At 43.7% G+C, this 72,089-nt stretch overlaps 1 protein-coding gene across 1 annotated transcript; it reads right to left on the bottom strand.

Moving 5' to 3' along the window:
- Window positions 1-22,990: 22,990 nt before the first annotated feature.
- Window positions 22,991-71,562, bottom strand: LOC147438312 (uncharacterized). Its single transcript, XM_086487595.1, has 3 exons — window positions 70,758-71,562; window positions 68,960-70,191; window positions 22,991-24,165 (listed from the first exon to the last, which is right to left on the bottom strand). Exons 1-3 carry the CDS (start codon window positions 70,976-70,978, stop codon window positions 23,204-23,206), a joined length of 2,415 nt encoding a protein of 804 aa, XP_086343721.1. The 5' UTR covers window positions 70,979-71,562; the 3' UTR covers window positions 22,991-23,203.
- Between the last annotated feature and the right edge of the window lie 527 nt (window positions 71,563-72,089).

The raw sequence follows: 72,089 nt of genomic DNA, 5'->3' as shown, positions 1-72,089 counted from the left end.
GATCAGGCCTGCTCGCTAGTTCCTCGCCCTTGACAATGCTTAGAAGTTAGTAGGATATGTTGATCATCCCTCTACCACCACACTGCTTGATGAACATGTGACCAAGGCGATAGCAGCAACCCGCCCCTACCGCCTTGGGTGCAAGAACGTTGGGGGTGCTTGCTGCCTCTACCTTCTTGTTGCTACCGGCTTCACCCCCAATGCTTCCCTCCTCAAGCTCGTATGCTCTTCTCCCTCTTTCCTCAGTGCTCAATGTTGAGCACTACTTCTTGGAGGAAAGCAAACATCCTGGCCTCTACCAACATCTTCAAGAAACCCTGCCTTTGAATCCTTTCCAATGGCTTCGATATCTCCAACGATGACTCCATCTTCTGAAGGTATGCCTCCGGCTGCTCTTCTTCCCTGTTCACTTATCAAGAAACATGCGGATGGGTATGCTTCAAGAGCCATTATCGGTTACTTGTTTGGATGGCACCCCACGCCACAAAATCGTTGGGCTCGCACAGAGGGGTGGAGATGTACACCACACAAACTCTACACAACAACTTTTACATGTTTTTTTTCTCATAGATGAGAGCATCTATTTAACATAATATGGTGGCCCTTTACACGTGTCAAAGTTTGCGAGATGAAGGCTAAAGGCCAAAAGTGAGAGAAGCTCATGTGCGCGCGATAAAGAGGGGGAGCAAAAGAGAGAGAGAGAGAGAGAGAGAGAGAGAGAGAGAGAGACTGCCTTCAGCGGCCGGCCATACTCATATCCATAAGGCTCCTTGAGGAGGGGCAATGGATATTCTACAAGTCCCTAGTCTACCTAGTGAGGTCCTTAGACATCAAACCCTCCCCTTTTTTTGGTATCCCAACTTGCCTCTCCAATATCAACCATTCATTAAGAGTATTTTCAACCCCTTGTGCAATAAATTGGGTGTCATACGATAGCAAGAGCTCAAACCCAAAATGGCATCCTCAAGTGCTATTGGAGATTGACCTCTCGAGCACATTTTCATTCAAAGAGATGATGGTGTTAGCTTCCAACATGAGCACATTTTCATTCAAAGAGATGATCATGTCAGCTTCACGCAACCGATTTGTTAAAAGCATAAGCCCAATGCGTGCTTCCTTTGTGGGTTGCAAGTCCATCTCATCAAAGCATGTCCATGTAAGAGAGGACTGAATGAGCCTTCCCCTCTCAAGCCTCCTTCGAAACAAAACAAGAGACATCTTTTCCAACCCACAAGACTCCTTCTGACACTCAAGCTTTGAAGGTAAACCAAGATCCTCCTATGATCGGCCTCCCCCTATATCAACTTCCTCCAACAAAGGAAAGAAGAAGGCTAATTCCTTCACCCTCCTCACATCCTTGGACGAAGTAAGTATGGAAAAGTAAGCAGCTCTTTTTCTTGCAATTTGGTGGAACAAGTTGAGGCCTTGGATAAGGCGCTACTAAAGCAACAAGACATCCAAGCCCCTACTAGGGTAAAGGGGCCAATAACGAGACGGGAGCCAATACTAGAACAACTTCAAAGTAAACATCAAATATTTTTAAAAATCTTGATAATCATGATGCATTGGGAACGTGGAGTGCATTAGATAAGCTATGTTTTCATGGCACTTTTGTTCAAAACAAATCATCCTATCCCAAGATTGAATCATTTCAATTTCAAATGTCCCACTATTAACTCCTACGTTTTAAAGGTTCTAATACTGGCCCTTTATCCTAGCAGTGATTGGCCCAACTTGATGAAGGTGCAAATTGACAACAAAAGATCCATGGAGCACTCTCAACCTTAGGGTGGAAAGGAAAAATCAGAGAAACTCTAAAAGCATAAGCCTAATAAGTAGGTTTTTGTAAGGGCAAGGGTCATATGATGGCTATGAAGGCAAGGCGTGCCACATATTAGGCATGTATGCTAGGTGGGGCTCTATAATAGAGCACGGTTGGGCTATTATTTTCTGTTGATTCTCAAGCTGACATACGGTCATGAATAGAATTGTTTCATCAACATGAAATTTTAAATATTGAATTAGCACAAGGCTTATTCAACCCCTGATATTACTACTCTTGTTTTCGAGATAGAAAACTATTCTCCAGGGGGGGAGTAGTGTAAGGGCAAGGGTCCTACGGTGGCTATGAGGGTGAGGCATGCAACATGTCAGGCATGTATGATAGGTGGGGTTCTCTAAAAGAGCACAATTGGGAGGTTACTAGCATCCTTGAACTCTCTTGGTCTTACAATTTTTCTAGCTCTTTGCCCCCATTCTCTCTTTTATGTATTCAAGTTGCTTTACCTTTTCTTATAAAAGCTTTTTTTTTCTACAATTTTGTACAATTTTACGGTTTAAAATGGCTTACCTAATTGAATCTAGCCTATGAAAATAGCATTCTCTTATCTATCCCTACCATTTGGTGATCTTAAACCCAAAATACTGGACGTATATCTACTAAGTGTGAAACTTGCAAGGAAAGAAGATAAGTGTGAAATCGCAACAAAGATAAGTTAACCCTTAACTGTTGAGCATATCACTCACTCACACTCACACACACACACACACACACTTCTTTACTATTGTACTGTATATATACCAACTGCATCATTTTTGTAGATTGTCTCGGAGATGCTCTGATATGGGATTGTGCTACACCATGTGTGGTGTTGATGCTTTTTGGCATGCTAAATTGTTTAGGGTGTGAGGGCCTCTTTATTTAGTGTTTCATGTGACTTTATTTAATTTTAGAATGTCCAAGTGAAGCTTCACCTTGTTCCATGAATAGTCAAGAATGGACATTTGACTACAAAGCTACCAAAATGGTGTTGGACCTTTTTCTAAGTGTCTAACCACGAGTTGAGTCTTCAATTGAATTAGAGTAAGGTCTCACTATGTATTCAAGAGTATAAGTGAAATTTATTAGGTTGTACTATTTACTTATCACACTCACCAACTTTCACCAAAGTAGAAAAGCAGCTAATATTAACCAGTAAGGTCTCACTATGTATTCAAGAGTATAAGTGAAATTTATTAGGTTGTACTATTTACTTATCAAACTCACCAACTTTCACCAAAGTAGAAAAGCAGCTAATATTAACCAGTTTTTAAGTATTAAGAAAGTGTTTAGTGTCATAATAACTAATATCTAATTCTCATAAATGATTTTTTCATGTTAAACTAATCATTTAATATGGAGAAGTACCAGGGGAGAAAAAGCTAGAATATTGGTAAGGCTAGCAAACCGATCTTAGTAGAGATCCAAAGGAGGAAAAATAGGGATCCAAAGAGGGACCGTCTGTCATAAAATCTAATATCTAATATCTAACCAACCCAAATGATTTTCTCATATTAAACTGATCACTTAATGTGGGAGAATAAACGGGAACAAGGGTTAAGATATAGACATGTGCTTATAGATCTATCTCAACACGGGGCCAATGGTAAAGGGGCCCAAATGAGAGATGGTCTATCAAAGAGCAAGGCTAACCAATGAGCATAAGACCTTAGGGTTAGCTTCATTGAAGACCTCCAATAATGTGTGTAAAAGTACTTTGACCTTAGGTAAGCTAGGGCTGAGCTTGAGACGCGCGAACCCGACCCAGCTCAAGGTGCTTGTCCTGCTTGTCATGCTTGATGAGTAAGGTGCTTGATGATTGAGGTGCTTGAGATGCTTGAGGTGCTTGATGATTGAGATGCTTGAGGTGCTTGACATGCTTGAGATGCTAGGGTTGCACTTGAGGTGAGAACCCAGCCCAAGCTTAAAGTGCTTAAGGGCCAAGCTTGTGGTGGGAACTGGGCCTATGCATGAGGAGCTTGAGGTGTCAAAAATTCAAATATTCAATCCCTACAAGGAGCCGACGAGCCCTACATGAGGGGGGATGAGAGACAACACCCACACACTCACACAAGGCATGCATGGTACAAATAAAGAAAAAGGGACACGTGTCAAGTTCCTCCTCATGTTGCCCTCATGGTGTGTCTGAAGCCTATTGGTTGGCCACCCAAGGGGTCCAATGATAATTAGGAGATTTAATTAATCGATTTTGCATTTATCAAGCCCTCTCTCTCAAAGAGGAAAGGGGGACACTTGTCCCAATGCTACCCTTGTTGCTTGTGATTGGCTAAGCCTAGAGGGGTCCAATGAGCTTCAAGCATGAGCTACAAGGGGGGGTTGACCCAAGCAAGCTAGCGGGTTGCTTAGGGGGTATACTCACCCACACACACTCTCATTGTGTGCTATGCAAAGTGCAAGATCTCCCTCTCCTTCTCCAAGGAAGTAGAGGTTGAGAGCCTACACCAACACTCTTGGCTATGGAGTGCAAATCCAACCAAGAGCCATGCTTCAATGCTTAAGCTTTCCATCTCCTTCTTCTTCATTACTGTGCTATTATGTATGCTAGCAAGAAGAGTTATTGTAAGTGAGAAACTAATTCTTTCTCCTATGAAATGTTTCTTCTTCCTCTTCCCTGCCCTCGTTCCCTGCTAGCTCTCTCCACCTTCGAAGGTATTTGAGGTCTTGGGACAATGGCTTGGGATGGTTAAAGCTTTCTTCAAGTTTATGTTATGTTTGTGATGTATGAAGCTTTCCATCTTCATTGCATCACTTAGGTCACAAGGAACACAAAGATTGTATTGTAACAAGTCTCTCTTAATGGGAGAAATCATAATACAAATGCCTATTGGCCGGCTCCACGTAAATCCAATCCTCAATTGTTGTCATGTTCTCTAAATTCTCTCTCTTGCAAAAGTATTGTTCATGCCAAGTTAACTAATTGCTATGATTATGTTGTTATCTTCAATTATGTTCACCCGCTATGCTCATAAAGTCATTTCTCAAAAGTACTCTCATTAATTTCCACTACTCTCAAGTTAAATAGGCCAATTCCATTACATTGGTATCAGAGCATTTGGTTTCTCTTTTCTTGCTTAAGAAAAGAGGTCCTTAAGTAGCCTATAAATGGTTGATGTTGTTAATTATATTAGGGTAAGTGGAACTGGGATCTATTATCGGTTTTGTTGAGCCCACTATGTGAGATATGGTGCTTATCTCGGGAGCTTTGGACTTAATAATGGAGTCTTTTTAGATTTGCCTACGACTTTACCATTATTGAGCCATAAGAAGTCCGAAAGGAGCTAGCCCTTGGCAACTGTGCTATGTTAGACCTACTCCACTACTCTCTACAATTAACCACTTCGAGCCGTGGGTGTAGATACTTAAGAGCCGATTTTCAAAGGCTAAGAGGAGTAGCAAATAAGGTTTTGAATTGCCAATGCATACACTAAGTACATACATAAATTTTGTTAACATGGCTGACAATAATCAAGAGAGTAGAATGAACATTGATAACTTTGATTTTGCACATGAAGGTGCTAATGATGATGCTCCCATGTTTGTGAATTATCTCGTCACTAGGTTGCAGCAAGCTATGGGCAACCTTGCTTTGCAAGTCGAAGTTACTCAACAACTTCATGCTTATGGAATTTACCTTCCTCTCCAAGAGGAGAGAGAGCTTAGGAGGCCTCTTGAAGAGACCCCCAAAAGAAGGCTCTCTCCCATTCGAGAGGAGGAATCCAAAGAGCAAGAAAGCAATGAAATTTTAAGTTCCTCTGAAGATGTGGCTCCACAAAGACGACGGTCTAGACGATCGCCCACTCCTCCGAAGAGGAAAAGATCAACACATAGTCCTTCTCCTCGTCACTCCGAAAAGGAAGAGAGGAAACAAAGGAAGAAAAGGGTTAGGAAGAGGTCACCCTCTTCTCCTTCTTCTTCACCTTCCTCCTCTTCCGACGAAAGCTATGGCTATTCTCCTAGAGAATACAAGAGGGGAGGACATCGCAAATCATTTCCTGCATGGCGAAGGTCACAAAAGCTAAAGAAGTTCAAGGAGGGAGGAAAGAGTATCTCTTTTCTCACATATGATGGCACCTTTGGTGCTACCGACAAACTGTTGGCCTTCATCCAGCAATTTGATGCAGCCTTTGGAGACGAGGGCTTTACAGATTCCTCCAAGCTACGCAATGTAGCTATGCACTTCCAAAAATCTGCTCGTCAATGGTGGACTAGCCTTCGTGGCAATGGTGAAGCCCCAAAGACATGGAAAACTCTACGAGTTTCCATCATGAAGCAATTCCTTGCAAGCGATGCAAAGAACAAAGTGCTTACCGAATGGCGTAGCTTGAAGCTTCTCTCTCATGAGTCTATCCACAAGTACGTAGAAAAGTTTTGGGATTTACATCCCAAGGCTACTGTCTTTCAAAAGATAGACTTTGTCGAGCAAAGGCAGCAATTCCTTGCGAGATTACCTAAAGAGATGGCCAAATACATTAACTCTCAATGGCCTGGTACTATTAGAGAAGTAATCCATCACACCATGGTTGCTTCACGCATTAATTTCCATCAAGGGGCTAGACATAATGCCAAGCCCATGGAAAACAAAGACAAAAATGATGCAAAGGGAAAAACCAATGTTCAAAATTCTTCCGAAGTCACTTCCAACAACAATAACAACAATCGGTCCAAGGAGAAGGGAGTTTACAAAGGTAAAAACAAACTCTCTCCTGAAGAGCTTGAAGCTTTTCGCAAGGACCATAAGTGTTTCAAGTGTGGGGAGCAAGGACATGGCTATCGTTCTTGCCCCAAGAAGAATACTCGCAATGAGACTCCTAGGGCTTCCACCATCGAAGCTTCAAAAGAGGATGCTCATTGCAAAGGATCATCACTTTCATATGCTTGGGGAAAGTAAGAGAGCATGATGCCTTCATCTTTTTTGACCTTGGCCCTACTCACAACTTTATATCAACGGAGTTGGCCACCAAGTTGGGCATTCAAGCTTTTGAGATGGGAGATATGCTAATGGTTGAAGCAGCTTTCAAGGGACAGCAAGCCTCCGTTACTTCCTTGATTGGGAAGTTGAGGCTTCATCTCCAAAGCTATGTCGACAAAGAAGACTTCTTCATCTCTCCTCTCCAACATGAGGATGCTATTCTAGGGACGCCATGGTTTGATTGCATGGCTGCCAACATGAAGTTCCCTGAAAGGAGAATCTAATTCACCTACAGGGGAATGAACATGTATATAGATGCTAGTGAGCGTGGTTGCACTATTCCACTTGTAAATCCTCTTGCTTTTCATAAGTCAATGAAGAGCTCAGTTTTTGCGTACATGATTTTTGTCAAAGAGTCTCTAAAAGATACTAATGTTTCATCAAAGGTAAATGGTAGGAATAAAAAAGAGTTAGACTTGTCTAATTTTCTAAAAGGATTCCAAGATGTGTTCATCGATGATATCCCTATGGACTTACCTCCAACATGAGGGGATGATGACCATCGCATTGAGCTCCTTCCAGGAAGGTCGCCACCTAACAAACCTCCTTATCGAGTCTCACAAGCTCAACAAGAGGAGATCATTAGGCAAGTACAGGAATTGGTAGACAAAGGGATGGTGAGGCCTACTTCCTCTCCCTTTTGTTCTCCAATCCTTTTAGTGCAAAAGAAAGATGGTACATACCGTATGTGTGTGGACTATCGAGCACTAAACCATATCACTATCAAAAACAGATTTCCCGTGCCTCGGGTAGAAGATCTGTTTGATAAGCTAGGCTCTACCTACTTCAGTAGGATTGACCTTAAAAGTGGCTATCATCAAATAAGGATAGTGGATGAAGATATCCTAAAGACCGCGTTTCACACAACATTTGGTCTTTATGAATATCTAGTCATGCCTTTTGGCTTGACTAATGCACCAGCTACGTTCAATCCTCTGATGGAGAAAATTTTTAGACCTTATTGCAAATTCACTGGAGTGTTCTTTGATGTATCATCATCTACTCCAAGTCTTTGGAGGAACATAAGCAACATCTCCAAGTGATTTTTCAAGCATTGAGGGAGAACAAACTTTTTCTCAACCAAACGAAAAGAAAATTTTTCCTTCAAGAGATTCAATACTTAGGTCATATTATCTTTGAAGATGGTATCCGTATGGATCCATCAAAGTTAGAGGCAATAAAAGCATAGCCTAATCCAAGGAATCTAGATGAGCCAAGAAGCTTTATATGGTATGTGTGCATACTATAGACGCTTCATAGAAAAATTCTCTCAAATAGCAACAGCATTACATGACTTAACAAAGAAGAACGTTAAGTATTCATGGACTGCTAAGGAGCAAAATGCTTTTGACAAGCTCAAAGAGAAGCTTACCTCTAGGAACAAGAAAATCTAGGAACAAGATTGAATTTCTCTTCGGCCTATCACCCACAAACGGATGGCCAAAGTGAGATAGCCAATCTTACGATACTTGATCTACTCAAGACTTATGTTACCGAAGTAGATCAACGCTCACAATGGGAAAAGTACTTACCTCTTGTAGAGTATGCCTACAATAATCTTATACATACTTCTACGGGAAAAGCACCTTTTGAGATCATTGAGGGAAGACCTAAAAGTCCCTTGCTACTCAAAGTACATGGGAAGATCTTCGCCGCCGATGAGTATAGCCGTGACCTACAAGAATCTTTTCAAAAGATTAAGGAGGCTATATCCACCTCTCAACAAAGGCAAAAAGCTGCTGCTGATAAGCACAGAAGAGCCTTAACATTTAAATAAAATGATTGGGTCTTACCCAGGTTTCCTAAGGCTCTATTAAGACAAACGATGGGCAAAAATCCTACGGGCCATCAAAAGTATTATGCTAAACTAGCAAAAAGATACTATGGTCCTTTCCAAATCTTGAAGCCCAACAATGAGACAGCTTATCAACTCAAGTTTCCCAACAATTGGCTCATACACAATGCCTTTCATGTAAGCCTACTTAAGCCCTACAAAGGAGAGCCACCAACTGAACCAATTATTGAAGACCCTCCCAGAAGAGATGCTACCACCCGAAGCTATCCTTCGGCATGAAGACAAGGTACTATGACATGGTAAGATTATCTGACGGTATCTTATTAAGTTCAAAAATTATCCTTTTGAAGATGCTAGATGGATGCAAGGAATACAGCTTAAGGATAGTATGAACCTTGTCAATGCTTACAATGCTTACAATGCTACATTAGAGTAAGCAAATGTATAAATTTCTTTTAAATGACTCATGTTTTTGTTTATAAGACTAGTCCTCTTTTTGACTATGCACAAATTCAACTAGTATGCATGCTTAGAATCATGTTTGTGATGACGACGTCTCTCAAACACCAAGTAGAATTCGTCACTCTACTTTGGGAGAATGAAATGGACTAAAGAGCAGACATGCTTGCGGCAGCTATGTCTCCCAAGCACCAAATGGATTAGTCATCCATCTTGGAAATATGTTGTAGGGTAAAAAGGGATCCTCTACCCACTAAGTTAAATTGACTAATGACTAAGGCTTTATCTCTTCTACCTCATAGTCGAGGACGACTATGATTTCAAGAGAGAGGTAATGTCATAAAATCTAATATCTAATATCTAATATCTAACCAACCCAAATGATTTTCTCATATTAAACTGATCACTTCATGTGGGAGAATAAACGGGAACAAGGGTTAAGATATAGGCATGTGCTTATAGATCTATCTCAACACGGGGCCAATGGTAAAGGGGCCCAAATGAGAGATGGTCTATCAAAGAGCAAGGCTAACCAATGGAGCATAAGACCTTAAGGTTAGCTTCATTGGAGACCTAATACCAATATAATGGAATTGGCCTATTTAACTTGAGAGTAGCGGAAATTAATGAGAATACTTTTGAGAAATGAATTTGTGAGCATAGCGGGTGAACATAATTGAAGATAGCAACATAATCATAGCCAATACTTAACTTGGCATGAACAATACTTTTGCAAGAGAGAGAATTTAGAATACAACATTTGAGGACCGGATTTATGTGGAGCCGGTCCCCCCTCCAATAGGCATTTGTATTATGATTTCTCCCATTAAGAGAGACTTGTTACAATACAATCTTTGTGTTCCTTTGTGTCCTAGGCGATGCAATGAAGATGGAAAGCTTCATGCATCACAAGCATAATATAAACTTGAAGAAAGCTTTAACTATCCCAAGCCTTAGTCCCAAGACCTCAAACACCTTCGAAGGTGGAGAGAGCTAGCAGGGAATGAGGGTGGGGAAGAGGAAGAAGAAACATTTCATAGGATAAAGAATGAGTTCCTCACTTATTATAAAACTTCTTGCTAGCATACACAATAGCATAGTAATGAAGAAGAAGGAGATGGTAAGCTTAAGCATTGAAGCATGGCTCTTGGTTGGATTTACACTCCATAGACAAGAGTGTTGGTGTAGGCTCTCAACCTCTACTTCCTTGGAGAAGGAGAGGGAGCTCTTTCACTATGCATAGCACACAATGAGAGTGTTTGTGAGTGTGTGTGGGTAAGTATACCCCCTAAGCAACCCCCTAGATTTCTTGGGTTGACCCCCCCTTGTAGCTCATGCTTGAAGCTCATTGGACCCCTCCAGGCCTAGCCAATCACAAGTAGGAGGCATTACAAGCAGCAAGGGTAGCCTTGGGAGAAGTTTCCCCCTTTCCCCTTTGAGAGAGAGGGATTGATAAATGATAAATCAATTAATTAAATCTCCTAAATTATCATTGGACCCCTTGGATGGCCAACCAATAGGCTTCATGCACACCATGAGGGCAACATGAGGAGGAACTTGACAAGTGTCCCTTTTGCTTTCGTTGTACCATGCATGCCTTGTGTGAGTGTGTGGGTGTTCTCTCTCATCCCCCCTCATGTAGGGATCGCCCCCTCCTTGTAGGGATTGAATATTTGACTTTTTGACACCTCAAGCCCCTCATGCATAGGCCCAGTTCCCACCACAAGCTTGGCCCTTAAGAACTTTAAGCTTGGGTTGGGTTCTCACCTCAAGTACAACCCTAGCATCTCAAGCATGTCAAGCACCTCAATAATCTCAATCATCAAGCACCTCAAGCATCTCAAGCACCTAAATCATCAAGCACCTCAAGCATCTCAAGCACCTAAATCATCAAGCACCTCAAGCACATTAGTCATCAAGCATGACAAGCAGGACAAGCACCTCGAGCTGGCTTGGGTTCCCACCTTGGGTTCCCACCTAAAGCTCATTCCTCTTACCTAAGGTCAAAGGACTTTTACACACATTATTGGAGGTCTTCAATGAAGCTAACCCTAAGGTCTTATGCTCCATTGGTTAGCCTTGCTCTTTGATAGACCATCTCTCATTTGGGCCCCTTTACCATTGGCCCCGTGTTGAGATAGATCTATAAGCACATGTCTATATCTTAACCCTTGTTCTCGTTAATTCTCCCACATTAAGTGGTCGGTTTAATATGAGAAAATCATTTGGGTTGGTAGATATTATTAGATTTTATGACATTACCTCTCTCTTGAAATCATAGTCATCCTCGACTATGAGGTACAAGAGATAAAGCCTTAGTCATTAGTCAATTTTACTTAGCGGGTAGAGGATCCCTTTTTACCCTACAACATCTTTCCAAGATGGATGACTAATCCATTTGGTGCTTGGGAGACATAGCTGCCGCAAGCATATCTTCTCTTTAGTCCATTTCATTCTCCCAAAGTAGAGTGACGAATTCTACTTGGTGTTTGAGAGACGTCGTCATCACAAACATGATTCTAAGCATGCATCTCTAATTAAATTTGTGTACAATTAAAAAGAGGACTAGTCTTATAAGACAAAAACATGAGTCATTTAAAAGAAATTTGTACATTTGCTTACTCTAAAGTAGCATTGTAAGCATTGACAAGGTTCATACTATCCTTAAGCTGTATTCCTTGCATCCATCTAGCATCTTCAAAAGGATAATTTTGAACTTAATAAGATACCATCGGATAATCTGACCATGTCATAGTACCTTGTCTTCATGCCGAAGGGTAGCTTCGAGTTGTAGCACCTCTTCTTGGTCTTCAACTTCGGGAAGGTCTTCCATAATTGGTTCACTTGGTGGCTCTCCTTTGTAGGGCTTAAATAGGCTTACATAAAAGGCATTGTGTATGAGCCAATGGTTGGGCAACTTGAGTTGATAAGCCATCTCATTGATGGGCTTCAAAATTTAGAAAGGACCGTAGTATCTTTTTGCTAGTTTAGCATAATACTTTTGATGGCCCGTAGGATTTTTGCACATCGTTTGCCTTATTCGAGCCTTAGGAAACTTGAGTAAGACCCAATCATTCTCTTTGAAAATCTAGGAATAAGATTGAATTTCTCTTCGGCCTATCACCCACAAACGAATGGCCAAAGTGAGATAGCCAATCTTATGATACTCGATCTACTCAAGACTTATGTTACCGAAGTAGATCAATGCTCACAATGGAAAAAGTACTTACCTCTTGTAGAGTATGCCTACAATAATACTGTACATACTTCTACGAGAAAAGCACCTTTTGACATCATTGAGGGAAGACCTAAAAGTCCCTTGCTACTCAACGTACATGGGAAGATCTTCGCCGCCGATGAGTATAGTCGTGACCTACAACAATCTTTCAAAAGATTAAGGAGGCTATATCCATCTCTCAACAAAGGCAAAAAGTTGCTGATAAGCACAAATCTAATATCTAATATCTACCAACCCAAATGATATTATCATATTAAATTGATCAGTTAATGTGGGAGGATAAATGGGAACAAGCGTTAAGATATAGACATGTGCTTATAGATCTATCTCAACACGGGGCCAATGGTAAAGGGACCCAAATGAGAGATGGTCTATCAAAGAGCAATGCTAACCAATGGATCATAAGACCTTAGGGTTAGATTCATTACAGACCTCCAATAATGTGTGTAAAAGTCCTTTGACCTTAAGTAAGCTAGGGTTGAGCGTGAGGCGCAGGAACCCGACCTAGCTCGAGGTGCTTGTCCTGCTTATCATGCTTGATGACTAAGGTGCTTGATGATTGAGGTGCTTGAGATGCTTGAGGTGCTTGATGATTGAGATGCTTGAGGTGCTTGACATGCTTGAGATGCTAGGGTTGCACTTGAGGTGAGAACCCAGCCCAAGCTTAAAGTGCTTAAGGGCCAAGCTTGTGGTGGGAACTGGGCCTATGCATGAGGGGCTTGAGGTGTCAAATATTCAATCCCTACAAGGAGGGGGCGAGCCCTACATGAGGGGGGATGAGAGATAACACCCACACACTCACACAAAGGCATTCATGGTAATAAAGAAAAAGGGACACTTGTCAAGTTCCTCCTCATGTTGCCCTCATGGTGTGCTTGAAGCCTATTGGTTGGCCACCCAAAGGGGTCCAATGATTATTTAGGAGATTTAATTAATTGATTTTGCATTTATCAATCCCTCTCTCTCAAAGGGGAAAGGGGACACTTGTCCCAAGGCTACCCTTGTTGCTTGTAATGCTTCCTGCTTGTGATTGGCTAGGCCTGGAGGGGTCCAGTGAGCTTCAAGCATGAGCTACAAGGGGGGGTCAACCCAAGAAAGCTAGGGGGTTGCTTAGGGGATATAATCACCCACACACACTCTCATTGTGTGCTATGCAAAGTGCAAGAGCTCCCTCTCCTTCTCCAAGCAAGTAGAGGTTGAGAGCCTACACCAACACTCTTGGCTATGGAGTGCAAATCCAGCCAAGAGCCATGCTTCAATGCTTAAGCGTGCCATCTTCTTCTTCTTCATTACTATGCTATTATGTACGCTAGCAAGAAGAGTTATAATAAGTGAGGAACTTATTCTTTCTCCTATGAAATATTTCTTCTTCCTCTTCCCTGCCCTCATTCCCTACTAGCTCTCTCCACCTTCGAAGGTGTTTGAGGTCTTAGGACTAAGGCTTGGGATAGCTAAAGCTTTCTTCAAGTTTATGTTATGTTTGTGATGCATGAAGCTTTCCATCTTCATTGCATCACCTAGGTCACAAGGAACACAAAGATTGTATTGTAACAAGTCTCTCTTAATGAGAGAAATCATAATACAAATGCCTATTGGAGGGGGGACCGGCTCCACATAAATCTGTTCCTCAATTGTTGTCAGGTTCTCTAAATTCTCTCTCTTGCAAAAGTATTGTTCATGTGCCAAGTTAACTAATTGCTATGATTATTTTGCTATCTTCAATTATGTTCACCCGCTATGCTCACAAAGTCATTAAAAGTACTCTCATTAATTTCCGCTACTCTCAAGTTAAATAGGCCAATTCCAATACACCGTCTGCAAAAGAGCAATGTGCATGAATGGTGCTTCAAAGACCTTAGGGTTTAGTCTATTAAGACTTCCAAAAAGCTTAGGTTCCAAAATTAAATGAAATGCCCAATGGTCAAGCCTTAGGGAAATTTGGATGCCTGTGGGAAGACTCAGAAGTCTTCCCACATCCCTATCAAGGAGGGGGCGATCCATTTTTGTAGGGGATGAGACACACACACACACACACTCACACACACTCAAGGCTTCCCTTTACACAAGGAGCATAGTGGACACATGTTAGATCCCTAGCCCAGTTGCCCCCAAGGTGCATTCAAATCCTATTGGAATGCCATAGAGGTGGACCAATGAGAATTAGGCTAGAGTAAAAATCTAGTTTAATTCATTTAAAAACACTTGATAAAAGAACTGATAGAAATTAATCTCTCTAGAACACTATTGGACAGTCTACCAAGGGGTCCAATGAGCATTTAGCAGCCCAATGGCTTGCCTGATTCCTATTGGCCAGAAGACTAAGAGCTCCAATGAGAGTTTAATTGAATTATTTAAATACCTAAAGCTCTCACAAAAGGGGAAAGGGGGACACGTGTCACAAGGCTAGCAATTATGCTTCTAATTTCCTATTGGCTAAGCTTGCCATGAGCCAATGAGGAGCCAGCAAGAGGAAATAGCAAGAGGGGTCACCGAGAGAGAGGGGGGGCTGATTTTGTAAGGCATTATCACATACACGCACTCACACAAGCTCATGTATGAAGTAAAGAAGACTATCTCCTTCTCAAGATTTAATGGAAAGCTCATCATCTACTCCAAGCTTGTGAGAAGGGAGGCCTACACCAACAACTCTTGGCTTTGTGATGCAAATCCAAACAAGAGCCAAGCTCCAATGCATGCTCATCTCCTCTACCGTGCTAATTACTAAGCTATGCTAAGCTATTAAGAGTGATAATGTGAGGAGAAACACATATTTCTCGTAAGAATACTTCTTCTTTTTCTTGATCTACTCTCATACCCCGCTACTAGCTCTCACATCTTCAAAGGTGTGTGAGGTCTTGGGTCTGAGACCATGAGGGAATTAATGTTGTGTTTTCAATTGTAAGCTTGGTGCTTGAAGCTTCCATCTTCATTGCGCCAGCAAGTTATTGAAGGAACACAAAGTATTATATTGTAAAATGTCTCCCTTGATGGGGAAACCTATAATACAAAGGCTTTTTGAAGGGGGACCACCGGCTCCATGTAAATCCGGTCCTCAAGTGTTGTCAATAGCTTAATTTCTCTCTCTTTTTGAAGTATTGTTCATGCCTATCTTACTAGGTGTTATGTTTTTGTTGCTCTCCACATCCAAGCACTCTTGCTATGCTCATTAGGAATCTATCCTTAATGAAATGCTCACTATGTCTATGTTACTTTTCACTACACACGAGTTACTAGACCATTAAATATTACATTGGTATCAAAGCATTTGGTTTCTTTTTTCTTGCTCAAGAAGAGAGGTCCTCAAGCTGACTATAAATTGTTGGTATTATTAATTTGCAATTGAGTAAGTAGAATAGGAATTTTTTAGCCTTGCAGTGCGCCTGCTTCGTGTAGATAATGGGACATCACCGTCGAGAGGTATGGTCTTAATAGTGGAGTCGTACGGGGCTTACCTACGGCTTAACCACTATTGAGCTATTAAAAGCTTGACAGGAGCCGGTACTGTTTTGGTGTTGAAAGACCCTCTCTTCTATTCCTTGCAAATAATGATATTCGAGCCACGGGTACAGGAGCTTGAGTGCTTTTCAAAAGGGTTAAGAGGAGTAGCAACTAGGGCTTGAAGTGCCAAAGTACACTTAAAAATTTTACACCTAACATTTGTTAGACTGGCTAACAAGAGTAAAGAGAGTGAAATTAATGTTGATAGATTTGATTTTTCTAATGAACAAGTTACTAATGATGCCCCTATGCTTGTTAATTACCTTGTTACTAGGCTTCAACAAGCCATGGGCAATCCATCCCTCCAAGGTGACGTGCAACGACAGCTACGTACTCATGGGATTCTCCAAACTCCCCACCAAGAAAAGAGAGTACCTAGGAAGCCTCCTTGTGAGACTTCCAAAAGAGGCCTCTCTCTCATAAGGGAAGAAGGAGAGGATCCGTACGAAGGGCTCAAAAATCTACTACTTGACGACGCATCTCCTTCTCAAAGAAGAACTCAAGTTTCAATGGTAGAGTCCCCCACCGAAAGAACGAAAAAGAATGAGTCTCAGGCCACCTCGGTGGAGATGGCTCCACAAAGACGACGGGAAAAATGCTCTCCATCACCCCCTAAACGGAGAAGACCATCACATACTTCTCTACACCATAATTCAAAGAGGGACGAGAGTAAACAAAAGAAGAAAAAGGTGAGAAAGACATCACCCTCTTCTCCATCTTCTTCATCCTCTTCCTCTTCTGAAGAAAGTGATGGTACAGACAAGGAGGAACAAGGGAAGAAAAAGGCGAGAAAGAGGTCACCCTCTTCTCCATCCTCCTCATACTCTTCCTCTTCTGAAGAAAGTGATGGTGCAGCTCTTGAACCGCCTAAAAGAAGAGGCCACTTGAAAAGCCTATGCCGCATGGAAGAGGTCGTCCAAGCTCAAAAAGTTCAAAGAGGGAGGAAAGAACATCTCTTTCCTTACCTATGATGGTACCTTTGGTGCTACGGACAAAGTCTTGGCCTTCATCCAACAATTCGATGTGGCATTTGGAGATGAGGGCTTCACGGAGTCAAAAGTCTGCTAGGCAATGGTGGTCTAGCTTATGGGCAAACGGTGAAGCTCTACAAACATGAAAAGCTTTAAGAGCTTCCCTCATGAAGCACTTTTTGGCTACCAATGCCAAAGACAAAGTACTCACCAAATGGCGAAGTTTGAAGCTCTCTCCCTACGAATCTATTCACAAATATGTAGACAAGTTTTGGGACTTACACCTCAAAGCCGCTATCTTCAAAAAGATGGATTTTGGAGAGCAAAAACAAAAATTTTGTGCGGGTTTAACCATATCATGGTGGCTTCACAAATCAATTTTCAACAAGGGGCTAAGAGAAATCCTAAGCCCACGGAAAACAAGGACCGTAATGAGCATAAGGGGAAGGGCAATGTCCAAAAATCTCCTAAAGGCAATGCCAACAACAACAAAGTTAAGGAGAAGGGGTTTATAAAGGCAAAAATAAACTCTCCTGAAGAGCTAGAGCATTATCGTAAAGATAACCGATGTTTCAAGTGCGGGGAGCAAGTGCATGCCTATCGTGCTTGTCCCCACAAGAATACACGAAATGAGCCTCCTAGAGCTACCTTGGTCGAAATCCAAGAAGAGGATGCTCACCACAAAGGATCTCCTCTATGCCATACTTGGGGAAAGTTAAGAGAACATGATGCTTTCATTCTCTTTGACCCTGGTTCTACTCACAATTTCATATCCACAGAGTTGGCCACCAAGCTAGGCATCCACGCCTTTGAGATGGGAGCTATCCTACCTGCCGATGGTGCTTTCAAGGGGCAAGAAGCCTCAGTCACTCCTTTAATTGGGAAATTGAGGCTCCATGTCCAAAGCTATGTGGACAAGGAGGATTTCTTTCTCTCTCCTCTCAAGAACGAGGATGTAATCCTAGGGGCACCATGGTTTGATCGCATGGCTGCCAATGTTAAATTCCTTGAAAGGCAAATCTACTTTAGATTTAGGGAAAAAGATATGTGCATAGATGCTAAGGAGTTGGGTAACACCATACCCATTGTACATACGCAAGCTTTCAAAGTCAATAAAGAGCTCTATTTTTGTGTACATGATTTTTGTTAAAGATTCTCAAAATGAACCTAATACTTTAACAAAAGAAAATATAAACAATCACAAGGATTTAGAGTTATCCAATTTTCTCAAGGGATTTCAAGATGTTTTTATTGATCACATCCCTTGTGAACTACCTCCTAAACGAGGCAATGATGACCATACAATTGAACTTCTTCCAAAAAGTTCACCGCCTAATAAACCTCCTTGTAGAGTTTTTCAAGCTCAACAAGAGGAGATTATGCGGCAAGTGCATGAGTTAGTTGAGAAGGCTGTGGTTAGGCCTAGCTCATCTCCATTTTGTTCACCAGTGTTATTAGTGGAAAAGAAAGACGGCACATATTGTATGTGTGTCGACTATAGAGCACTAAATAGGATCACTATCAAAAATAGGTTTCCCACTCCACGGGTAGAAGACCTATTTGATAAGCTACAAGGGTCGACCTACTTCAGTAGGATTGACCTAAAAAGTGGCTACCATCAAATAAGGATAGTTGATCAAGACATTGTAAAGACCGCATCTCATACTACGTTTGGTCTTTCTCTTTCCTTGGAAGTTTCCCCCTTGCTTTCACTTTTCTTGTTACCTACTCGCCAAGCCTTTGTATGTGCTAGCGCAGTAACCCCCATCATAAACATGAGTTTGTTGACCTCTTCCTCAACGTTATCTTGGTCTTTGAGGCCAGTAATCCTCACATGTAAGGAACGCACGCATCTCCTTTGCTCCTCTGCTAGTGTCAAGTTAATGATGGTGGGTGTGGGGGTGGGGGTTGATTCTTTGTCTTTGCCGTTTTTGGTGACCTCAATCCATTTCTCGGCCTCATCCGCTTTCTTTTCAAGTTTTGTAATTATGTCCATCCAAGAAGTCGGTATTTCTTTATTTTTCTCCTCCCCTCTTTTATAGTGTTGAGCTCTTCCAGTACTGATGGTTGGAGTTCCCTTTCTTCCAGTGCAGTTCGTGAGTGCACCTCTTCAAGCTCCTTCTTGAGTCGTGCAATCTCCTCATCCTGAGTCGTCACCCAATCCCCATGTATCTTTATCGTGCCTATGAGGCTACGGTTGATTTTGTTGATGGTCTCTTCCATTACCTCTTTGCTTTTTTGAATGGCATGTTGAGGGGGTCGCCCTTGTCGTTTTGCTTCCTCATGTCCGCTTGTTCTATGTGTGCACTTGTTTCACAATTTGTGCAATTCCTCTAAACCACACTATGCATACATTAGCATTTACCACACTATGCATACATTTGATACACATTATGCAACATGAAACCCTCACAAAGCAACCTGCATGAACTCTACACGCAGTAACCTGCCCGTCTTGTTGCCTGTGCAGGTCTTGTCACAAGCTGCACCTGCACGAACCCCCAATCTGCTCGTACGGACCACCTACCCATACCCTGCTCTCTGTGTCAAATTTGATTTCCCGCTTCCTGCTCCCCTTGCGTTTCTGCAACCCTGCGCGTTCAGCAGCCTCTGTGCTCTCAGCAACCCCCCACCCTGCGCACTGAGAGAGAGAGAGAGAGAGAGAGTATCGAACTTAAGTGGCTTGAAGTGAGAGCTTGCTATGTAGGAACAGGGGTCAAATGGGTGCATATATTGCAAAGTGTTAAAGTGAAAATGAACCCCATTATTGTGGAGTGTTTTGTTTTTGAGGTTTTTTAAGTGTGTTTATATTTACGTAGTTCTAGCAAAAAGATATAAAAAGTATGCTTTGAATATATGAGTAGAGTTCTCCGTACTTGAGCATTCTCCTGAAGGTAATAGAGAGTGCAGAGAACCATCTTCTATGTTGATCCATGCGAAGACGGTTATATGAATCAAATTCGATGGAAATATCTCCACAATGCACCACTTGCATGTGCAATTAATTAGCTTAGTGTTATTTGGACATGCCTTGTTGATGTTAGCTGACAATAGCTTTGATTTCCATTGATCATAATCTTCAGTCTAATAAGGTACTTGGTTTGATCAAAGTCTTCAAGTCAACTTCGGTCTTCATGAGACCAAGAAATTAGACTTAAGGTCAACTTGGGTCTTCATGAGACCAAGAAATTAGACTTAAGTCCCTTGGTTGAATAAGGGGCATGGCAAGTTCTTCTACACACACTGACAAGAAAATACAAGTCGTGTTGGCCCTACTAAATCTTTTCAAAATCGTAGGGATATAACTCAAGGAAGCTGAACTTCCTCCGAAGGACCTTATGGAAACTATTTAATCTATACCTCATTACAGAGACCCCTGGGGACGTCGCCGAGCACTTGAGACCTCAGATCTTAGAGAGGGAGAGCTGCGATCTGGCTTGGTAACTTGGGCAACACAGTAGCACATGGATTCGAGGAAGCCACCATCGCATTCCCATGGTTCCAACTCGCCATTGTACTGCAGCACTGCTTCTAAGCTTCACACAATTCGCAAAACGGAGCTCCACCATACCTATCAACGGCACCAAGGAAGGCAACTCTTCAATTGACTCACGATCTACCACCCCCAGCGTCCCTCCATTCAATCCCTCGCCAGCATGTCAGATTCTTAAGGCGCAAGAACCGAAATGCCTCCAGAGTCTGAAGATACTCAATGAAATAAATACTTGTTAGTTTTGGCAAACCATCTGACTGAAGCCAGGCAATTGACGAGAGACTGAAGAAAGGAGATGGGGGTGGCAAGACTCATTGAGGCAAATTTCAAGTCTCCAACTAGAAGCTCTGTCAAGCCCAATAAAACAGGACATCTTTGCTTTCCACAACTTCTTCGCCATCATTACTGCAATGTAGACACAGATGCTCAAGATCTAACTGAAGCCAAGCAATTGACGAGAGACTGAAGAAAGGAGATGGGGGTTGCAAGACTCATTGAGGCAAATTTCAAGTCTCCAACTAGAAGCTCTGCTCAAGATTTACAAGGTTTCTTACATGAACAATTGCGTGCACCGAAGGTAGATATGTATTTTACATATTCAATGTCACTTAGAAGAAACTGTCAAATTTGACACATTTGTGGTTACAAAGAAAGATCACCCATGTTGTTAAGGTACCCGTTCTAGTTCCGATGCGTTGATAAGGTCCACCATGTTGTGATAAATTGAGAGACTTGCAACAGGATCCTTGCATACATCCACCAATATATTATCAGTGGGACTTCTGGGCAAGTTCCACGTACAATGCCTTACCAATGTCAACGTCCTCGCGATACGTTTCACCCTCAAAGCGAGGTGTTTCACCACAAAACGATTCAGTCTAATGATAAAAGCACAGTGAAATGTGGGACCAAAACCTGCATATATGGATTTTGAAAGGTCCTAAAACCTCAAATTATGGTAACTTGTTGTTAGTGAAACGGGCCGGACATCATCCACCACACCACACCTCACCTCCCACTTAGGGCATATATGGATTTTGAAAGGTCCTAAAACCTCAAATTATGGTAACTTCTTGTTAGTGAAACGGGCCGGACATCATCCACCACACCACACCTCACCTCCCACTTAGGGAGGTTCCGATCTGAATGTGCCCTGTTTGCCAGCACTATGCACATGGGCATGAACGGTTTTGGTCATGAAGACGCCTCGTGTAAGGAGAATCATATGTTTTCTTGCTTAAATGGAGTGTTTAATAGACAAGGCCACACACTGTCTCTCTCATCATGTTATTTGAAAGGCCACCCTCACCATCTTACTTGGGGTATGAGAGGGGGCATTAACTTGGGGCCAAATGCAATCTCCCATCATAATATGTAAGCCATTGTGACTACTGTCGCCTTGTTAATGTTAGGCTATCCATGTAGAAAAAGCGCATCTCATGTATATAAATCCTTGCAAATCAACAGCATTTTAAAGGGGAAAAAAAGGTCTTGAAAAGGCTTGTTTTCATGCCAACCTTAAACACAAAGCAAAAAAATTCCAAAATTTGAAATAGCTACTTTGGAGGCAAGTTTTGGTCTTACAGAGCTCATTCTAAAGATTTGATGCGATTCTATCTGTCGAAGCCAAAGTTTTGAAGAGTCCCATCTTGCATAAATCAAGCCACATTTTGCATTTGTCCCTCATAATTTAACAAGAGCTTGAACTTTTCACTAAAAAACAACGTATATAGATGCTCTTATTGTGTTCTAGTTGAGGAATTACTTACAATCCATCAATAATGGCAGAAAGTTTTGCATCTTTGCCTAAGTGCACACTTTTGCAATGCAAGATTGTCCTTCTTGTATTTAACATAAACAACACTATCTATTATCTGATGTGTCACTTATATAGCATGCGTAGCTCTATGCCATAATGCAATCTGAAATTACATAAACAACATGTTCTCCTCACAGATGATCAAATCAATGAAACTTTTATATCTGATTCACACAACTTACCACAATATAAGCCAACCTTGAATAATCTTATGTAATGTGGAACTACTAAAAATACAGAGTATTAGTATACATAAGTTGTCTACTACACCTCATCATATTTATATAATCTTATCGAGCCTACACTTTAAAAACATCAACTACAAGATATTGTGAGCAACATTAATGGGCCCAATCCTTAATCACAATAAGCTTGACGTCTCAAGGGGTCATTTTCTACAAATAGTACGATTAGAATAAAGCGGCCCTCAAAATTATTTTTTCAGATTCGTTTTCGAATACACAAGGCATTTTATTCAAAGTGTCTTGTTTAAGCAAAAAAAAGGGAGTAGCTTTCCAAAAAGATTTGACTGCTGAGCAGACTGCTCATCTCAATCAAACCTGTCTAATCATTAGGCCCTGCAATTCCAAACTGACTAGGAGCTTGTCAGTGAATTTCCCATATGCTCAAATCCTGAATATCAAAAAGGTAACAAAAGTTCTTATCCTCTCTCATTCTGGCAAGGAAAACGGCTACTAAATGAACAGCCGCATTCTTCTCCGTTCATGAACATGATAGCCCTGGACAAGACCGATTGAAAGCTAAAACACCAAGTCCCACATTAACAAGCAAGTCATGGTGATCATGCTGGAACACCCTCAGATGGCAACACTTGTGTTCAAAATACTCAGATTATGAACATCAAAATACTCAGACTATGAACATAAAGACTCAAATGTAATGCAACATACACCAAACAACCAGATTTCATGAAACCTGACAGATACAAATATTGCACTAGTCAGACAAGAGGGCAGAAAAACTGGTCAGGACAGCTCTTAAGCCCCATCTCTTTGGGTAATCAGAGACACTTCTGCATCACCTCCCACTTGTCTCATTGCTGAGGTGAGCAACATCAACCTATCCAATTCTTGTCAGACATTTGAAGAGCCAAGCTTCTTCTAAGACTCTTTGTTTTCTGCCAATTCCTTGCAACTCTCCTTCAGAGCATTGTCTGGTTGCTTATAGAGAACTTCTCTTATCCTCTGAAAGACCAGATGCACAGGTATGCAAGTCACAAGTGGAGCCTTGGAGACCTCAGGCGGAACAGCCCTGTGACTTACATGCATCCCACCGTACTCCTTCCCAACAGCGAAATCAGTAGATGCTAAGGATGACAACATTCGTGTCTTCTGGAGTGTTGCACCTGACTTTCTTGAAGGCTTGCGCCCGCTGTACTTGGACCTCACCTTACATACAGGGTCCCTTTCTAGACTCTGATTGAGAGACTTGTGCCTGGGGCAGCGAGGTACTCGGGCAGTAATCATCTGCCTAACAGAATTTGGCTTGGTTTTACGCCAGTGTGAGCTGAATACAGTCCTGCTTCCCAAAACTTGAACTGAAACAGGATAACCCAAAACAGCTCGATTCATGACTTCACTAAATAGAGACACCAGCTCATCACACACTCTCTCATTTCCTTCGTTAAACTCTATTGTGACATTAACCCATTGCAGACCCTGCTTTTGATTATCACAGCTCCAACTTGACTTAGACTTCCTGTTCATAAAGCATATGCTTTGCGATGCGACTTTTTTGCCCCTTGACTTCGTCCTTGGGCTGGGTGTATCGTCTTTGCTGACCAAAAGGTTTAATCTTTTCTCCCTCATAGGCCTCATGTAGGTGCTCTCACTTGTTCTGAGAGTCTGCGGAGCATTAGGGTCTTGATCCTCATTAACACCATCCTTTCTACAGAAATTACCACCTTCGATATGTTTCAAACCCAAACGACGAGGAAATTTCCGTACATTACGCCTTTTTTTAGCTTGCCATGTGGACATTCCTTGCAAAGCAACACGCTCTTCCACATCCTTTTCAGTACAATCAGTACTCTTGCTATGACATGTTTCTGTACGGATGGCATCTGAAAAAACTAAGCTTCTTGAGAAAATTCCAAAGAATCTGCAATTAAACTCTCTCTCTCTCTCTCTCTCTCTCTCTCTCTCTCTCTCTCTCTCTCTCTCTCTCTCTATATATATATATATATATATATAAAATCGACCATAGGTCCATATACAAGAAATATGGGAAAAACCCTAACGAATATACAATGAGATCATGGGGAACAAACCACCGAATACATTTGAGGATTACGATACTCTAATCAGGTGGTGAAATGTAGCTGTCTGGATAGTGATCACGTCTATGTGAATCTGCCCGTACCGATGCACTAGACAACACAGATCTAGCACTTGCACAAAGACGACACAGTCAGTGCACATTCACATCAGATCAATCGCATAAAAATTGATTCCAAATCTAAGACCATGATTCCTGGAAACGTATTTAGCAATCGCCTCTAGGTCTAGCCCAAACCTCACTGATGTCGGATTAGCTAATTCTTATTGCGATAATGTCTATTGATTGTCAAGACCGAAATGATGCAGTCATTTCGTCTCACAGTTCCTGTACTCAAACAAAACACATGAGAGAGTACACATCAATCAGGTTCCACTTCGGGAATTCCCATTTTCAATATTCATAAATTCATACAGCAGAATACTGTCAGCACAACAGTATCTTGAAATCCAAAGGGAAATCAATGACTATTCCATCCAGGTAATCTGTGACAAAGGAGCGGATTGACTCCCCTCTTGTGCAATCCCGTCTGCACCAGATTCAACCCTGCTGATCCACGGGATCTTTCGGAGTAGACACAACTAAACCGAAAGCCTCAAGGTAAAGTTCCAAAATTTGAGAAGTATCTGCTAGGTCCTCCATCCACTTCGCATCCAATGCCGGATTGTTCTTAAATATCACTAAGAACCCCCGAATCACTTTACCTTTCGCTTTTCTTTCCTTATGTGCCAAAATCTGTTCTAGAACGAGTAGCCTTCTTGTACCGTGCTTGAGACTTCTCTAGAGCCTCGCGAACCTTAGCAAAAGCAGTGTCCAAGTCCCTCATATATTGATCGGCTTCAAAAATCTTGTCTTGGGTGCTTAGAAATATAGGGACTTTCTTAGCACCTTCGATTGCCTCAAATGGCACCTTCCACGTCGAGGAGTGAACCGTGTTATTGTAGGAAAATTCCACCAAAGGCAAATATTTTTCCATTGAGTCTTTTGATCTGAGATGTAAGACTTCAATAAATCCAAAACCATTGACTTGGCTATCTCAGATTGCCAATCTGTCTGCGGGGAATGATGACGAGATCTACAAACGCGTGCCAATGTTCTCCCAAATAGCCTTCCAAAACAAACTCGTGAATCGGGGATCTCTATCGGAGACTATGGTCTCAGGCATGCCATGTAATTGAAATATCTGAGCAATGAATAGTCTCACTAAATGATCGGGCTTGATTGTTTTCTTTACTGGAATGAAATGAGCTTGCTTGCTAAATCTCTCAATGACAATCCAAATTTCATCGTGTCCACTTTGAGTTTTCAAGAGATCAAAAATGAAATCCATTAGGAATGGATAAAGGTTGTGGTAGTCCCTGTGCCTTATGCCTGTCAAACTTGACCTTTTGGCATACTAAACAATTGCGAACAAAGTCGTCTACATCCTTTTTGAGTCTCAACCAATAGAAGTAACGCTCCACACCCTTCAAGGTGGTGTCTATGCCGCGGAGACCCGTACAAGCTGGGCAATGGCACTCTGTCAAGACCTTTTCTCTCAAAGATTGTGTAGCACACAACATCGTTTTCCTCATCAAGTAGCCATCCTGTATGGAATGATGAGCACGGAGCGGTATGTGCAAGTGAAAGAGCACGTGAAGAAGTGCAGGGTATGCACCTTGGAGAGGGGCGAGTGCAAGCAAAGAGATGGGCGCTAGCAGAACGAAGAGGGAGAGAGAGAGAGGTAGCGCTAGATTTTGAAAGGGGAAGAATTAAGTGAGTAAAATGACTCACCTTCCCTTTATTAAAAGTATAGGACCAATTTTCAAGTTAGTGGCCAAGTTCAATGTGAACTTGGCCAAAGGTTAATAACCTTTAAACTATACACAAAAGGGGGCCATTTGGGCCTTTAACCCAACAACCTCCCACTTAAAGGCATAAATGGCGCCTTTAAGCTACGTGACTCCCACCATCTGTATGCATAGCTGATGTTGTGCTTTGGATAAGCACTTAGTGAGAGCATCTGCTGGATTTTGTGATGTATGGACCTTAACCAATGTAATAAGGCCATCCTCAAGCACTTCTCGAATGAAGTGATACCGCACATCAATATGCTTTGTGCGTGCATGAAACATGGCATTCTTTGCCAGACATATGGCACTCTGGCTATCACAACCAAGCATAGGTGCCTTGGCAGGCAAACCAAAAATCACTGCATAGACGTGACAACCAAATGGCTTCTTTGGAAGCCTCAGTGGCTGAAATATATTCAGCCTCTGTCGTAGACAATGCAACAATCTTTTGCAATCTAGAACACCAGTAAACAGCACCTCCCGCAAGAGTAAACACATAGCTACTTGTGGATTTCCGTGTATCCACATCACCAGCCATGTCAGAGTCACAAAATCCATTCAACTCCAATGGTCCTTTACCATAGCAGAGGAATTTGTTTTTAGTCCCTTTCAAGTACCTCATAATGGACTTCACTGCATCCCAATGCAACCTGCCTGGATTAGCCATAAACCGGCTCACAACTCCCACTGCATGGGTTATGTCAGGCATAGTAGCAACCATAGCATACATAAGTGAACCACAAGCTGAAGCGTAAGGCACACTTTGCATGTCATTGGCTTCTTCCTTTAACTTGGGACAATCATCCTTGGAGATCTTGACATATGGCTGTAATGGCACGCCAAGAGGCTTTGCTTCAACCATGTTAAATCTGTCCGGCACCCTTTCAATGTACTTTTCTTGCGACAAATACAATAGGCGCTGATCTCTTGCCTTCTAACACGCACTCCAAGTATATGTTCAGCTGCCCCAAGATCTTTCATTGAAAATGCAGATTTCAACTGCCCTTTAAGAGCATCAACAGTGCTTCTTTTCTTTGCAGCTATCAACATATCATCTACATAGAGCACAAGAATGATAGGGCTGCCATCCTCATCATGTTTGGTATACAAACAATGGTCTGCATGGCTTCTTTTGTAACCAAGTTTAAGCATGAAGCGATCAAACTTCTTGTACCATTGTCTACATGATTGTTTCAGCCCATACAAGCTTCTATTGAGCATACATACCAAATGTTCCTTGCCAGGAATAACAAAACCCTCGGATTGCTTCATGTAAAGCTCTTCTTCCACATCACCATGCAAGAAAGCGGTATGTACATCCATTTGGTCCATTTCCAAATCAAGAGCAGCCACTATGGCAAACAATACACAAAGTGGTCATCTTCACAACATGAGAAAACACTTCCTGAAAGTCTATGCCCTTGGTTTGAACATATCCCTTTGCAACTAGCCTTGCCTTATACTTGGGTTTTGCATCAACAGTCTTGATTTTATACACCCATTTGTTAGGAATAGCCTTCCTTCCTTTGGGCAATTCCACCAAATCCCAAGTATGATTAGCATGCAAAGCTTTAATCTCTTCTTGCATAGCAAGCTGCCACTTGTCGTTGTGCTCACATGTCTTTGCCTCTTTATACATAAGAGGCTCTCCCTCATGTGTCAACAAAGTACCTGTAAACAACGACAAGTGCTCTGCAGCGCTCTTGGACTCATCTAGTTGCATGCCAACAAGTTTTCGCATCAAATGCACTTGATTGACAAGCGTTGTATTCTCATACATTCCCTTTAACTTCTCCCACACATCAAAAGCACTTGCGAGACCTTTCACATCAATGACTGTCTCATCGATCATGGTCATTTTAATGTATGTAACAACCTTCCTGTTCAGGCTAACCCATGCTTCATCCGTCATATTCTTTGGCTTTACCTGTTCAAGTGTCCCTTCACAATCCTTAAGAAATAGGATTCCCTGGATCCTGTCTTTCCAAAGATCGAAACCTGTTCCATCGAACCTCCTAATCTCGAAGAGATTCTTTACATCCGAAGAAGATGAGGCCATAGTTACACGAATAAGAGGGCTAATACGCTGAATTTTTGAGCAAAATGCACAAAAACCGGAGTATAACCTCACAGAGGTGTGCACTACAGCTCCAAATGGTCGCAGGAGCAATTTGGGGCAAAATAGGTCGATTTAGGCACAAAAAACAATTTCTGAAATTTATGCGCAAGAAATTTCAACAAGCGAATTTGTGCTCAAAAACAACAATTTTAGTTGTTTTTAACCTCACAGAACATACATAAGACTAATACATAGCCTTTAGAAGCATGTATGAGCAGAAGCCCCAATTTGTAGAATCAAATTGCACGAAATTGAGCCACAAATGGTCATACATAGCCAAAACTTGTCAAATGTGCGTAGATTGCATCAATTTGCACTTTCCCCACTGTAGTCACATCATAAAAATACTTGCAAAAACTTGCGTAAATCTGAAATTTTCTGAAAACACCTGTTTTGGGACCTGTTTTTCGGCAATTTCAATGTTTTCGGGTAGCGGGGACCTAGCAAAGATATTCCCACACCTTAATACATGATTTGCAAAACCTGTATTTTGTTGTCATAACCTGAAATTTGCTGATTTTGACCTAATGTCAGCCTGTTTTAGGTCAATTTGACTTGCCGGGAGCTCTCTAGTGTCCGGGGACGAGTCCTTTGGCGATGAAATTGCAAAATCTCGCGTGAAAGTTGACCGAAAAACAGCGTTTGCAGGTTTGGGAGCAAACCCTAATAGGGCTCTGATACCAATTGATGAGCGCGGAGCAATATGTGCAAGTGAAAGAGCACGCGAAGAAGTGCAGGGTGTGCACCTTGGAGAGGGGCGAGTGCAAGCAGAGAGATAGGCGCTAGCAGAACGAAGAAGGAGAGAGAGAGGTAGCGCTAGATTTTGGAAGGGGAAGAATTAAGTGAGTAAAATGACTCACCTTCCCTTTATTAAAAGTATAGGACCAATTTTAAAGTTAGTGGCCAAGTTCAATGTGAACTTGGTCAAAGGTTAATAACCTTTAAACTATACACAAAAGGGGGCCATTTGGGCCTTTAACCCAACATAGAATACCCTAAAACTGTCTCCCCATTCTGTATTCGAGTAAAAATGTCCACAAAGTTAGGATTTGTGGCGTGCTAGTCAACCATATCCTCGAAGCTTTTGTGATGAATCGCAAAAATAGCCAGAACTAAGGACTTCCGAGATTATGCATCTAACACTAAATTTTTATGTCCCTCAATGGACAATTTGAAAGTGAAACTCTGACAAGATGTTATAGCCCAGCACATCTGCTTTTTTGAAAGCTGCTTCTGTGACTAGTAGCGTAGACTCTGATGATCTGTAAAAACTGTGAAATCGGCTCCGAGTAAATAGTGTCGCCATTGTGTAAGAGCATGAATCACTACCAATAGCTCTTTCTCATATATCTGTGCTACCAATTTTGGTCGTGAAAACATCTTGCTTTCATAAGCAATCACATGGCCTTCTTGTATCAAGACTGCTCCCAGACTACGACGACAAGCATCACAATAAACTTCGAATGGCTTTTGCAAACTGGCAAAGCCAAACTGGTTCGGTAGTCATTTTTTCTATAAGTGTCTGGAAAGCAGTCAACTATGTTGGGTCCCCACAAGAAAGTGACTCCTTGCTGAGTCAATAAATACAAAGATAAAGCTATCTCTGCAAACTTCCTAATAAACCGCTGATAATGAGAGCACGAGCCCAAAAGCTTCTAACTTCGAGAACATTCTTTAGGTCAGGCCAATCGCGGATAGTCTCAATTTTGGCCGCGTCCATCTGTACTCCTACTGAGACGATGTGTCCCAAGAAATGTATCTCCGATAAGAAAAACTCCCTCTTGTTGGCATTGATAACCAATCTATGCTTGCGCAATGCCTGAAAGACCTGGAGCAGATGATGTCGGTGCTCTGCTTCATTCTTGGAGAAAACTATAATGTCGTCAAAGAAAGTGCCGACAAAAGACCGATACTCTAGAAAAATCCTATACATCATTCGATTAAATGTTGCTGGGGCATTTGTGAGTCCAAAAGGTTTCACCAAAAATTCGTATAAACCAAAACTTGTCCGAAAGGCTGTCTCTTGTAGACATCTCCCGGAGAGATTCTCATTTGATGATATCTTCTTTTCAAATCAATCTTGTTGAAACAAGTTTGTCAAGAATATCATCGATCCTTGGAATAAAAATTAGTTCTTGATGGTGATTTTATTGAGAACTCTATAATCAATGCACATTCTCCAAGATCCTTCTTTCTCTAGTACTAATAAAATCCAAGAACAGTAAGGTGATGTACTAGGTTGGATGAGACCCTTTTCTAAAAATTCTTTACTTGGTTCATGCTTTCTTCATTCTGGGCTCGGCTAACTCGATAAGGTGGCCGGTTCGGTGGTGTGCTTCCAGGAATCAAGTCAATGGTGTGGTCCTCAAGACGAGGTGGAGGTAACTCGCCTGGTAGGCCTTCAGAGAAACAGTCAGCATGTGTTTGCAGAAATTCTTGTCGTTCTTTATCCAATTGAGACATATTGGTTCTTTGTTCATCATTCAATTCTTTCTAGTAGATTGAGTAAACAAAAAGATTGGATTTCATTAATTTTGAAATGGCCAAAGCTGATACAATAGGGACGGACTCGCCCTTCAATGTTACATCAAGTACAATTTTCTTGCCCTTCTCATTCGTCAAAGTCGCTTTCTTGGTCCGATAGTCAACCACGACGTTGTAATTGTGGTACCAAGAGATTCCTAGGAGGACGTCACGCCCTTCCAAAGGCATGATGTAAAAGCCCCGTGCCCTAATTCGTGGCCCCATCTTATCAGGCGTAATTCCAAGTCGAGCCGCCAATTCAAGTGAAATGAAGTTGGCCTTGGCTCCTCCATCAAAGAAGCCCGATCTTTTACTTTGCCCCATGCGCGGTAAAGTTTTGTGCTTTTGTCCATTTGACTCGGGTCTGTCCGAAAGTGAAGTATGGCACGCACAAAATGATGAGACTCCTCAAGCCTTTACCAATTCTAACCATGGGAATATAGCAATGGACTTCATTCTTTAACTTCCCAAGAATCGGAGTGGGCATGATGGCATTTGGACTATTGTGGATAGATTCAGTAAACAAGTCCACTTTGTACCAATAAAGAGGATAATGAAGGCCGATCATTTGGCAAAGTTGTTTGTCTCGCATTGTTACACGCCTTGACACTCCAAGCGAGAAATCAGTAGCAACACACGAACAAAATCTACAAATGACTGTACTTGAATAGAGAGAGAGAGAGAGGGGAGAGAGTCGACACATCACAACGGAGTTCCGAGCCAAGAAGCACTGGCCCCAAAGCCGCCGCCCCTTCCAATATTTCTTTATTATTGCTTCACCAAGGTACAACTCCCCGAAGGTCCATTCTCTCTTAACACTCTGTGTTTGGATTCCCTCTAGAGACTGGCCCTTTAGGCACTTATAAGTTGTACAAGGGATGCCTAAAAGAAGACCCCCAAAATCACTTGACCCGAAAAGCATCTACTCCCAAAATGTCACACATGTATGCCAGCTTTTCAACCAGCCCCAAACGCAAAATTTTGTACAGGAGTGCCACATGTCACAACACCGCAAACCACGGAAATTTCTGGCAGCCCTTATGCTTTGTTTGGTTTAGGGTTTAGGCCCCTCGACCGGTGTCCATAGGTCGGTAGGGCTAGGTTTTCAAATCCCTAACCCCTTTGGACCCCCCGGCCACATCTTCAAGTTCTTCCAAGTTAGAGTTTTTAACTCTAACCCCTTGTCCTCTCCGGTTGGGCACGCCACATCACCAACTTGTGACATACCCCCCCCCTTTTGTCAAAGCATTGTAATAGCCCTCAATCACTCCTACAAAACAGCCAAAGAACAAAAACCTTCTTCGGTGGACATTGAGTCTATGTGCTCAAGCACCAAACTCCACAAATCCAACACTTTCAAAAAGACATCAGTCGTTGATCACATTTCTGTCAAGGGTCTCAGACACAAATCAGGATCATTGTAACATATTTAGCAATCATATTCAAACCGCGCTAACCTTATCACAGATATCTTTGTCTACAAAATCGAGTTAGTATCTTATTCATATCCTTTCTTTTTACATTTCAAGCACATGAACAGACTGAACAACTTTAAGCACTTCAAATAACAACTGACTTGAAAGAGATGCACGACACACGAGACGAGGAGTGGCGGAGTTCCACCCCAAGAGAACACCAGCCCCAAACCTTGGCACCCTTTTCGGTATTTCTTTATATTGCTTGAACTCAATACAATGTCGGTGCTCCATCCTCTGCACCTTCTCCTGGAAGCATGCCAGAGAATAAGCCCTTGGCGAAAAACAATTACATGAAAAGCATCAAACTCTAAGAGCAGCTAGTTCAAAAGCTGTCAGCACGTTTTGCGGAAATCCGTACAACTGCCACATCATCAACGTGAAACACAAAAATCTATACAAGTGCCACGTCAGCATGTCAACGTGTTTTGCGGATTCTTCGTACAGCAGTGACACACATCACTTCTCCATGCAATTCTTGTGTGTGTGTGTGTGTGTGTGTGTGTGTGTGTGTGTGTGAGAGAGAGAGAGAGAGAGAGAGAGAGAGAGAGAGTGGATCTTGCTTTATCTTTAGGTCACTAAGTCTACATAGTCGTCACAAGGGACACATTCCGGGAAGGGAACAAGGGACGGCGCTCAAATGGATTTTTAGTGTAAAAAAGAGGGCGGGACGGCAAGTGGGGACAGGAAGCCTGAAAAAGGGCGTCCCCAGTGACTATGCCTGACGGTGACGGTGACTAGGACCCCATTGGACAAGGTCCCATAAGTTGGTGTCACGAGGCTGTGGCAACCACTAACCTTAGTTGATGGTTTCTTTCCCTTTATTTTTATTCAATTTTTGGGACCCTCTTTTTGAAGTCACAAATGGTTGGACATTGTGTGGCCAGTGTGAAATGGCCGACGGCCAAGAGTTTCATCCGCAGTCAGGAAGGGTAGGTCGCCACGAGATGGTCGGGCAAGTCGGCACTGAACTCCGAGCAGTAATAGATTGGCTAGGCTCAGTTCAAAGTCATTTAGGCCCACGCGACACTTATAAGTCGGTGGGTACTAGGAAATTAACTCGAAAGAGGCAAACTGGACACATGGTAGTAGGAGAGCAAACTACAGGCCACACAACACTCTTCAGAAGCCTCATCCATGAGGGGGCACCCATTTTTTAGTGGGGGCTGAATTCTGGAGTTCTTAAGTGACTACAGTGTGTGTGTGTGAGTAGTGGGTGCAAGTGATCATAGCTCTAATGGAAAGCGTTCCTTCTCCCTTGTCTCATGTAGTGCGAAAATTTGCTCTCATGCATCTTTCTCCCCCCTTTGCACATATGGTAATGCCCCATTAGTAGGGCTTCTCAAATAACCATGTATAGTTTTGGGGGTTTTATGCGCATTTGCCAAGGTAGGATAATCTCCCACAGGTACACAGTTCCATCGCGAAGGATTGCAAAATCGGAGAGTTTTCTCGCATGAAAACTATCCGATTCAAAGGGGAAATATCCCATTGCGTGCAGGAACACCTGAGACACACATAGACGTGCTTGCTTCGCCCAGAACGATCCAAATAGAAAATTACAGCCTGCTGTGTTTTTCTGCAGGTTTAGGGTTTCGCCCCTAAACTGCAAGACATCGCCAGGGGAGCCTGCGGAAAGCCTTGGGATGCTTAAATAGGGCTTTGGGCACCCGACAGTGCCAAAACAAGGAATTACAACACGCTGAAATTGACCTGCGGCTCACTCAAAAGCTTCCAAATTGCAATGGAAAGTGTCCTTGACGTGTACTTTTGACCTAAAGGAGTTTTGCGCCGTTATCCTAGCAAAGTTGAGTCAAAAACCTACAATTACAGCCATGGACAGGTTTGGACAGCTTGGTGAGAGTTAAGTGAAAGCGTTCGGATCGTCTATTTGCAATAAGAATAAAGAAATATTGAAAGGGGCGCCAGTCTTTTGAGGCCTACAGGGTGTCACTGTCTGCTTGGTAGCACTCGAGCTGCCAAGCCTTGGTTTGTTTGAAGTGTTAATTCAAGTCACATGTTTATTCGTAAAGTTTCACTGTGTCGTAAAGTTCAAGTAAAGTTTTTCAAGAGAAGATTCGGGTGAAAGCTAAAGTCTACCGCCCTACGGGCCACTTTCATGGTTCCGTTGCCGAGACCGAATCAATTTTTCCTTAAAGAGTGAGCCTTGGTTGGTTTGTGGCGAAGACACGGAGCATAGGAACTTGGAATTACACTATGGGTGACAGGACAAACGATGCCAAGTGTAACCGGCCTGTTCAATCCAAAAAGGGCGGTAGACTTTACTTTAAACCTTGATTTAGCTTTCACCCATTATTAGTCGTCTATTTTACTTGTATTTTCAAGACACAACAAAGGGGAGAGGGATACAGGCTGCTAGATTGCACCTGTATGAGTAGACAGACACCAGATTGGCCCCTAACTTAGGCGCCCCTTTCGGTATTTCTTTATTGTTCAAAAGAGGGAATAAACGCTGTGGTTCCTACAAGCTGCCCCGCACAAACTCGGCTGAATTTCCACTGTTCCAGCCCGATTTCGGCAGCATAACTGTACTAGAACCCTTCACGGTCAGTATTCCCACGCATTGACTGACTTTCCCGACGCATACGGGCACTTTGCAAAACCTGGCGAGAATCTGCAGCACGCTGAATTCTCTGTTTTCAGCCCTGAAAATACGCCAGATCGCCTGTACAGCGGTCCCCTTGCGTCCCCGAACCTCCTGGGGGTATTAGGGTCCGTTTAGGGCCAAAACCCTAAACCTGCAAAAATACACAGCAGGCTGTAATTCACTGTTTCGGGCTCCGTTCCGCGTGCCGGTCGCATCCCTAGCAAGTCCTCGAGCTCCCGCACCTGTAGGGCTACTTGCCCTTTGAATCGGACGAGATTTCTGGCGTGAAACCTCTCCGAATTCACCTGTACTTGCGGGGGGATTAGCCGCTAGCTAATCCAATACATGTGCAAGAGGCTCTTGCCTCGGCAATCGCGCATGAACCCACACAACTGTACATTGGTCAAATGAAGAGCCCACTAGAGGGGCATAACATACTGCCAACGGGGAGAGAGAGGGCAGTGCGTAGCGTGCAGGGCATCACTCCTGGCACCGCACTGTGCATAAGAGGGAAAGCAAGCACTCCATAGCTCTTAACCTGTGACAAAATCTGAAAATCAGCCTCCTCTCTCATTTTAGGCGCCCCCTCTCAAGCCAGGAGTAGCAGAATGCTCACAGAGTGCCACATGGCACATTTTCCGACTTTGGGCATTCCCGGCTAAAAATATCTCAAATGGTGCATCAGTTGACTTTGCAGCAGAGCAAGAAAATGTTCGCCTTGTCATTCCGGAGGTAATGATGCCAACACATTTTCAGGTCCCAAAATAGCAGTTCCCTAAATTTTAGGAGATGCTGCCATTGTATCTTTCTAGGTCATCCGACCCTCTTTGTACACTGCGGCCACATCCAGAACTGAAGTGTAGCCTCTGTAGCAAAGGATTCCACTTTGGCTAGTCAATGACCCCACTTGGCTAACCATAGTCCTTGTCCAACCTTAGTGCTCTCTTGCCCTCAGGCCTGGACTCCCTCTGGACAATTCCACACTAGCTATGCAATGCAGGGCAGTTAGATTTCCCGAGGGGTGTTTCCAAAAAGTGAAAGTAAATAGATAATAAGAAAGAAATCAACAAAAAGGATAGATAGTAGTCACACGCTGGTGACATACCCCCCTCTTGAAATCTCAAACGTCCTCGTTTGCATCTATGTCGTCCATGCTTACTGTCAACACTGATGTATTCAACACCTGTCGACACATATACGACACATACATGCTCATTGTCAACCCTGGTGTATTCAACACCTCGTCGACTCATGTATTGCCTGCGTGTGAACCCTGTCCCAATGACATAGTGGTAGCTTCGCACTCTGCCATTGCTTTGAGTCACTAACTTTCCAATGACAAAATGGTAGCTGCACATTTTGCCACTGTCTTATAGTACACGTTGGATCCCGTAACACTTTCGAGCATACCCAAACCGACAGTTTAAGAATGCAGTTACACATGTACTCTTTAATAGAAGCAATCACTGTATCCTTGACAGACTGACAAGAAATACTCACTTCTATAGCACTAACCAAACTTTTGGACATTCCATAAGAGCAATTTCCAAATTGACAATCTGTACAGCTCTAACATTCATGTAACAGGTATTTGATTTGAGCTCACTTTAAATACCATGTACATCATTTGTTTCAAAAGCCATTGTCACACTGACAATCCATTTAGCTTTGAAACTCAAGGGGTCAAGGTAGGTTGCAAATCGAAGGCTTCCAGGTAGAGTGATAACACAGTTGGTGACTCTGCAAGTTCACCTTCTTCCATCCACTTAGCATCCATTGGTGGATAGTTTTTAAACTTTACCAAGTAACGCCTAGCAACCTTGCCTTTCACTTTCCTTTCTTTGTGTGCCAAAATCTGTTCAGGGAGCAAGATCTCGTCAAGTTCCTCGACTTCCGGCTGATCTTCAGCTGGCATATCTTCTGGCACATCACCCACATAGGGTCTGAGAAGACTCACATGAAACGCATTGTGAATCTTCCAACTGTCAGGCAATTTCAGCCTATATGCAACATCACTGATTATGTCGCATACTTGAAAAGGCCCATAGTAACGCATGCTGAGCTTTGGAAAGAGTCTTTCCTTGCCCTTCATCTTCTTTAACCTTGCCTTTTCAAACCGTAGAAGCACCCAATCACCAAGTGAATATACCACTTCACGACGGTGACGATCAGCTGCTTTCTTTTGCTTTGCCTGAGTCCTTTCTAAGGCCACTTTGACCTTCTTGTACATTTCATCCATGTCTTGAACATACTTATCTGCTTCAAATATCTTGTCCTTTGTATGCAGTATGGGAGGAACTTTCTTGCCACCTTCAACTATCTCAAAAGGTGCCTTGCCAGTTGATGAATGCACTGTATTATTGTATGCATACTCCACCAATGGCAAATACTGCTCCCACTTTCCTTTATGCTCTGACACATAGCACTTCAGCAGATCTAGGACAGTAGAATTTGCCTCTTCTGACTGTCCATCTGTTTGAGGATGAAATGACGAAGAGAATTTGAGCGTGGTACCCATATTCTCAAACAAGCCTTTCCAGAACAAACTAGTCATGCGTGGATCACGGTCGCTAATAATCGACTGTGGCATGCCATGATACTTGAAAATATTGCTCATAAACAAGCGTGCCATCTGATCTGGCTTTATCTTCTTCCTGACAGGAATAAAATGAGCCTGTTTGCTGAATCTGCAAATAATGGTCCAAATACCATCATTTCCTGTCTGCGTTCTTGGAAGATCAAAGATAAAATCCATAGCAATACTTTCCCATGGTTTATCTGGAATAGGTAGTGGTTGCAATAGGCTTTCTTGACAAGGCATCAGCCACAACGTTCTTCTTGCCTTCCACATGCACAATCTGAAAATGGAACATGGACAAGATATTTGCCCATCGCATATGCTTCTCAGATAACTTTGTCTGTGTCAAGAAGTATCGCAAGGTCTGATGATCCGTTTGGACAACGAAATCTGCACCTAGCAGGTAGTGTTTCCAACTTAAGAGCGCATGAATCACAGCCAGTAACTCTTTCTCATAGACCTGCATGGTCATCTCTGGCCCTTGCAAAATTCTGCTCTCATAGGCTACTACCCTGCCATCTTGCATTAGCACAGCACCAATGCTACTACCGCAGGCATCACACTGGACCACAAATGACTTCCTAAGATCTGGCAACACAATGACTGGATCTGAAGTCATCTTTTCCTTTAAGAGATTAAAAGCTGAAATCTCTTTCTGTGTCCATCTAAAGGTGACTGCCTTCTTTTGAAGAGCATGTAAAGGTGAAGCAATCTCAGCGAAATTTCGGATAAACCTTCTGTAATAGGAGCATAGTCCCAAGAAGCTTCGGACATCATGCACCGTCTTCAAATTTGGCCATGACTTGATCGCTTCAACTTTTGCAGGATCCATTCTGACACCGTCCTTTGAGACAATGTGTCCCAGAAAGTGAATCTCTTCCAGAAAAAACTCACTTTTCTTTGCATTGATGAGCAACCTATGACTGCGTAGCTCTTTGAACACAATGGCCAAGTGATGCCTATGCTCCTCTTCATTCTTTGAGTAGACTATCATGTCATCAAAGAATGTACCAACAAACTGCTGGTGTGGACGGAAAATTCTGTCCATCATCCTATTAAACGTAGCAGGAGCATTTGTGAGACCAAAGGGCATCACTAAAAATTCGTAAAGGCCAAACGTTGTTCTAAAAGCAGTCTTGTGCACATCCTCTGATCTAATGCGGATCTGATGATACCCACTCTTTAGATCTATCCTGCTAAACATAGCTGCTCCTTCTAATTTGTCCATAATATCATCAATTCTAGGTATAGGGAACCTATTCTTGATGGTATTCTTGTTCAGTGCACGGTAGTCGATGCACATACGCCATGAGCCATCCTTTTTCTGCACCAACAATACTGGAGAACAGAATGGAGATGAACTGGGCTGAATCAGCCCTTTTTCTAACAGCTCCTGTACTTGGCCCATTATCTCTTTCTGCTGAGCCGCACTAACCCTGTACGGAGGCTTATTTGGTGGGCTACAGCCTGGCACCAAATCTATCGCATGGTCCTCGGGTCTCTCTGGCGGTAATTGAGACGGTAATGAATCGGAAAAACAGTCACTATACTGTTGTAAAAACATTGACCTTTCTTTATCTAGCACAGATAAATTTGATTCATCACAATCTGACACTTCACGTGCAAAAACCAAGTACGCAGAAAGATGCTTTTTCATTACAGAAGTAATAGCAGAAGCTGATACAGTAGGAATAGACTCCCCTTTAAGCTTTACATCCAGAATGTGAGTCTTTCCCCTGCTCTGTACAGTGATCTTTTTGTTGTAGGCATCCATGATTCCCTGTACACGAAATAACCAAGGAATACCTAACAACACATCACATCCGTCCAGTGGCATGATGTAAAATTCTTCAGCATCTACATAGGACTGGATATGTAGACGCAACTTTCCAATGATGGGTGTCACAGCCTCTGTATGGCCAGGACATGCCAAACCTGCCTCTGCTGTATACCCCATCTCTTCAGGTCTGATTCCCAACTTTGAAGCCAATTCTGGGGAAATGAAGTTGGCTTTGGCACCTGGATCAAAGAAGATAAGCACTGTTTGATCCCTAACCTTTCCCCATGCTCTGCAAAGCTCACTTGCATCTGAATTTGGCTTGTCGCCCACCATATCTGGCACTAGACCAGCCATGGGCTTCTTTCCCTTCCTGTCCTCCTTGTCTTCAGAATCAGCTGGCCTTTTCTTTGTAGGACAGTTGTAAGCAATGTGGCCAGGCTGCTCACATATAAAGCATTTGTTCTCTGTCCTCAGGACCTTCTTTTGCTCTTCTGACTTGCGAGGAAAACGTCTTTTCCATTTCTTTGCTGGTCCTTTTTCTGATTCAGCCATAGCTTTGTCTTTCCCTGCGTTGGCTGACTCCTGAGTCCCTTTAGGAGCCTCATTGGGAACGTGCTTCTTGGCTGAATTTTTCTTGCCTGATCTTGCCTTGACGCCAGTGTTAAATTCACAATCTTCTCCCTTGAGCAAACCATTGCCAGTGTTTGCTACCTCGATGAGCTGCGTCAAAGTAGTGACTTTGGTCTTTGTGCAGTATTTTCTCAATCCTTTGGGTAGGCCACAACAGTATTTTTCTATCTGTTCTGTCAATGGCACAAACCTATAGGAAGTTACTGGAAGTAGAGCTTTCCAAAACTTCCGATTGTAATCATCCAGATTTCTGCAAGTGGCAGCATTAAGCTGGTGCCATTCTGTCATGACATCTGCTTCGAAATCATCAGATAACCATGCTGCTGCAAAAATCTGCTTGAAGTAAATCCATGTGGACGGAGCTTGCCCTTGAAGCAATAAAGTTGTCCACCATTGTCCCGCATTCACCCAGACGACCCGGGTTCAAATCCCGGCAATGGAACCATGTAACCGGCCTGTTCAATCCAAAAAGGGCGGTAGACTTTACTTTAAACCTTGATTTAGCTTTCACCCATTATTAGTCGTCTATTTTACTTGTATTTTCAAGACACAACAAAGGGGAGAGGGATACAGGCTGCTAGATTGCACCTGTATGAGTAGACAGACACCAGATTGGCCCCTAACTTAGGCGCCCCTTTCGGTATTTCTTTATTGTTCAAAAGAGGGAATAAACGCTGTGGTTCCTACAAGCTGCCCCGCACAAACTCGGCTGAATTTCCACTGTTCCAGCCCGATTTCGGCAGCATAACTGTACTAGAACCCTTCACGGTCAGTATTCCCACGCATTGACTGACTTTCCCGACGCATACGGGCACTTTGCAAAACCTGGCGAGAATCTGCAGCACGCTGAATTCTCTGTTTTCAGCCCTGAAAATACGCCAGATCGCCTGTACAGCGGTCCCCTTGCGTCCCCGAACCTCCTGGGGGTATTAGGGTCCGTTTAGGGCCAAAACCCTAAACCTGCAAAAATACACAGCAGGCTGTAATTCACTGTTTCGGGCTCCGTTCCGCGTGCCGGTCGCATCCCTAGCAAGTCCTCGAGCTCCCGCACCTGTAGGGCTACTTGCCCTTTGAATCGGACGAGATTTCTGGCGTGAAACCTCTCCGAATTCACCTGTACCTGCGGGGGGATTAGCCGCTAACTAATCCAATACCTGTGCAAGAGGCTCTTGCCTCGGCAATCGCGCATGAACCCACACAACTGTACATTGGTCAAATGAAGAGCCCACTAGAGGGGCATAACATACTGCCAAAGGGGAGAGAGAGGGCAGTGCGTAGCGTGCAGGGCATCACTCCTGGCACCGCACTGTGCATAAGAGGGAAAGCAAGCACTCCATAGCTCTTAACCTGTGACAAAATCTGAAAATCAGCCTCCTCTCTCATTTTAGGCGCCCCCTCTCAAGCCAGGAGTAGCAGAATGCTCACAGAGTGCCACATGGCACATTTTCCGACTTTGGGCATTCCCGGCTAAAAATATCTCAAATGGTGCATCAGTTGACTTTGCAGCAGAGCAAGAAAATGTTCGCCTTGTCATTCCGGAGGTAATGATGCCAACACATTTTCAGGTCCCAAAATAGCAGTTCCCTAAATTTTAGGAGATGCTGCCATTGTATCTTTCTAGGTCATCCGACCCTCTTTGTACACTGCGGCCACATCCAGAACTGAAGTGTAGCCTCTGTAGCAAAGGATTCCACTTTGGCTAGTCAATGACCCCACTTGGCTAACCATAGTCCTTGTCCAACCTTAGTGCTCTCTTGCCCTCAGGCCTGGACTCCCTCTGGACAATTCCACACTAGCTATGCAATGCAGGGCAGTTAGATTTCCCGAGGGGTGTTTCCAAAAAGTGAAAGTAAATAGATAATAAGAAAGAAATCAACAAAAAGGATAGATAGTAGTCACACGCTGGTGACACCAAGGAAGAGGGTTCCTCTTCACAGGACACATGGGCTGTTCCTCCTCCAGTGTTCGAGCATGGTGAGAGTTCACAGCCACCCCTGTTTGTACCTTTTGTTAATAGGTCACTCTCAAGTGGACACAAAAAGAGATTTCAGCTCTTAATCTCTTAGAGGAGAAGATGACTTCACATCCAATAATTGTTTTACCAAATCCCAAGAAGTCATTTGTGGTCCAGTGTGATGCCTGTGGTAACAGTATTGGGGCAGTGTTAATGCAAGATGGTATGGTAGTAGCTTACGAGAGCAAAATCTTGCAAGGGCCAGAAAGCCCATGCAAATCTATGAGAAAGAGCTACTGGCCGTCATTCATGCGCTTTCTAGTTGGGAGTGTTAAGAATTTTGGCATCACAAGTGAACTTCCCAATGTGATCCCATTACTTAGTTTGGCTTTTAGGTATTTATTTTACTTATTTGTCAAAGTCTTGGGTAGGGCAATTTACTGAGGTTGCTATATAAGCAACCCCTTGCCTCCATTGTATACACATTCAGTTATTCATTGCCAAGGTTGATTGGTTCAGGAGACTCTCTCTCTCTCTCTCTCTCTCTCTCTCTCTCTCTCTCTCTCTCTCTCTCTCTCTCTCTCTCTCTCTCTCTCTCTCTCTCTCTCTACGCTTCCGCATCATCGACTTTAGCATGGTATCAGAGCTTAATGTAACTTGGTGATCGAAGAGCCTTAGCGTGGAGCAACAGCCTGCAAGAGAAGAGAAGAAGAAGTCCCTACTCGTCGTCGACATCTCTCCCCGCACTCTACTTTCGGCGTTCTAAAACGCTGCCCAAAAACAGCGCCGAAAGTCCCCCCCCCCCCCCGCGAGTACTTGTTGAAACCTAGCGCACTGCGAGCGTTTCAAAACGCTGTGAACAGCGACGCTATCGACAACCCGGGCAACTTCCCAAGACGGCGTTTTAAAATGCCCAACCGGTAGCTCCCTCAGTCTTGGCGATTGTGGACGGCCATGTCCCCTGCAAGAGCGTTCCAAAACATTGTGCCTTCCCCGTGTGAGCGTTTTTAAACTTTGTCTGCCACTCTCCCCTTGACGGCAATAACCCACCCTCCCCTCCCTTGCGTTTTGAAACGTATTGAGCTTCAAGGTGAGCTGTTAGGTGCAGCGGAATGAATGTTGTATTTTCTCAAGATTAGTGATCTTTATTGCTCAAGGTTCCTTTTAGTTCTTAAGGAAAGAGAGAGCTTTCCGTCTTATGGAGAGTGCTATGATCACGAACAAAGTGAATGGATTGTGCGTGCAAGTAAATGAGACTGAGAGAAGGAGAGAGAAGAGATACAACACCCGAGAGGTTGTAAAACCCTCCTCCGAAGGCCCCGCTCTCGTCGGCGAGAGTGGTCTACTTGATTGCACAAAGGTGTACAATGCGTATGCAATGGACTGATGCAATGGGACTATGCCGATGACGACGACAAGTTTGTGAAGTTTGTGAAGTCAAAAGTTTGTGAAGTCAAAAGTTTGTAAAGTCAAAAAGCAAATGGAGGAGTTCGCTAGAGGACAACGGGAAAGGTCAGTTGAACAAGGATGGCAATACCAGTACTCAGTTAGCTGCCTCGGTATCCACGAGGTACGATCACAGTTGTTATAAATGTGACTCGACGCTTTGTTTGGCTCGAGAGTTTGAAGCCAAAGGCAAAAGCATGAACTCACAGGAAGACGAGGATAAAGGGAAGCTGGACAGAGATTACGTTAATAAAGATTTGACAGAGGAGATCGGCATGGCACTCGTGGTGGTGGCCAGAGTGGCCTCGACATCATATTTCTAGTCAAATGACAGGTGTCACCACTAGCTTCAACCAAAGAGAGGATTGTGAGTGGCAGAGAGGTGATGTGGACCCTTGTGTTGGAGTTCAAGTTATTAATGTTTGGACCCGTAGGTCAGAGTTCAATGCACATGCATCTAGCAAGGAACCAATTACACGTCTAAAACACTATGGATGAGTTCACCAGATTATGGACCGGATGTGTTCCAATAGTTCATTATCTTGGAGTTTTATATTTTTGACATGATGTGTTCACAGTTCATGGATGGAGATTATTGGACGTAGTGTGGTCTACACTTCAAAGTTTCTACAAAGGCAACCGATGCTCAAGATGGCATTACTTTCAAGTACAAAGTTGAGGAGAGCAACACCAAGGTGTATCTAGTTGGTGGCCACTACGAGCTTCTTCATCGACTTGGTCTCACTATTGATGTCCACTATCGAGCTGCAAAGAGGGTGCTAGAGTTTTGGCATCTCAAGTTATTGGTGTTTGGACCCGTAGGTCGGAGTTCAATGCACATGCATCTGGCAGGGAACCAATTAGACGTCTAAAACACTATGAATGAGTGCACCAGATTATGGACAAGAAGTGTTCCAACAGTTCATTATCTTGGAGTTTTACATTTTTGACGTGATGTGTTCACAGTTCACGAATGGGGATTATTGGACGTAGTGAGGTCTACACTTCAAAGTTTCTACAAAGGCAATCGATGCTCAAGCTGGCATTACTTTCAGATACAAAGTTTAGGAGAGCAACACCAAGGTGTATCCAGTTGGTGGCCACAACTAGCTTCTTCATCGACTTGGTCGCACTATTGATGTTGTAACAAACTGCTGATGTGGCAAAACCCTAATTTCTGCCAGAAGCCCTAACTGTTGAAACCCTAATTATGGAAACCCTAACCCTAAAACTTGCAAGCCCTAATTTTGGAAACCCTAACCCTAAAACTGCAAAAACCCTAACCCCAACCCTAAGGACAAGAAGGAGATTTCCACGTTTTGCGCTGGCTGATGACGTGGCAGGTTGTTCGGATTTCCGTGATTTACGCTGGCAGCTTTTTGGCTTTGCTTTGGGACCATAAGCTTTTGAGTTTTAAAGGCTTTTTACTGTAACTGCTTTTCAGGCCAAGGACCTTTAAATATGAGGCTAGGACTCATTCTCTGGAATGCTTCCTGGCGAAGGTGTAGAGTCTAGAGTAAAGGCTTGTACTGTGTTGATGCAATATAAAGAAATACCGAAAGGGGCACCAAGGTTTGGGGCCAATACTCTCTGGGGTGGAATTCCGCCACTCCGTGTCGCGTGTCGTCTCTCTCTTTCAGTTCAGTTGTTATTTAAGTGTCAAAAGTCTGTTCAGTCTGTTCTTTTCTATTGGCACGTGGTGCCCACCTTGTGACAGATGTCCACTATGAGTTGCAGAGAGGGTGTTAGAGTTTTGGCATCTTAAGTGAACTGCCCAATGTGATCCCATTATTTAGTATGGCTTTTAGGTCTTTATTTTACTTATTTGTCAAAGTCTTGGATAGGGCAATTTACTCAGGTTACTATATAAGCAACACCTTGCCTCCATTGTATACACATTCAGTTATTCATTGCCAAGGTTGATTGGGTCTCGGTCTCTCTCTCTCTCTCTCTCTCTCTCTCTCTCTCTCTCTCTCTCTCTCTCTCTCTCTCTCTCTCTCTCTCTCTCTCTCTCTCTCTCTCTCGTGCTCATTCCCCTTGGTCTCTATGCTTCGCATCGTCGACTTTGACAGGAAGCACTACCTGCTAGGTGCTGATTTTGTTGTCCAAACAAATCATCAAACCTTGCGATACTTCTTGACACAGTCAAAGTTATCCGAAAAGGACATGTGATGGACAAACATTCTCTCTATGTTCCACTTTCAAATTTTGCATCTGGAAGGCAAGAAGAATGTTGTGGCTGATGCGTTATCCAAAAAGCCACAAATTTCAGTTGCGTCAATTACTTTATCATCATGTGCTTGATGACATGAAGGAACTGTATGCTATTGATAAAGATTTTGCAAGGATCTTCGAACAGTTGCAAGATGGGCAACCCCATGAGCAAACAAACTGTTGATGCGAGCAGAAAATCTTGTCCATAATTCTGTTGAACGTGGCAGGAGCATTTGTTAGCCCAAACGACATCACTAGAAAGTCATAAAGACCAAATGTCGTTCTAAACGCAATCTTGTGCACATCCTCTGGCCTTATACGAATCTGATGGTACCCACTTTTTAAGGTCTATCCTGCTGAAAATTGCAGCACCCTCTAAACGATCGAGAATATAATCAATTCGAGGAATAGGAAACCTATCCTTGATGGCATTCTTATTCAACGCACGGTAATCAATACACATACGCCATGAGCCATCCTTCTTCTGCACTAGGGGTGAAGAACTAGGCTGAATCAGCCCCTTCTCTAATAACTCCTCGACCTGGCCCATAATCTCTTTCTACTGCACCGCGCTAACCTTGTAGGGAGGTCTATTTGGTGGGCTACACCCTGGCACCAAATCTATCCGATGGTCCTCAGGTCTCTCTGGCGGCAATCGTGACGATATTGAATCAGAAAAACAGTCACTAAACTTTCGCAAAAATGCTGCCCTTTTTTTATCTAACACGGATAAATTTGCCTGATTACTACCTGAGACATCACGTGCAAAAATCAAGTACACAGAAAGATAATTGTTTATTACAGAAGTGATAGCAGAAGCAGATACAATAGCGACTGACTCTCCTCTTAGCTTTACATCCAAGATGTGAGTTTTGTCCCTATGCTTTACAGTGATCTTTTTGTTGTAGGCATCCAAGACTCCATCACGGGATCCCCAACAAGGCATCACATCCTTCCAGCGGCATGATGTAGAACTCTTCTGTGTCCACATACGACTGAATATGCAAACGCAGCTTTCCAATGATGGGAGTAACACACTCTAAGTGGCCAGGACATGCCAACCCTTCCTCTGTTGTGTACCCCATCTCTTCAGCTTTGATGTCCAGCTTCATAGTTAACTCTGCGAGGTAAAGTTGGCTTTGGCACCTGGATCAAAGAAGATGAGTGTCGTATGATCCCTAACTTTACCCCATGCCCTGCATAACTCACTGGCATCTGTACTGGGCATGTCACCCACCATATCTGGCACCAAACCTGTCGTGGGTTTAGGCTTCTTGCCTTTCTGGTCTTCTTTATCATCTGAGTCAGCTGGTCTTTTCCTTTGTGGACAATTGGTAGAAAAGTGACCAGGCTGCTCGCATATAAAGCATTTGTTTTCAGCCATTCAGGCCTTCTTTTCCTCGAGCGACTTGCGCACATAAGGCTTCCTTTTTTGTTTCTTTGCCTGCGCTCCAAAAGTCCCGGCTGAATCCTTGTCTTTGTGGGCCTTTTCTGACCCCTATGACGCATCAGGAGCCGTTTTCACAAAGGGCTTCTTCGCTGAATTTTTCTTTTGCTGCCCTCTATTCTAGTTGCTCGGGAAACCACTGTCCTCTTCTTTCTGCAAGGCGAGACCAGTGTTAGCAACTTCCATTAACTGAGTGAGGGTAGCCACTTTGTTCTTAGTATAGTAATCGCGAAGCCCTTTAGTCTTTTAGGCAGCCCACAACAATACTTCTCTATCTGCTCTGTCAATGGCACAAATCTGTAGGACGTCACTGAGAGTAACGCTTTACAAAACCTCCGATTGTACTCCAGCAAGCTCTTGCATGTAGCCGAAGTAAGTTGGTGCCAATCTGTCATGACGTCGGCTTCAAATTCATTTGACAGCCACACAAATGCAAAAATTTTCTTGAAGTAAAGCCAAGTGGCAGATGCCTGTCCTTGCATTAACAATGTCGTCCACCATGTAAGCGCATTGTTCTTTAAGAAAGTGGCAGCTTTCCTGACATTCGAGGCCTCTATAAAATTCCCTCCTGCATAAGCTGTATCGAAGGGCTGGAGGAAAGTGAGAGCCTTTGCTTTATCCTCAAAGCCACTGAAAGTACTGAACCCACGAAATGTGTTGTGTCATTACCTCCGGTATGACTAGGGAAACACGTTACAACTTTGCCGCGAAGTCAAGTGGGCGACCAATCGAGAGATTTTTAAGCGGAGAACCAAAAACGGGAAAATGCTTGTAAATGCGCCAAGTGGCAAAACTTCATAAACTTGCCTCTTCCAGAAAAATAGGCGCTGAATTTTCAAGCTGGGAAGAGCCTCCTTTTGCATTTTGTCACAGGTTAAGAGCTATGGAGTGCTTTCTTTCCCCCTTATATGCAGTACGGTGCCAGGAGTGATGCCCTGCACGCTACGCATTGCTCTCTCTCCCCTACGAGCAGTATGTTATGCCCTACTAGTGGGCTTTTCATTTGACCAATGTACAGTTATGTGGGTTCATGCGCGATTGCCGAGGCAAGAGCCTCTTGCACAAGTACTGGATTAGCTAGCGGCTGATCCCCCGCAGGTACCATGCGCGATTGCCGAGGCAAGAGCCTCTTGCACAGGTACTGGATTAGCTAGCGGCTGATCCCCCGCAGGTACAGGTGAATTCGGAGAGGTTTCACGTCAGAAATCTCGTCCGATTCAAAGGGCAAGTAGCCCTACAAGTGCGGGAGGTCGAGGTCTTGCTACAAATGCGACCGCCACGCGAAACGGAGCCCAAAACAGGGAATTACAGCCTGCTGTGTATTTTTGCAGGTTTAGAGTTTCGGCCCTAAACGGACCCTAATACCCCCAGGAGGTTCGGGGATGCGAGGGGACCGCTGTACAGGTGAACTGGCGCATTTTCGGGGCAGAAAACAGAGAATTCAGCGTGCTGCAGATTCTCTCCAAGTTTTGCAAAGTGTTCATATGCGTCGGGAAAGTCACCTATTGCGTGGGGATACTGACTGTGAAGCGTCCTATTACAGTTATGCTACCGAAATCGGGCCAGAACAGGTGTTTCTTAGCCTAGATTGTGCGGGGCAGCTTGTAGGAGATCACAGGTTTTATTCCCTCTATTAAAGAATAAAGAAATACAAAAGGGGCGCCAATTTTGGGGTCTACAGGTTGTCAACGTCTGCTCAGAGCATTCTAGCTTCCGAGCCGTGTGTGCAAGTAGGTGTTAATCCGCGTTACAGGCTACCTTTGCAAAGTACTCTGTGTGTGTCTAAAGTAAAGAATTTCGGGTGAAAGCCAACGCCTACCGCCCCACGGGCCGGTTTCACTGAACCTCGCAGATCTCACCTTCCCACAGCAGATCCTCGCCGCACGGTCAGATCCAACGAAGTTTGCAAATTCAGCCCGGAAAACGCAACTTTCAGCATCTGCGTTCTCAGTGCGTCGTCGTCCCATCATCGTCACCGACATAGAGTCAGGATTCAGCAGATAAAGATTTGCAGATTTCAGCCCTTAGCATTTTCAGATTTCAGACCGTCTCGTCGTCGTCCTCATCATTGTCGACGTCGTTGGCAAGTCCAAGCATTGTAGAGATTTGTGCAATCAATAGTAGACCGCTCTCGCCATAGAGAGTGGGGCCTTCGGACGAGGGTTTGACAACGTTCTGGTGTCATATTCTCTTCTCTCTCTATCTCTCAGTCTCAGCACCTTCACACACAGTGTCCATTCACTTTGTTTGTGTCAATTGCACTCTCTCATTAAAGAACGAAAGGCTCTCCCTTCCCTAAGTAAAAGGAACCTTGAGCACAGTTCGGAGCACTCATCTTGAGCAAAGTTCAACATTCATTCCGCTGCACCTTACATTGGTATCAGAGAGTTGGCAGTGTTCTGTATCACTCAAGGACAAAACCACAAGAACCACATAATTTTATTTTTTTTGCTTGTTGCGGTGGCACGTAACCCAAGTCCTCTTGGGCAGGTAAATTCCTAATCGTGTTTTTGAAGAGTGACAAGAAACCCAAGAAAGAAGGGCTTGTCCAGCCTCCCCTTGTGCCTCTTTTCACTCATTGAGAGCGGACCATGCACTTAGCGGCCGGCCAATTGACGTGAGGTGGGAAAAAGCAACCTTGGTGTGAGCGCAAGGCCGCCAAGGGGTGCGCCCGCGGAAAAGAGAAGAGCTCGGGTAAGAGAAGATCCTTCTCTAGCACAGATTGCAAGCGAAACAAGAACCTCAAGAAACTCAAGACTCAAGAACCCCAAGAACCCAAGACCACAAGAACCCACGACTTCAGTGGATAGTCATTGTCACAAGGCGGGCACCACATGCCAATAGAAAAGAACAGACTGAACAGACTTTTAACACTTCAATAACAACTAAACTGAGAGAGAGAGAGAGAGGACACGCGACATGGAGTGGCGGAATTCCACCCCAGAGAGTATTGGCCCCAAACCTTGGCGCCCCTTTCGGTATTTCTTTATATTGCATCAACACAGTACAAGCCGGTACTCCAGACTCTGCACCTTCTCCAGGAAGCATGCCAGAGAATGAGCCCTAACCTCATATTTAAAGACCCTTGGCCTGAAAAGCAGTTACAGTAAAAAGCCTTTAAAACTCAAAAGCTTCTGGTCCAAAAAGCAATGCCAAAAGCTGCCAACGTAATTTACGGAAATCCGTACAACTTGCCACGTCATCAGCCAACGCACAACGCGGAAATCCATATAGCCTGCCACGTCATCATGCCAATGCAATTTTCGAAAATCTGCCACGTCATCAGTTTTTGCATGTGTGCGGGTTTTATTTTAATCCTTAATGTCACTTGGGGCCCCATCGAACAGGGTCCCCATAAGTTGGTAGGACTTCTTCCTTTGTTACTTGTTCTTCTTAGGGTTTAGGCCCCTCGGCCGACATCTACAAGTTGGCTCCATTCTCAGGGTTTTGCCACATCAGTAGTTTGTTACATCTCCCCTTCTTGAAAGAGAGTAATCGTCCGCGATTACAGCATATTTGCAAAACAACTCATAAAAATTTTCGAGGGTCATTTTGAGGGACATCCGAGGGACAATCAATTTGCTCTTTTTACTAAGGAGTTGGCTTCTCCTTTCTGCTCTTTTGATCAAGGAGTTAGCTTCTCCTTTCGGCTATTTTGATCAAGGAGTTAGCTTCTCCTTTCGGCTATTTTGATCAAGGAGTTAGCTTCTCCTTTCGGCTGATTTGATCAAGGAGGTAGTTTCTCCTTTCTGCTCTTTTGATCAAGGAGTTAGCTTCTCCTTTCGTCCAAATCAGAACTCTTGATATTCCGGCGTAGTAAAATTAGCCATCACACCCATACCGTATTTATCTTCCACGGGTGTCTTGCTACACTAAAAAATTACATACCTAGGCAATCTCATCCAATTAGGAATATTCAGTAATTGGCACATCACAATGCAACACAAATGCTTACATATGCATGTTACAAGACACAATAAACAGCGCCGATGAGCACTTCCCCGAGACAAACGGTCTGCGGTATGAAGCTACACAACGACTATCTCGTTCACCCCCCCCCCCCCCCCCCCCCCCCCCCCCCGCAAATAACCTAAAAAGGTCCGGGCCATGAGCTCAGAGGACTGTGCAACCAAAAGCTCCCCAGACCGCAGTCTGCGTCGCTTGGAGGTTTTCTAGCATACAACGGAACGCTCCCCAGGCATCGGCCTGCGTCGTTCCGAGGATCAAACAATACCAAAACAGTATTTCTTACTTCTCTACCAGGGAGTAAAATCACCAATCATTGAAACCAATATCAAACCAGAGAAACAATTCAAATCGGCACCAAAACACGTTCAAAACAGATACCATCCATTTCAAACAAGATCACGAAACAAGTTCTCAAATAGAAGTCAAACTTAAAAAGCAATCTCGACATCAATCGAGCTTGAAAAGTCGATTGACTTTCCATCCTGAAACCTGTACCAAAAATTAGGGTTGAGTTCCTTCCATGAGGATAGCCAAGCACAGCATGGTCCGTCAGCTCTTCGACAAACAGTGGTTGCTTTAGCGGCGATGGTAGTCCCAAGATAGCAATCGCACTAAACCTCCAAGGTCATCTGCTCATGAAGAGTCATCTATTGAGAGATGTTGAGAAATTTCAAGATATAATCTGCTAGGGTTTCCATGGCAAGCATTTCAAAATACCCCACTCTGCCAGAAGTTGCACTCTGAAGGAAGATGTCAGAAACCATATAACTTCGGGCAAATTTTTTATTTTTATTTTTCTTGAAAGCTTGCCAAGTACTTGGAGTATGCTGCTTGGTAGTTGTAGACGTCAACATCTGCATGGCCTTGCCTTTGAGAAAAACAGTGACTCGAAACAAATCTTGGATCCTTCTCTTGCAAGTGATCTTAATGGCTTATGCCCTGTAAGACATGAGCGGTGAAGACGGGAGCGCGCCCAATGCGCGATGAAGTAAGGGTGGGAGTGGCTAACAAGTCCGGGTTGGAGAGCGAAGATACCTCAAATAAAATTCCAAAAGCTCTGTCTACTCTTTTGTAGGACTAGTATGCTTTCACAAAAGCACACGCCTGATGCTCTGATACCACTGTCCTAAGGCGGGCACCACGTGCCAATAGAAAAGAACAGACTGAACAGACTTTTAACAATTCAATAACAACTGAACTGAAAGAGAGAGAGGACGCGCGACACGGATTGGCGGAATTCCACCCCAGAGAGTATTGGCCCCAAACCTTGGCGCCCCTTTCGGTATTCCTTTATATTGCATCAACACAGTACAAGCCAGTACTCCAGACTCTGCACCTTCTCCAGGAAGCATGCCAGAGAATGAGTCCTAACCTCATATTTAAAGGCCCTTCGCTTGAAAAGCAGTTACAGTAAAAAGCCTTTAAAACTCAAAAGCTTCTGGTCCAAAAAGCAATGCCAAAAGCTGTCAGCGTAATTTACGAAAATCCGTACAGCCTGCCACATCATCAGCCAGCGCAAAACGCAGAAATCCGTACAGCTTACTACGTCATCATGCCAGTGCAATTTTTGGAAATCTGCCACGTCATCAATTTTTGCGTGTGTGCGGGTCCTACTTTATTTTAATTCTTTATGTCACTTGGGGCCCCATCGAACTGGGTCCCCATAAGGTGATAGGACTTCTTCTTCTGTTACTTGTTCTTCTTAGGTTTTAGGCCCCTCGGCCGACATCTGCAAGTTGACTCCATTCTTTAAGGTTTTGCCACGTCAACAGTTTGTTACAATCATCACTCGAAGCGGAATGGATGCTTCGCTTGCAGGTGATGAGCATGGGAGTGGCAAAGAAGAGTTCTCCCCACCAAGAGATTTTTCTGACCCTCCCCCTTCCCCATCTATGCAAAGGTTTGCACTAACTCCCATGGAGGCTTTCGACAAGAGGATGATGGACAGGAAGTTAGAAAGCGACGGAATAATGGCAGCCATAGAGCGTAAATACGAAGACAAAATGGCAACCATAGTGCGTGAGCGCGAAGAAAGAGAAGCAAAATTTGATCGCGATAACAAAGCAAGAATGAAAAAAATGTTGCGACTCTTTTCTCAAATTCAGACACAGATGCAAGAGATTCGAGAAAAGGAGACTCTCTCAATCTCTTCTTCTACAAAGCATGACACACAGGATTTGCATGATGATAAGCAAAATGAATTGCATGATAATGATGAGCATGATGATTTGGATGATAAGGACAAGCATGATGATCAAGATGTGATTTCGCACAAGCATGATGATTTGTATGACCACGATGTGATTGTTCACAAGAATGATGGGTTAATTGATACTTTTTCTAGTGAAACTAACCTCATTGCACATTCAATCAATCACGAAGAACCGATCTTGGCTTTTGAGTCGAGGTCCACAGAACCCCCACATAAAGATTCGTTCGATCACGAAGAACCGATCTTGGCTCTCAAGTCAAGGTCCACAGACCACCCCCAGGAAGTACTATGTGTTCGTATGATTAGTCAGCACGCATTGTTCGAGTGATGCTTTCTTGATATTTTAGTCACCGTCCTTATGTGATCCCTTTTCACAAGCATGCCATATTATACGATGAGCACGATTCACTCATGAATGAGCACGGACATATGCGGATTTCTCATGAAAAGCTGAAAAGTATGCCTTCAAGGAAGTCACATTCCCTGTCTCTTCCTTGGCATGACACAGTTGTAGAAAGAGCACAAGAAGGATTGAGCATCAAGCATAGGCATTTCCATTGTGATTTGCCACAGTTGATTGATTTAGATCAGAAAGTCAAGATTCGACCCCATTGTTTGCGTGTGTTTGATGAACCGTTTGGCACTCCGTCACTTTGTTCATCTGCATTGCATACACTGTTTGTTCGAAAGAGTAGTATTTTTCCAGTCACTTTACATGGAATGGGTATATTCATGTTTTTGTGTTGGAAGTGGTTTCAGGAATTTTCACCCTCGGAGATTCTTCAAGAAGGTAGACGCATGACTATAGACAAAGTTGAAGGAGCCACATATGACTTTGAGTCACTTTCGGCGCGGCCCAAAGAAGCAAGTGTTGCAGACCTTTATGAAGTTCAAGTATCGCATGACCCACACATCAGAGTGGGCCGACAAAGAGTCCTTTCCAGGATTCCGGATGCTATTAGCGATCTACCTCGACGCCATACAATTCGGTATCAGTACCTCACTTTGAAAGGAGGGGATGTCACGTGACACATCCAACCCTATGGGTCCGTGGACAAGCTACAGCATGACAAGGGTTCAGTTCAGTCAAGTCAATCTAGAATAGGAAGTGATCTGGCACTTTAGTGAGTCTGTTCGCAGACCGTGCATGTCCAAACACTTAGATTAGATGCATATCCTCTGGTTGCACACAGCATGACCATCAGATTCCACTCAGAAACCATCAGAAGCATTTTTACAGTGCATAGACCTATTTTCCCTAATTTTGACATTTTTCACTTATTATTTTTAAGTGACTTTTGTTGGTAAGTAGGTAGGGCAAATTTGCTAAGTTTGTATATATAGAACCTAGCGCTAGCACTTTCTGGCAGAAGAGGCAGCAGGAGCACCTTGCTCAGCAGGCAACTTCTCAGCAGGACCAGAACAACATGGCCTAGCGTTTCTGCAACAACATCAAGCTAGCCTTTTTTTGCAAGACAGATCAGCCTTGGCGTTTTTGCATTGCAGAGCAGCTTTGGCATTAGCAGACACAGCACATCCACTTGACGACAGCAGATCAGCCCTAGCGTTAGTAGATTTCCTCCAGCAAGAGATTTTCAGCCCTAGCTTCTTTTGTATCAACATCACACTTCAGCGTTTTGCAGATTCATCGCGACGGAACATTGAGAAACACCAGCATTTTCAGTTTTCAACAATCAGATACCGCAGTAGAGTCCCTGAACCTCGCAGATCACCTTCCCGCAGCAGATCCTCGCCGCACGGTCAGATCCAACGAAGTTTGTAGATTCAGCCCAGAAAACGCAGATTTCAGCATCTGCGTTTTCAGCGCATCGTGTCGCATCGTCGTCATCGACATCGTCACCGATATAGAGTCAAGATTCAGCAGATAAAGATTTGCAGATTTCAGCCCTTAGCATTTTCAGATTTCAGCCCGTCTCATCGTCGACATCGTAGGCAAATCCAAGCATTGTAGAGATTTGTGCAATCAATAGTAGACCGCTCTCGCCATAGAGAGTGAGGCCTTCGGAGGAGGGTTTGACAACATTCTGGTGTCGTATTCTCTTCTCTCTCTATCTCTCAGTCTCAGCATTTTCACGCAGTGTCCATTCACTTTGTTTGTGTCCATTGCACTCTCTCATTGAAGAACGGAAGGCTCTCCCAACCCTAAGTAAAAGGAACCTTATGCACAGTCCGGAGCACTCATCTTCAACAAATTTCAACATTCATTCCGCTGCACCTTACATAAACGCAGTCTTGTGCACATCCTTTGGCCTTATACGAACCTGATGATCAATTCGATCGAGAAAATCATCAATTCGAGGAATAGCAAACCTTTTCTTGATGGTATTCTTATTCAACGCACGGTAATCAATACACATGCGCCATGAGCCATCCTTCTTTTGCACTAGGAGCACTGGGGAGCAAAACGGTGAAGAACTAGGCTGAATCAGCCCCTTCTCTAATAACTCCTCAACCTGGCCCATAATCTCTTTCTGCTGCGTGGCGCTAACCCTGTAAGGAGGTCTATTTGGTGGACTACACCCTGGCACAAAATCTATGCGATGGCCCTCAGGTCTCTCTGGCGGCAATTGCGACGATAATGATTCAGAAAAACAGTCACTAAACTTTTTCAAAAATGTTGACCTTTCTTTATTTAACACAAATAAATTTGACTGATCACTACCTGAGACATCACGTGCAAAAATCAAGTACACAAAAAGATAATTGTTTATTACAGAAGTGATAGCAGAAGCAGATACAATAGGGACTGACTCTCCTTTTAGCTTTACATCCAAGATGGGAGTTTTGCCCCTATGATGTACAGTGATCTTTTTGTTGTAGGCATCCAAGACTCCATGCACTCGGAACATCCACGGGTTCCCCAACAAGGCATCACATCCTTCCAGCGACATGATGTAGAGCTCTTCCGTGTCCACATACGACTGAATATGCAGACGCAGCTTTCCAATGGTGGGAGTAACACACTCTGAGTGGCCAGGACATGCCAACCCTGCCTCTGTTGTGTACCCCATCTCTTCAGCTTTGATGCCCAGCTTCATAGCTAACTCTGGCAAGATAAAGTTGGCTTTGGCACATGGATCAGAGAAGATGAGTGCCGTCTGATCCCTAACTTTACCCCATGCCCTGCATAACTCACTGGCATCTGTAGTAGGCATGTTACCCACCATATCTGGCACCAAACCTGCCGTGGGTTTAGGCTTCTTGCCTTTCTGGTCTTCTTTATCATCTGAGTCAGCTGGTCTTTTCCTTTGTGGACAATTGGTAGCAAAGTGACCAAGCTGCTCGCATATAAAGCATTTATTTTCAGCCATTAGGACCTTCTTTTCCTCGAGCAACTTGCGTCCGACTGAATCCTTGTTTTTGGTGGCCTTTTCTGACCCGTATGACGCATCAGGAGCCATTTTCACAAAGGGCTTCTTCGCTGAATTTTTCTTTTGCTACCCTCCTTTCTCGTTACTCGGAAACCCACTATCCTCTCGTGTCAGCAAGGCAAGACCAGTGTTAGCAACTTCCATTAACTGACTGAGGGTAGCCACTCTGTGCTTAGTACAATAATCGTGAAGCCCTTTAGGCAGCCCACAACAATACTTCTTTATCTGCTCTGTCAATGGCACAAATCTATAGGAGATTACTGAGAGTAACGCTTTACAAAACCTCCGATTGTACTCCAGCAAGCTCTTGCATGTAGCCGAAGTAAGCTGGTACCAATCTGTCATGACGTCGGCTTCAAATTCATTTGACAGCCAAGCAGATGCAAACATTTACTTGAAATAAACCCCAAGTGGCAGGTGCCTGTCCTTGCATTAACAATGTCGTCCACCATGTAAGCGCATTGTCCTTTAAGAAAGTGGCAGCTCTCCTGACTTTCGAGGCCTCTGTAAAATTCCCTCCTGCATAAGCTGTATCAAACTGCTGGAGGAAAGTGAGAGCCTTTGCTTTATCCTCAAAGCCACTGAAAATCTGAACTTTACAGCTACACCGCCTTCTTTGTAAGCCTTCGGCTTCTCCAGTGCCCCCAAGTTGTCATAAGGAATGGTCTGCAACATGGGTATTGTAGCAGGAATGATCGGCACATCGTGGCCATTCACATTTTGCGTCAAAGGTGCGATATCTGGCTGCTGTCCAGAAAAACCAGCCATGCCAAAATGACCCTGTGGCACCCCAAACTGGCCCTGGTTGCACTGAAAACCCTACTACATGCCGATACTACCATACATGGGGTTTGGCATGATGCCTTGCATACCCCCAAACACTGTTCCTGGCATGTACGGCTAACTTCCAGGCGCATAACCAGCCATACTTTGGAGCACTGATCCACCCCCGAAATACCGAGGATGTACCGTGCATGGGTGGTGGAAAAACTGGGTGCATAGCCTGGTAACCAGCTCCCTGTCGTTTCAAGACAGCAAGCGGGCTCTGAAAGGTGGCAGGCTGAGCTGACATAACCTGTGGAATAGGCGTTCTAGCCACCTGTTCAAGGATGAGAATAACCTGTTTTGGAGCCCCTGACTCCGCAATATACGAGTGTTCCCTATCCTCCTGAGCTGCATGAAGTACTTGGGCTTGAGCCTCAACAAGCTCCGTACGCGGTGTAGGTTGCCTATTTTGCTGCTGCACTGGTGGCACTTGCAAGAACTCCATAAAACTTGGATTCTGCACCAGTTGTGAAAAGACATTCACCGCGGCAACTAACTGCGTCCTGAACACATCATCCTCAATAAAGCCATGTACTACTAGAGGGACATTCACATTAACAGGAGGTACAGACTGACGTGGCCGAGAACTCTCACAAACTCGAAGACCATAGGGATTTCCTGTCTGTCCTTTGAAGAGGAACCCTCTTCCATAATGCCCTTCCCTTTGTCTAGCATAGTGTAATCCCGCGTTCCTGTACTCTTGTGTCTTTACCCAAAACACCGAGGCTCACCTTTGAGGAAAAAGTCATTGATGTCCCGGCAACACAACCTTGAAACCGGCCCGTAGGGGGGTAGGCTTTGGCTTTCACCCAAAATTCTTTACTTTAGACACACATAGAGAGAACGTGTAAAGGAAACCTATGACCGGAATTAACACTTGAATACACACACGGCTCGGAAGCTAGAATGCCCTGAGCAGACGCCGACAACCTGTAGGCCCCAAAATTGGCGCCCCTTTCGGTATTTCTTTAAACTTTGAGAGGGTAAATTTACAAAGTAGAGCCCTCGGCATCCTTTACCTGTATCCCGCTAGATACTACCTGATTTGGCCAACTTTCGGCAACATAACAGCCCCAAAACTTGCGCGAAACCAAATCCCCTACTGGAACTCACCACCACTGGCGTATACCCTTTGATTCCTGCCCAAAAACAGTAAATTCAGCACGCTCTATTTACTGGTTTTTGCCCTGTTTTCAGCCCCAAACAGTCCCCTAGCTGTCCTCTGCCAGTAGGGCCTGATTCCCAAGGTGCAATGTGGCCCAACTGTCGGATACTTTCTGTTGGTAGTCCCACCTTGACTTTATGCCTTTATTGAGTTCACTTCCTAGTATCCACCAACTTGCTAAGTGCGACGGGGGGACCTAAATGATCTTGCTCTGAGCTTAGACATCCTCTTACTATACGAATTCCAGTGCCGACCACTTCCCGCCTGCGGGTGAAACTACCGTTCACGTTCGCCATACAATGTCCGACCATTTGCTACTTCAAAAAGAGGGTCTCAAAAATAAAACAAAAATCATTGGAAAGAAACCAACAACTAAGGTTAGCAATTGCCACGTCCTCGTGACATAGTTAACAGCTGCCATGTCCCCGTGACATGGGCCTCTCTTCCCCCTCAAATTTGCTTGGGAGCACTGAGCAGAGAGGACCCGCGGAATTTGTACTTAACTCAATTGTTAATACAAAAATAAATATCGAAAGGAGAGCCAAACTTTGGGGCCAATACCTATGGGCACATCTACGCCGGGCCGTGTCGAATCTATTGAAGTGTGAAGTAAATTTAAGTGATTTCTCGTGTGTTGTGACGGATTCGCGACTTGGGGTGTCCAACTCTGTTACAATGGTATCAACACTCGATCGATTTTCCTTCCAAGGAGAATCTGATGCATTCTATCGCGACACACATGGATTCAGTTGACAAATCCCACAAAAACCAGAACAACCAAGGTAGCTAGATACGTAGTGTTTGGTACATATTCGGTACGTAAGATACGTGGTACAAAATGGATTGAGTTTTTAGGTACGTAAAAATCCGTCCTTTTTTTCAAAAAGCCTAAAATTGAGAGTACTTCGTACCTTTACTTATGCATTCACCAAGGCTTCAAATAAAGGCTAGAGTCCACGACTCTAACCAAACAGTGAAAACACAAAGCTAATCAATGTCTACAGCCAAACGATGTCAAATGTCTTATGTCATGGTCTCATAAAACTAAGAGCATTAAAAAAAGTACATAATGATAGTCCAATACTGAAGTATGAAGTCCTGACTCTAATAATTTCTGCAAACCTCACAATGCACGATTTTTTTCTTTGGAAAAAAGATCCGTACGGATCCCTTTCCATACATACGGATCTGTATTGTACGGCTGTACTGTAAGTACCTATGCAACCTTGAGAACAACCCACCTCACAACTCCAAGTCGGGAGAAAACACGAAAGATTCAAACGGACGACGACCACCTTCTATAGATTCAGAAGAAGAGTAAAGGCCACCCCAGCCCACGGAGTATGAACAAATGGAGATGCAACGTCAACAGCAGGTGATGCTTGTGCTAGATAGATGCTCAAATATTCTAAAGATCCCCAATATGTGAAATCTTTGAACCGGCACCCGATTGATGAGATGCATTCTCGAAGGCGTACGGCCATCGATTCATCTTTGAAGTCAACTTTGAAGAAAGCTTTGTGAGAGTGTGCGTGTGCGAAAGCGCGCGCGCGAGAGAGAGAGAGAGAGAGAGAGAGAGTCACAAGACGGGCCCCAAGTGCCAATAGAAAAGAACAGACTGAACAGACTTTTAGCACTTCAATAACAACTGAACTGAAATAGAGAGACGACAAGCGACACGAAGTGGCGGAATTCCACCCAGTATTGGCCCCAAACGTTGGCGCCCCTTGCGGTATTTCTTTATATTGCATCAACACGGTACAAGCCGGTACTCGAGACTGTGCACCTTCACCAAGAAGCATGCCAGAGAATGAGCCCTAACCTCATATTTAAAGGCCCTAGGCTCCAAAAGCAGTTTATAGTGAAAAGCCTTCAAAACTCAAAAGCATCTAGTCCAAAAGCAAAGCCAAAAAGCTGCCAGCGTAAATCACGGAAATCCGTATAGCTGCCACGTCATCAGCCAACGCCAAACGCGGAAATCCGTACAACTGCATCATGCCAGTGCAATTTTTGAAAATCTACCACATCATCAATTTTTGTGTGTTTTGGGTTCCTTCTTTATTTTAATCCTTTATGTCACTTGGGATCCCATCGGACAGGGTCCCCATAAGTTGGTAGGACTTCTTCTTTTGTTACTTGTTCTTCTTAGGGTTTAGGCCCCTCGGCCGGCATCTGTAAGTTGGCTCCATTCTTTAGGCTTTGACACGTCAGCAGTTTGTTACATCTCCCCTTGTTGAAAGAGAGTAATCGTCCGCGATTACAGCATATCTGCAAAACAACTCAAGTTAGCTCAAAAATTTTCGAGGGACATTCCGAGGGACAATCAGTTTGCTCTTTTTATTAAGGAGTTAGCTTCTCCTTTCGGCTCTTTTGATCAAGGAGTTAGCTTCTCCTTTCTGCTCTTTTGATCAAGGAGTTAGCTTTTCCTTTCGTCCAGATCGGAACTCTTGATATTCCGGCGTAGTAAAATTAGCCATCACACCCAAACCGTACTAATCTTCCATGGGTGTCTTGATGCATTAAAGTTACATACCCAGGCAATCTCATCCGATCAGGAATATTCAGTAGTTGGCACATCACAATGCAACACAAATGCTTACATATGCATGTTACAAGACATAGAAACGTAAAGCCGCCGATGAACACTCCTCCCGCATAACCTAACAAGGTCCGGGCCAGGAAATATTCAACGACTCCCTCATCACTCCTCCTGCATAACCTAAAAAGGTCCGGGCCCGAAGATAAAGAGGCCTTTTACAACCAAACGCCCCCCAGACCGCAACCTGCGTCGTTTGGAGGTGTTGAGAGTAACAAGTGCTCAAACTTCTTAATATATCTCCCGCATAACCATCCAGGTCCGCGCCGGGAGTCTCACAACAATTATTTTACAAGCATACAACCAAATGCTCCCTAGGCATCGGCCTGCGTCGTTCGGAGGTTTTCTAGCATACAAGGGAACGCTCCCCGGGCATCGGCCTGCGTCGTTCGGAGGTTTTCTAGCATACAAGGGAACGCTCCCCAAGCAATATTTCTCACTTCTCCACTTAAAATCACCAATCAATGAAACCAGTATTAAAACTAGAGTCGAACATTTCAAATCAGCACCAAGACAGGTTCAAAACAGATACCATCCATTTCAAACAAAGTTTCAAACAATAGTTTCTCAAACAAAGTTCAAAAGTATCTAACTATAAAACAACTAGAGAGTTCATTCAGGATTTTGTTCGGACAACCGAACTTTGAGGACAACTGGCTTGCCCTTCTGCATCACGGTGATTGTTCGGTTCCGGATTTGGAGAGTCGCATCATTCTTGTCATGCCAAGGCATGCCTAATAGAACGTCACAATTGCCCAACTTCATGATGTGGAAATCAGCTTTTCCATGATAATCTTAAATAGTCACTGGAAGAGCACCAATGAGCGGTACTACTTTCTGAGTTTGCCTTGTGGCTAGCTCAGCTTCAATTTCTCCACCCTCTGCATCATAATCAAAGTGCATCTGCTTTAAGAATTCTGGATGGATGAAGTTCTCTGTAGCTCTCGGGTCAAAGAAAATAAGGGCTTTGAAGCCATTGACTTTGCCATATGCTCGACACAATTCATTTGTACTCTCAAGGCGTATGCCATAAATATCAGGAACTAGTCCAATAGCGGGTCTAGCTCTCTTAGTAGAGGTGGCGTTGGGGTTCTGTCAACCGTTGGTGCGAGCGTCGGCTCCTCTGGTCTATCAATGTGTTTGGGACAATTAGAATGATTATGCCCTGTTTGAAAGCATCCAAAGCATCGGCCTTCTTGTAGTGAGGTGTCTCGTTGTTGAGGCGTCAAACGAGGCCTTTGCGGTTGATTTTCACAAGACTCTTGAGAATTTGTTCGTTGTTGCCGAGAGTTGTGGTTAGTGGCCGGAGATTCTTCTGGGGTAAACTCTAGCTTTCCCTTCATCAATTTGTAGCCGATCGCAGCATGGTCCATAAGTTCTTGCATGGTAGAGACTTGCTTGGATAGACAATATTCCTACAATGGTGATGGTAGTCCAATGGTGTATCGCTCGCATTGGGCCTCCAAGGGAACAGATCTAAAGGACACCGGAAGGTACACGTCGAGAAACCTTTGGTTATATTCGTCCATGGTTTCAATGGCAAGCATTTTCAAGTTGCCCCACTCTACCAAAATCCGGACTTCAAACATAGAAGTCATGTAACTACGTGCAAAAACTGTCTTGAAAGCTTGCCAGGTCCTTGGAGCATGCGGTTGTGTCGTGATTGAACTCCACCATTGCATAGCATTATCTTTAAGAAATCCCGTTGCTCGAGAAATCTTGGATTCTTCTGTATAGTTCCCTAAAGCATAGATGTTGTCAAATTGTTGTAGGAACTCCAATGCTTTCTTGCGGTCTTTCACCCCGGAAAAAGTGAAAAATTTGACTGTCGTGCCACCATTTTTGAAATCTTTGGGTTGGTTTGGCGCATATCCCGGGTATGGATAATAAGGGTATCCATATGGGCTCCAACCATTGTAGCCCAGTGGCGGTGGTGGTGGAGGTGGGGGCAATGGCGGTTGCACTGGATCAAGGTCATATGGCTGCACCATATTCTTGAAGACTCCCCCGATCAGGACAGACAGCTGAGAAGGTTGCCGGTTGGAAGCTCTCGTACTTTCTGGTGCCGGAGGAGGAGGTACCACCTGGGGCATCAGAGGGGGTAACATGAAAGATTGTGCTGAGGATGCCGCGAAAGAATGTCGTGGAGTTCGTTGAGCAAAAACTGCAAACATTCTGTTGAATCCATGAATTCCAAGCCTTGGGTTCTTTATGGCTTATGCCCTGTAAGACATGAGCGGTGAAGACAGGAGCGCGCCTGATGCGCGATGAAGTAAGGGTGGGAGTGGCTAATAAGTCCGGGTTGTAGGGCGAAGATACCTCGAATAAAATCTATCATCACTTTGTAGGACCGGTATGCTTTCAGAAAAGCACACGCCTGATGCTTTGATACCACTGTCACAAGACGGGCCCCACGTGCCAATAGAAAAGAACAGACTGAACAGACTTTTAGCACTTCAATAACAACTCAACTGAAATAGAGAGACGACACGCGACACAGTGTGGCAGAATTCCACCCCAGAGAGTATTGGCCCCAAACGTTGGCGCCCCTTTCGGTATTTCTTTATATTGCATCAACACAATACAAGCCGGAACTCGAGACTTTGCACCTTCGCCAGGAAGCATGCCAGAGAATGAGTCCTAACCTCATATTTAAAGGCCCTAGGCCCCAAAAGCAGTTTACACTGAAAAGCCTTCAAACTCAAAAGCATATGGTCCAAAAACAAAGCCAAAAAAGCTGCCATTGTAAATCACGGAATCCGTACAGCTGCCACGTCATCATGCCAACGCAAGTTTTGAAAATCTACCATGTCATCAATTTTTGCGTGTTTTTTGGGTCTTGCTTTATTTTAATCCTTTGTCACTTGGGGCCCCATCGGACAAGGTCCCCATAAGTTGGTAGGACTTCTTCTATCACTTGTTCTTCTTAGGGTTTAGGCCCCTCGGCCGGCATCTGTAAGTTGGCTCCATTCTTTAGGCTTTGACTCGTAAGCAGTTTGTTACAGAGAGAGAGAGAGAGAGAGAGAGAGAGAGAGAGAGAGAGAGAGTACAAACGCAAGATATGGTGAAGAGGGGGGGATCAGCCCCCCATGATTACCATGAGGGGGGGTTCAACCCTCCATGACTACCATGAGCAGAAGACCCTCAGTACACAATCAATATGATCTTTGTGTGATGAGAGCTGTGGAAGTGGTCACTCTGGCCCCATAAATAGGTGCCTAAGGGGAGGTAGGGCATGCCTGGAAAAATCCCCCACAACCCAACAAGAAAATGATATATGGAAATATATGTGGGCACTCGGACAAGGTGGGTGGCCGGGCCCAAACTCGAGCGGTCGGACAAGGTACAACCTAGCCTATGGGTGGCCAGCCCGGAGACATACTAGCCATACAAGTATGCCCTAGACCTATGTGAAGCAACAGAGTGGTGTAAGTCTAACACCCCCTCTCAGCATCGGATGCTGAACAAACCGCATGAAGCCGAAGATGTGAGGCAAATGATGAAGATGTCTGCTGCAATGTCCACTGAAGGACAATACTCCGGCGAACTCCGAGAGTGTAGTAGCAGTCTGGGTGTCTCGATCGCCAAGAAATCTCCATGGTAAAGTGTCGTCACGAGCAAAGTAGTAAATTGTTGTACTCCGCCGATACATGGTGAAGATATTGCGTGAAGGTCCCAAAGTAAGTTTGAAAACAGCTCCTTGTCGAAAAAGAAGTGCCAATAGATCTGCAAGTGTCCTACCCAATAGGATATGTGGTGTCTATAGTCGAACCATCTGGACTCTTTTTATTCTAGTGATGAGGACCAAAGGGCGAGAACGATGAAAGATCCAAAGATACAAAAAGAACGAGAAGGCCAAGAAAAGCAGATCCCACCGAAGATCTCGAAAATATTTAGATAGCTCGAAGGAGACTTCATCCTCTTCTGAGAGTTCGGACTTCAATAAAGCGATGTTTTATTCTAAGAGGAACCATTTGCACAAGAGTCAACCAATATGACTATCTCAAGGACAAGAGCAAGAAAACCAAAGATTTCAAGGAGGGTGAACAAGCACTTACGTTTGATACTTTTTCAAGCTTTCGAGATACCCACAAGGCCCTCGCTTTTATTCAACAGTTTGACATAGCTTATTCTGGAGGGCACTATTCAAATCACTCCAAGGTTCATAGGGCAGCATCATATCTGAAAGGAAATGCACAGATATGGTGGTCCATTCTCTTGCTACGAAAGGAAGCATCGACAAAGTGGTTGAAGTTCAAGCGACTTTTCACTTCCTCTTGGTTCACTCAAGAGTTTGAAAGTGATGTGATTACTGCTTGGAATCACCTCCGGATGATCAAGGAAGATACTTCGAATACTTATTGTCAGAGATTTTGGGATAACTTCTTATCATCCTCTTATTTTAAAAAGATTACTTTTAAGAAACAAATCGAGCGATTTTGTTGTGGATTACCAAAAGAGATTCAAAACTATTGTCTAAACCAAAAGTCTGACTCTATTCAGAGACTTATGAGACATGCTAAGCAATGGCTTCGCAATCGAGGGCGATTACAATTCTTTCAAGAGGGGGGTATGTCACAAAATGATGACGTGGCATGTCGAATCGAACAAGCTTAACAAGAAAATAGGGGCTCCCTTTCGTTGGAGCCTAGAGAACACAAGGTATTATTTTGTGATGCGTAAAGAGTGCTGACGTGGCAAAGCTGTACGGACGGTCCGAAAATTGCCGAGGAGTGCTGACGTGGCAGGCTGTACGGACGCCCGCAAAACACGCTCGTTGCTAACATGGCATTGTGTACACATTTTTGTGATTTACGTTGGCTGCCTAGAGCGCTAGCTTTTGGGCCTGAGTTGTTTTTAGAAGCTAAAGCTTTAGAAGGCCATGGGCCTATAAATTGTAACTAGAGCCTCTCTTCCCCCCAGATTTGTCCGGGAGCACTGAGCAGAGAGGACCCGCGGAATTTGTACTTTGCTCAATTGTTAATACAGAAATAAATGCCGAAAGGAATCTTCTTAAGTGGCTTGACATGTCAACAGTTTGTGACACATGCCATGCCCTTGACCATCCCCACAAGACAATACACTGACAAAGCATGCAATTCACTTAGTTCACATTAAACATTGTGTTTCAATCATTCAATCTAGCCATCTCATCTATAGTCCAAAACTCTTGATGCACCTAGATCTTTGTGTAGTCATCGCATCCTTCTGGAACTCTTGATGCACTAACATCAATCTCATCCAGATAGAAATCTTGATGCCCTAGAATCATATTCACTTCACAGTCACTTAGCCGTCACATCCAGATCTCGTTGCTCTCTAACAGATGTCTAGATGCACTAAGTTCAAATCATTCATCAAACAACATGCTGCAAACAATTCATCTTTCCAACACATGCTCAATACACGTGAAAGAGCATGTTCATTCTAGGAAATTCCCAATTCAATGTACATATTTTCGTAAAGTCATTCCGTCAGTCTGTCAGTATCTCTAAAATCTTAAGGAGAAATTAGTGACTTGCAATCTATGACAAAGGAGTGAAGTGGCTCCCCTCTTGTGCAGTCGGCACTGCACCAGATTCAACATGCCGATTCATTGGTAACTTTCAGAATAGGCACTGCTAATAATTGAAAAAGCCTCAAGGTACAGCTCAAAACTGAAGAGAATTTGCGAAGTTCTCCTCCTCCATCCACTTTGCATCTAGAGCACAAAAAAATGCCCTTGACCAAATTATCCAATGGACCTAGCTTACCTTTCTCTTCTTTTCTTGTGCGATGTCACTTGTTGGTAGCCTCGTGTTGACAGGCACCTCAATATGAATCTTCGAAATTCTCTGATGAACTATCAACTAATTCCCTTGCTTCTTCGGAACTCGCTTATGAATTATCAACTAATTCCCTTGATTCTCCCAAACTCTCTGATGAATTATCATCTGGTTCCCTTGGTTCTTTCTTTTCCTTAGAAAATTCTTGCCCCATTGAGGTGGACCCTAGCTTGTTCGTAGGATAGGTCAATGAGTTGGCATGCATACCAAAACCTTGCTTGGCATGACCCATAAGTCTCCGACTAGAGTCAAATTTTTTCTGCAAACAAAAACTGTCGAATCTCTTTTGGCAATCGGCACCAAAACCGCTCAATCTCGTCCTTCAAGTGATCTTTTGAAACGAAAACACGGGCAAAAAGGTATCCCAAAACCTCTACATCCAAAGTGTCTTCTTTTTTCATTCTCAAATGATGCCAAGCCGCAAATCATATTCTTCCGTTAACCATGCAGAAGTGAAAATTCTCAATTTTCTCAACTTCTTAGATGCTTCTCTGAGCAACAACAAAATAGACCAGCATGTCTGAGCGTTTCCTTTCAAATAAGATCCCGCTCTTTGTACCTTAGAGCGTTCTGAGAAACGATATTGTCTGCAAGAGAAGTCCGACTCTATCCAAACACTTATGGGACATGCCAAGCAAGATTTTGATACGCATGTCGACTCATTGACATATCCTACCGACAAGTCAATGTCCACCTGAACGGGGCAAGAGTCTCCAAGGAAAAGAAAGAACCAAGGGTACTGGATGATAATCATCAGAGAAATCCAAAGAACTAAGTGAATCAGCTCCGAAGAAGCAAGGGAGTCAGTTGATGGTTCATCAAAGAATTCCGACGATTCAAATTGAGGTGCCACTAGACACGGGAGGCCAACGGGGCTACCAACAGGTCACAGGGGACCTTTTTTCTCACACAAATGTTGGCAGTAGTAAAAATTACGCATCTCATGTGATAGCCCAATTCGGATATCAGTCATTTTTCAAGAATTTTTCCTATTTCACATGTTTAGTTGGGTTGGGCTGCTTTATTTGTGGAGTATATGAGAGCCCTATGGTTATCGTTCCCATTCACACACAGTTCATAAGCTTGGCACAAAAAACTAAAAGCAAGAGCCGCTTTGGATCATCATATCTCCTATTGCATTCAAAAAAATTTATTTCAATACATAGTGCAAGGAAACTCTAAAGAGAAGAAAACTTTGAAGTAAAGTTAAAGGAAAAGAAGAAAACAACTTTAAAATGACACACACATTGCATGCATGCTCCACGACCTCTTCATAGAGATATACAAAATCTTTTGTCTTTCCAATTTCATGAGGCTTTGCATTTCCTAGACTCACCCTTCACGTATGCATTTGAGATGTTTTGAAAAATAATTTGAGAACATGCATAAAACCAACATGCATGACGAATGTCTTACCAAAGCAAAAAACAATACAAAAATTTCCAAGCGGAAGAAAGCTACTATCTATATCACATCCTTTATGGACTAAGCATTTCGATAATATCTTTACCTATGATTATCAGTGAACTCTTTTCTACATTGCTCAATAAAAGGAGTGCACTGTCAGTAACATGAAAACCAGGGGTCACCAGAATGTATTCCTCCCAGATTATCACTTCTAGAGGTCATCATGCTTTTTGGAGGGAGAAAGAAAATTAAAGGCGGGACATCAGAACAGCATTATCTTCATGTTTAACTTCCTGGAATTATCAATAACACCTTAAATAGATGCTGTTAACAACTACTTCTTTTCAAACGGAGTAAGGCATGTTTCAGGACTGAATATGGAGAGGAATTAAAACCAAAAAATTGCTTGCAATAAACACAAAATGGCTGTGCCAGTTACACAATGCCAATATATCCTTGAAAAAAAGCCAAGCATCACTCTGTAAGGAGCTACAGAAAAAGCAACCTTCACTCGCACTACCTGGAAACAGGAATAATGAGGGGGGGAAAAAACGTGGGAACGTAAAATACATAGTTAAGTACCTGATTTGTGAATATTGGATGTATTCACACTAGTTGCGGAGCCTGTATAAGCCACAGGAGGCAAACAAGATGCAGATTTTGTCCCCTTGTAAACAGAATCCGCATACGATGAGCCCAGCAGCAAACCAAAATCCATGTGAGCGCTAACCAATGAAGGCCACCTACCACTATCCCAATAATTTGACCAAAAGCTAGTTAGTGCCGTATCTGAGTGTGTTAAAGGTCTACTGCGGTCCTGCTTAAGTCCATAGATACTGTGGTGGTCAGTAGGCTGCAAATAAAAGTCTCCTTGCTCGGAACTGGGTCTAGATTCATCTATTGCCTGCTTAAATGCATCTTGCGAGGAAGTGGCCTCTGTTCCATCACTGCAAAAGACGCGTATCTGGCAATCTGTAGTAGATGAAGGAAAAGCAGAAGTCTCACAGCCTAAAGTTGCAACCTTGTTGCTACTTTTCTTCAGAACTTGGGTTAGCGGCCGCCGACGGTCCCTTTTCTTGTGAGAACTTTCATCTGCAGAAGAGCTTGTCGGATGCTTTTTCCTCTTTTGAACAATTGATAAAGAAGTCTTTGAGACACTGGGTGCTGAGCAGACCCCTGAAGTGATCCTTGTTATGCAGCTTTCCATCTTGTTGTTCCCATCTTCAGTAACAGACGCACCCTGCAAATTACTGCGTAATATATTTCCTTCATTTACTATTTGGATACCATCCTCAACCGAATGTGCCTTGAACACATTTTTAGGCCTTGTCTTGTTTGCCTTTGAATCGGTACCTTGTAGCCCAAAATCTTGCAGGTCCCGCATGCGGGGAATAACTTGCACGACACCATTATCCACGTCAAAGTTGGTGGATGGTCCCACCCTAGTAGGATCATCAACTGAATTAGAAACTTGAGGGGCTTGAACAGAAAAGAATCTTCTAGACTCTATAGATGCAATATGACTGTTACCATGATTGCTTCCCTTTAGATCATTCTGTAACATCACCTGTTTGGCAGAAACTGGAGGCCCTAAAATTGCAGCAGCTGAAAGTGATCTGTCTGAGCCTTGCATTCCTTCAGCTTGCCTCTTTTCAAGCTCCAGTGCATGTAAAATTGCATCATCTCTCCTGGCATATTTTTCTCTATTTTTAGAACGTAAACAGCCAAAGGATCTGGCTCTCTCGATGCAGTCATCAAACTCCCCACAACGAAATGCTTTGATGCGTCTGGACTTGCCAAAATTGTACCAGTCCCTGTGCAAAAATTTTGGTACTCAAACACAATGAACAGGAAGTGTTTCAAGCCACCTAAATAGCTGTAGAGAAGATGAGAATCGTCCCCTTTTGAAGCGAGACAATAGAAAAGCTAGCCCAAAAACTTGAAAACAGTCGCATTGATACTAGCTAACAGAAACCTGCTAACATCAATACTACCTAACAAAGGCCCTTGTGAGAAAACAGCAACAGCAACAATATATAGATAACATATTCTTAAAACACACAAAAAAATGTGTCCCTAATGTTCTACCTCTGTGTAATTCATTTATATTCTAATATTCTTAAAATTCAACGATAACAGCAAGGGAGCTAAAGGCTAGCACCATAACCAGTCAGTGCTTTCTAGATCTAGACCAATAAAATAACCTGAATGAAAGAACTGCACACTTGGTGCATCCTTTACTACCCTACACTTTACTTCCATAGATAAATCTAGAGTGGTGTCAAATATTCCTACGCTGCTAAGTACTTGTTCATTCACTATCATCCATTCATTCAATGTACTCTTGCGTGCTGAAAAAGGGAGAGTGATGGAGCCTCACACACTGGCATCATCTTTCCCGAGAAGTTTGACAGGGGTTCCAGACTTTGGAACGAGCAAATGTGACCGAGGTACTTCATGTGCAGCAAGAACTCGTCCGGGCCACCAGTGGCCATTCCTTCTGCGAACCCAAACAAGGGAACCCTCAGAGTTGTCAACAGCACAACCTCCTTCAGTTGTCACCCAGTCGTACTCACTTCTATCCACCTCTATGTAATCCATCCCAGATATGATGAGGTCCACAGTCCTACCTAACCTGGAAAAGCACTCTTCGAATGTCTACGCTTGTGCTTGTGAATCAACGCTTCAATCTTGAAGCTTGTAATCCAGGAGGCAAACCAATCTGTGTTTCCGCAGAGACTCTGTTTCCTCCTCAATAACGCCACTCACAGGAGAAGTTTTTTGAGCTGTCCTTTATGCAGCAACACCCTCCATGCCAAATCCCCATAACCCATAATGAGGCACCTGAAGAAGGCGAAGCAAGCCAGATTTTTAGTAAAAAGTGAGGTTGGCTGCGCCGTCATCAGCTATGGAGAGCTAAAAACACTGCAATGTGGACTCACATCCAACGGATTAGAGAGGTGGGGGGGTGGCCAAGGTGTTAAAATATGCAGAGAGCTGGAATGCCCGGTCATCTCAATGCTGAGCTCGATCTTTTGAAGAGCAACAGAGCTAGGCCTAGGTGGGATCTTGAGGGAGAGCGGTGGATGTCTGTGCGGAAGTACACAGACCTTACCATCACTGGACCTTAAGCCTGGTTAAAATTTGAATACCATATGTCCCAAGGCCTTGTAGTCTGTGTAAAACAAACGGTGGAGAGGGAATCTAATTAGGGTATCATTAAGGTCCATGTAAACCGGCCGGGGAGGGGGCGGGGGCGGGGGATGGGTTGGGGGACACTACCTAAAGCCCATTGAAAACCAAATGAAGGCCGAGGTGAATTTGGCGACGGAATCCCAGTCGGTTGCGTGGTGAAAAAAGTAAACTCAGGCGCAAAAGCTAAACTCGAACACGGACATTGATGTGGACGAGAGAGTTGGGAAAATCTAAGGTGGAGCTCAAGTGGAGAAAGCCAAGCTGATGTAGAACCTCATGAAGGATGTGCGCCACCCGGGGGGATGTGGGTGTAGCTTTCATGCATGGGAAAGTGGAGCCTTGTACGTTGCATGCGATGGAGCTCAATTTGGGTGAGGGATGGAGGTCTGTTTGGGGGGATTGGAGGTTCGATCGGCAGTCCGATGGGCATTTGTTGGGCTTCTGCATGTTGTGGGTGGAGCTAGATGAGGGACCCGTGATTGGCTAAGGTCCTTAGAAGGGAGTGGGATGAGGAAGA

Source organism: Adiantum capillus-veneris, chromosome 17 (assembly GCF_014529385.1).
Source record: "Adiantum capillus-veneris isolate H3 chromosome 17, ASM1452938v2, whole genome shotgun sequence".
Taxonomy (NCBI): domain Eukaryota; kingdom Viridiplantae; phylum Streptophyta; class Polypodiopsida; order Polypodiales; family Pteridaceae; genus Adiantum; species Adiantum capillus-veneris.
The sequence above is the reverse complement of the archived record's forward strand: the minus strand, read 5'-3'. Positions and strand labels throughout refer to the sequence as shown.

Bases quoted from the DNA above. Each gene is read 5' to 3' on its own strand.
- LOC147438312 (XM_086487595.1), bottom strand. From the start codon at position 70,978: ATGGATTACATAGAGGTGGATAGAAGTGAGTACGACTGGGTGACAACT. The intron at 70,192-70,757 runs GTGAGGCTCCAT...ATTTTTGCACAG, and splicing joins GGGAAAGATGATGCCAGTGT to GGACTGGTACAATTTTGGCA. The intron at 24,166-68,959 runs GTACTTAACTAT...TAGTTTTTTCAG, and splicing joins ATCCAATATTCACAAATCAG to ATGCCATCCGTACAGAAACA.